Source organism: Arachis duranensis, chromosome 10 (genome assembly GCF_000817695.3).
Source record: "Arachis duranensis cultivar V14167 chromosome 10, aradu.V14167.gnm2.J7QH, whole genome shotgun sequence".
Lineage (NCBI taxonomy): Eukaryota > Viridiplantae > Streptophyta > Magnoliopsida > Fabales > Fabaceae > Arachis > Arachis duranensis.
The window spans coordinates 65,953,536-66,005,304 of NC_029781.3; the positions used below are offsets into that span (position 1 = coordinate 65,953,536).

Sequence of the window (51,769 nt, forward strand, 5' to 3'; positions counted from 1 at the left end):
TCCCTCTAATGATATTAATACGCAACAGAGAGACTGTGCCCGGGTTAGCTACCGGACACGTCGGGTTGGCTTGGTAACCGACAGATGATATCATCAGCCATAGGGCAGGCATACATCATTTGCATTTGTTTGAATTGTTTGGGTTTGCCTATTTGTTTTGGATTTCTATATCATATATGCTATGTTACCTGATTACATGCTACTTGTTCTACTTGTACCTTATTTGTGTATTACTCGACTGTATTGCTTGTGTTTGTACAACTGAGAGATCCCTCATGATGGTGTTGGTGGATGTTGGGGCTGTTCTTGATGAGATGAATTGACAATGCGATTGCATAATGATGATAATTTTTGAATGAGATCATTTGAGCCCCCTGGGTAGACTGAGATAATTTGAGCCCCCTGGGTAGACGTAGTGATGTGATTTCACTAGCATCCAGGCAAGGGTATGATGTATTGATATAGAGTTGCTGAGGCAGAACAACTGGTAATGGTTTTGCTTATGATTCTGAGTCTGATTCGTGAAAGAATCAGCGGTTTGGGAAAACATGTGTAATATGAACTAGATTTAGCATCCCCTTACGTCAGATGCCTATTTATGGATTAGTGAGAATCTAGGCTGGATATTTGGTGAAAAGGAGTTTAGGATGCTTAGTGAGTTTTTATTGCAGTGCATTGTATTTATTTGACACTTTTACCGTACTGGGAACCCATGGGCCCGGGGTTCTCATTCCGTATATATCTTTTATTTTTCAGATACAGGTCCAAGTGCTCAGAAGTGAGCTGCGGTTCGTCTGAGAGCCGGCGAAGATCTTCATTTTCTCTACTTTGTGTTTTGCTTAGAATCTCTCCACCTTTGTTTTGAAGATATTATGTTATGTGTTGAACTCTTTTGGAACTTGCCTATAGAGGCTCTTATGTTTCCTTTGGGAGAGATTAGGATGCATTGTTGTCAACTACTTTCATATTGTACCCTAGCCGGCCTAAACTTCGCGGGTCGCGACTAGTGGCTATTTACTTATGTTATATATATCTATCTGTTATCTATCTCTTAATCTCCTTTATGCCTTGTCCGTATATCGCTTTCGGCTTCGCGGTTTAACTTTTCGTTGTCGAAACGTGAGTGATACGTCTTCGCGATTTTATTTCTACTCCTTTCAGGCTTCTCGATTAATACTCCTTTCGAAATTACCTATATTTATATGTTAAAAATCCACCTGAGAGTCGTACCACCGTAATATCATTGACTTATGACTCGAGCATAAGGATTTGAATATTAGGGTGTTACATTAGGCACAATTTAGAGAAAAAACACAAAAGTATGCTATTTGAATGAAAAAATGTGAGTTTATATGATGAAATCCACTCAAATCAAACCAAAATATATCGTCAAATATGGATTCATCACAATTCTACTTATTGCATCTGCAATTTGCTTTGAGGCAGAGACTTTAGAATTTTTCTTCTTTCTTATTGTTTCACAAACCACATATCTCTTTCTTTTTTCCGTATTCTTTTGACTATTATTTTATTGAAAAAGCTAAGATTTATGTGCTGAAATTCAATACTAACTCCCACACTAGTACCTATACCTTCTTCACTATCTCTAGAATCTTCTTCTATATCAACATGACCTTTCTCAAAGTATGGTCGATATCCATCACCATCTTCTTCTATGCCACTAGGTAACATCCCAGATGAGAGAGGTCAAGCAAATTTTCCATCGACCATAACATCTTTAAATAATATAGTTAACTCATCTTTAAAAGGAAGTCTTTTATTTCTGAATTTTTCATATAAGGGATTTTTCTGCATGTGTACAACTAATCAACACAAGACTTATTACCAAACTTAAATTTAAAATTTTTGCTTTAGTAATAAGTTACTACGTACCAATTATTTTCTCTCCCACCATTCATTTGGTGCATGAACAATATATTTAGTATAAGACCAATTCTATGGTGCCTATCAATTGTTGTCTAACTTTTGCCTAACTTACTTTTTGTGATAAGTTTTGAATTTTTAAAAATATTTTTTTATATCTTTTAAATTAAATATTAATTTTTAACCATTTTTAGTAAACACCACTTTTTAGGCACCATAGCATTCACCTTAGTATAATCCCATCCTAAATCCATTTCTTTGCCAAAAAGCTTGTACCATACTGACCATTTCTTCTTAAGATTGTCCCACTTATTTTTTAATTGAATCTTATCATATTGTTTTCCAGTTTTTTCATTAAATTGAGACAAAACATCCTTCCAATCTTTCTTTGTAAGAGTGGTTCTATTACATTGCTGTTTAGCAACTTGATCTAAGCATGTTTGGATAAATTGTTTAGTGGTTTCCATGTCCCATGCTGTTTTTGTCTTTAGAAATTCATTGTTACTCATTATTCTAAACACAGTGCATAAAAGAGAAAAAAATAGAATTCATATGAACAAGAAATAATAAGAATACCATGAAAAATTAATAACATACCTGAAAGATTAGAACACTGAAAAAAATAATATAAAAACAAAGTCAATGATAAAAATAAGTAAAAAATAAAAAACAAAGTCAAATAAAAATAAAAAGACACTTTAAATATTAAACATAAAGAACAGTAAATGATAAAAAAAATTCATATGAACTAAAAAGAGTTAAACACCAAAGTAGTCCCTGAGATTCACAAAATGCACCGATTTGGTCCTTGACTTCCCAATTGCACTATTTATGTCCTCGATTTTGGAAAAAATGCACCCAGTTAGTCCCTTCCCCCTTTTCCGTCAAAACTCCTTCTCGGCGGCAGTGATGTAGTAATTTTTTGCCATGTTGGACTATGGAGAACGGTGTCATATTAGGATTTGGCGCTAAAAAATGAAAATGACACCACTTAAAGAAGGAAGGAGTTACCAAAAGACAAAACCCCCATATTCAAAGAGTTCACTTCGCCACTTCATCTTCTTCATCTCGTTCAAACTGAAAACTCCATACCCTGGGGTTCGCTTGTCCTGTTGAGGTTTTTTGTTGTGATGCAAATTGGAGAGGGTCAAAAGCTGCTCATCGGTCGTTCAAAATCGGGGAAGGAAGGAGCAAAACTTCCTCGTGAAGCTCCCTAACACAGAGGTAGGCATGCAGTGAATAAAATATTTTTTATATATTTTTTATAGTGTTAAGGTATCCATTGGTGTGAGTTTCAGTTGAAAATTTTGTGTTGGTTGATAAAAAATTATTGAATGTTATATTATTAGGTAGGGTTTCTTGCACTGGGTGGTGTGGGTTTGGATTTTGTGAATGCTCTGTTTTTACACAGGAAATGAGGGTGTTTCTATAATGGTAATGTGATGAAGTATCTGGTTTTAATCAATACTGGATTATTTTCTACTGTGGTATGTTGATTATATTATCAATAGCATACATTAGATAAATTGGTATACCCATTTTTCACTGTAGATGGAAAAATTGCTGGATATCATGTTCCACCACGGTGGGACGTTTAAGAAGAATAGTGATGAAAAATTGGTTTACTCACCTGACAATTGAAGTTGCTTAGGAGATTTAGATGAAGATACCCTTGATGTTTTTTTTGTGAGAAACTATTTCAAGGAGCTGGGGTATGACAAGGTAGTTGAGTGCTGGTGGCTGATTTTCGGAAGGAGCTTGGAGGTTGGACTGAGAGCTCTGACCAGTGATGATGAACTAAGGGAGATGTGCTTCCATGCAGAGAGGAATGACAGAGTAGTTGATGTTTACTTTGAACATGGAGTTTCCACACCTGAACTGATGGAGGGGAAAAGGGCTGTGATGTTACTTGATTATGAAGCACAAGAGGTTTGCCATGGTGACTTACAGGCTAACAAGAAAACACCTGTGGATAGCTCAAATTAAACCCTAGATGACAAATCAACTACATACCCAATTCCAAACCAATCAACTACAAACCCAGTTCCTTCTACTGCAACTCCCATTCCAAACCATCCTGCTGCTGACCCCCTCACTACAAATCCTACCAATGAAGAGCCCAACCCCATGGATGAACCTGATAACCCCAACCCAAAAATCAGTAGAAAACCCAACCCAAAATATAGTAGAAAACCCAACCCAGCTCCCATTGTGAAACATAATGAGAAGCCAACTCCAAAGCCGAAGCATCATCTGAAGCCCAACAAAACTCAATCAAAGCCCAAGTCCAAGTTCACTTCCAAACCCAAACCCAAATTTAACCCACCTAAAAGAATTACAAGATCTCAGGGGAAGGGATGGAGTACTAGCAAAGGCAAGCAGCCTCTTCATGTGGATTTAACTATAAATGAATCAACAAGAGATGATGGCAGCTCAGAGGATACATGTTATGTCCCAGTGCAAGAGGACAGCTTTAGTAATGATGAAGAATTGGTTGCAAGAAATTTGAAACCAAAAATAAAAGAGGCTAATAAGGTTCAAAAGAATTCAGGCATAGCTAAAGGAAAGGAGAAGATAGGAAAAGATAATATTATGCAAGCTGATGATGCATATGTTGAGGATCTTTCAGATGTAGAGGTGGATCTAGGTTTTGTAGGAACTACAGGGGAAGGAATTTGGTATGAAGCTCTCGATCCTAGTACAGAATCTGATGGAGCCAACTCGTGGCACTCGGAGGAGATGAAAACTCCTCCTAACTATGAGGATGAGCTAGAATCTGATGGAGATTTAAATGAATTTTCTATTTTCCAAGGGTGCCAGAGGTTTGGTGAGTTGAGACTTCAAGTGGGCATGAAGTTCAATACCAAACAAGAATTCAGGGATGCTGTGCGAGAGTTTACCATACAGGAAGGTAGGGGGATTAAGTTCGTAAAGAATGATAATATCAGGTGTAGGGCAGTTTGCCAAGTAGATGAGTGCTCATGGATTGTGTATGCTTCAAGAGATCATGAGGACTATTGCTGGCAAATCAAGACATATTATGATGATCATACATGTCCAAGGGAAAACACTAATAGGACTGCAAACAGAGTATGGTTGGCTGGTAAGTTGGTTAAAAAGGTTAGAAAGTATCCTAATTTCAAGCAATGTGAGGCTGCAGTGTATTTTAAGTCAAAATGTGATCCAATTCTGCATAGAAATTCAATAGCTAGAGCCTTGGCTGATGCAAGGAATGTTGTTTATGGCGATGAGAAGGCACATTATGCCTTGTTAATGGATTATGCTGAAACTCTTCTGAAAACCAATCCCAGATCCACTGTGAAAATTGGGGTAATTCCATTTCTTGTGTACAAGTCATGTTCAAGAAAATGTATGTTTGCTTGAGTGGTTGCAAGAACGGGTTCAGATCAGGGTGCCGGCCATTAATTGGACTCGACGATGCATTTCTGAAGACACATATTGGAGGCCAGATATTATCAGCTGTAGCCCAAGATGTAAACCATCACATATATGTCATTGCTTGGGCTATAGTCAATGTTGAAAACAAGGAGAATTGGAAGTGGTTTCTTGAGCTACTCCAAGAAGATTTGGGAGACTATAAGGCTAACGGATGGTATTTCATTTCTGACATGCAGAAGGTAACTAACTCCTACCTATAACATTGTTATGTTATTCAAATAGTTACACATTTGTTAAAGTTGGTTCATTTTCTGGACTACATGATATTTTTTGAGCTTGGTTCATTCTGTTATGAGTAGTTGGTTGATTTCTGGATAACGTGTGAATGTGTGAATATTTCATATTGGCTGATCCTATTTGGACTTTATAAACTATATGATTCTCTAATTAAGATAGATTGCTTGAAGTTTGGTTAAATATGCTTGAATATTTCATACTGGCTGTTCCTATTTGGACTTTATAAACTATATGATTCTCTAATTAAGATAGATTGCTTGAAGTTTGGTTAAATATGCTTGAATATTTCATACTGGCTGATCCTATTTGTTCTTTATAAACTATATGATTCTCTAATTAAGATAGATTGCTTGAAATTTGGTTAAATATGCTTGAATATTTCATACTGGCTGATTCTATTTGTTCTTTATAAACTATATAATTCTCTAATTAAGATAGATTGCTTGAAATTTGGTTAAATATGCTTGAATATTTCATACTGGCTGATCCTGTTTGGACTTTATAAATTATATGACTCTCTAATTAACGTAGACTGCTTGAAATTTGGTTAAATATGCTTGAATATTTCATACTGGTTGATCCTATTTGGTTTCTGCTACATGTGTTTGTCATAAGCAGGGATTGATTTCTGCTGTAGAAGAGGTCATGCCACAGGTCCATCATCGTTTCTGTGTATGGCAGCTGTGGCGAAATTTTAACAAACAGTGGAAGGATCTTGAGCTGAGGAGACTCCTATGGGATGCTGCTAGGTCAACCACATTTCAAGACTTTATTGATAACATGGACAAAATAAAGAGGGTCAGTGAGGAGGCATGGACATACCTGAACAAGTGGCCAAGGCATTCATGGACAAAGTCTCAATTTGGCCACCAGCCAAAGCTGGATAATATCTGCAACAATGCATGTGAGGTCTTCAATGCACGCATCAAAGAGGCTAGGAGCAAGCCAATCATCACATTGCTTGAAGAGGTAAGGATGTTTGTTATGCGATCAATTGCAAAGAATAAAGTAAAGTTGAACAACCATGTGGGGAAACTACCTCCTGTTATTCAGAGCCGATTGGAAAAGGTTTGTAAAGAATCAAAGAATTGGGTTCCTATATGGACTGAAGATGAAGAATATAAAAAATTTGAGGTCCATGGACACCCAACTAACATGGTTGTTGACTTAGGCAAGAGACTTTACACCAGCTAGTTCTGGATGTTAACAGGTGATATTATTAGCCTTTACATCAAATGTATTCTTTTTTACATTATAAATGGATTTACTTCATTAATTAATTTGGCTGGTGTCTTGTTGATTATTTCCTGGTTTATTTACTATAGGCATTCTTTGTGTTCATGCTTGTGCTACTCTTGCACGGATGAACAAGAGACCCGAGGACTTCTGTCATCCCTTGGTCACCATGGACTCATACAAGAAGACATATGAATATCACATCAATCCTCTCCCAGGCCAATCCCTATGGGAAAAGTCAGTCTACACTCAGCCCCAAGCTCCTAACATTAAACAGAAACTAAAAAACTGACAACCAAAAGACGAAAGGATGCTGATGAAGGTACTAGTGGAAACAAGAAACCTAAGCAAACTGTTACTCTAAAGAGATAGTTGAAGCCGTTCAAATGCACATACTGTGGAGTAAAGGGACACACCAAGAGAGGATGTAAAAAGAAAAGAGCTGATGAGCTTGCTGCTGCGCTTGCAGCTGCAACAGCTGCTGTGGCGGCGAGCAAGTCCAAATCTACTCCAACTGGGAGTACACCTGCAGCTGAACCAAGCAACACCACCAATGTGGCACCACAAGTAGTTGAAGCTCCTCCTGGTGTAGCTGTCCGGAATCATGCTCAAGTGGAGGTTACAGATAACCTTCCATCACCAGCAGCTGCTACTGAGATTTACTTATCCCAACCAAATTATGGTGGGACACAAGACGAGGTAAATATTTGGTATATAATTTTTGACATTTTTTTTAGTTGCTCCTTTTTCACACTACTTTCCTAACTTACCTCAGGCCCCACCACCACCACCAACAACAACAAAAAGGCTAGATAAATTACCAACCAAAAGGAGGAGCTCACCACCACCAGTAACTGCTTCTATTGATCCCATGCAAGGAGTAAGTACAGCAACATCCTCTAGATTGGCCAACTTTTTTAAATTTGTTCCAACTCTAGGGTTCAAACCACCAAGGAAGAAAAACACTAAGTAATTGGATGTTCTGACTGCTGCAGTCTGATTGATTACATATGGAATTTGGGCACCAGTTGTTTCCTTATTTTTGTTAATTTCATTCAGGAGTAGCACATAACCAGACTGTATGGTTAACTTTTACTTTTGGTAGTTATAAACCTTTAAACTTGGAGGTCTTATTGTATTCCTTTTTGGTGCTGTATTATGGTGTTTATCAGGAGCTACTCTATTGACAGTGTTTCACAATATGTTAATTATAATTAAAATATGGTTTTATCAACTTAATTGTTCTGTTATATTTATTTAGTTTGGTTATTATCTTTGTAAACTATATACACAGACCACACCAATAATCTAAAGAGTGCCCATTCATTCATACACATAACACATTTGTTACATTTTTGCAACCACAACTAGTACAACAACTAACAAGAAAAAAACCAACAATCCTAATATTTGTATTACATATTTCTGCCTCCTTAATTCAGCCTCCAAATTGCCAATCCTGAATGCAAGACTCACGCTCATTTCTTCATTCTTATATGCTGCAGCTTCTTCAAAATTGCCATTGTCATCTTCTACAATGTCTGCCCATTGGAAAAACCCACACCACCCTTTTTCACTACACTGTGAGCAGTAAATTTAGGGATTTAGAGGTTGGCATTAAAAAACAGAAACAACATATCTTACATACAAACTCACGTTGTAATTCGAACATCTGAAGAAGGGCTTGTCTGGGTGGGTGTCCGTTCTAGATCATCAAAGCACAGGGCATTTCCCACACCCACAGCACTTTGGCACTCGTGAGGCTCTGCTACGACTAGGTGTCCTTGTCGTCGATCGAATAGAACTTCCGTCTCCCTCATTTGCATGTCCAACCATCGTTCTACCCAGCACAGCAACGACGAATGAAACGAACAGGAAAGAAGAAGAAGAAGAAGAAGAAGAAGAAGAAGAAGAAGAAGAAGAAGAAGAAGAAGAAGAAGTGGTACGCTACTCCAGCAATTAGGGTTAAAAAGGGGCTCAGGGATCACATTGGGTTTCAAACTTTCCATGGCCACCTCATGTAACCGTTCCACAGTCCAGCATGGCAAAAAATTGTCACATCACTGCCGCCGGGAAGGAGCTTCGATGGAAAAGGGCGAAGGGACTAACTAGGTGCATTTTTTTCAAAGTCGAGGACATAAATAGTGTAATTGAGAAGTCAGGGACCAAATCGGTGCGTTTTGTGAATCTTAGGGATTACTTTGGTGTTTAACTCGAACTAAAAACAATAAGAAATAAGAAATAAAATCTTTATCTTGGCAGTGATAGAAACAAATCTGAAAGAGTTTGATAGAAAAAAAAATCTGTAACGAAGAACATACAGAGAATTATTGTGAAATTATGTGGTTATGTGCATCTTTTTTTATAGAAGAAATGAAGGGTAGAGTTGATAGATATGGAATAAATTTCTTACCTAATTCCTCCAACGGTAATTAACCTTCCCAACAGAGCTAGAATTTTTAGTTTCACAGGAACGTACTTTCAGAGGTGAAAGCACTTCTGGGTTAGAGGTTCCAAAAAGTTGCAAAATGTAATAATGAGACGTTCAAGACGCTCAAACAAAATTTTCTATTTCCCAACGGGAATCCCAAACACAATCGTAGTTTTGGATAGTGAAGCATTTATTATCTTTTGAGTTTTTATATATCTTTTATTAGCTGTTCTCTATTTATCACAAATCCTATCAAAACAATTGAAGTTTCGTTCAAAAAATTGTTATATGTATGACTATCGTTTAGAAATAGATATGTTAGAGTAATTAACAATACATATAAGTATCACCGTTAAGTTTTAGTTGATGAATTGATAAAAATACATCATGTGTCCATTGGTTGCTATCTTGGAAGACCAAATTAGTACTTTTTTTTCTTTAAAAATTAATTAGTCTGAAGTCGAAATCTTCAAAGACCTAATTGTCACTTTACTCTAATTTATTCAATAAATAATAATAGCAATATTAAGCAGTATTTATTTATTATTATTTAAAAAATATTAACAGCAGTATTTATTTATTAAACAGTATTCAAAAAATAATTAAAAATGATTAAACATTATTTACGTATGATTAGAAAATAATAATAATTTATTATTATTATTCTAAACGGTATTCTATTATTAAACAATATCGTTTATTATTAGAAAAATATTAATAAATTATTAAAAAATAATAAATATAATAATAATAATAATAATAATAATAATAAAATTACTAGTTAAAACACAAATATATAAAATAGAAATAAATAAATTCTGGTTTGGTAAAATTACAAACCAATAATAATAATAATAATAATAATAATAATAATAATAATAATAATAATAATAATAAAATTACTAGTTAAAACACAAATATATAAAATAGAAATAAATATATTCTGGTTTGCTAAAATTATAAACCATTTTTTCTTTCTCCCTCAAACCCTAACCCTTCATAGTATATTTCTTCTTCTTCCACATTTGCTTCTTCACTCTTTCTCCTTCAGTAACCTTTTGTTACTCTTGCTTCCTCATTCTCGTTTTTCACTCTTCTTTACTAACGTTTTTTCACCCTTACAAGAACCTACGTTTTGGTTTTATAAGCGGATTCACCCTTCCATTACACACGTCAAGCATGCAGCTAGGGAGGCTGTCAATCGCAACCTGCGATTTGCTCTGCACGGCTAACAAACGCAGTCTGCGTTTTGCCTTCTCCAAGACTGATCAACAACTGTTCTTGTCTGTATGCAAGGGACACTTGGCACGTTTCAAAAATTGGTTGTCCTGCCCTACGAATCGCAGGTTGTGTTTTGCAAGATGCAACATTTTCTTGATCTTCGTCCTACACAAAAGGCAGGTTACGTTTTGTGGCTTCTGACACTAGCAGTTCCACATTTGTGCATAACACATTATTCATCCATTTTTCAGTATTTTACCATTTTTAAATTCATTTACAAATTAATTATGAAGAGTGTCATTTAAATATTTCGCTTAAAAATGTATTTTATTTTAAAAATATTATTTATATATTAAAATTAATTATTAAAATTAATTATCATGTATTTATATATAAATATATATTTTATATTTTAATAATTAATTTTAGTAAGTGATTTTAGTAGTCAATGAATTATAACTTAAATGACATCATCTTTCTATGCAGATTCGAATATCTTTATTTTTAATAAAAAACATTAATTTTAATGAGTAATTTTAACCAATTTAATTTTAGGGAGACACTCCCATAAAAATGTTTAAAACGTTTTTTTTATTAAATATATTTGTTATTAACTAAAATTTAATATCTATAATTGATTAAACTATATTATTTTTGTCAAAATTAGATCAAACAAATTGATTTGGTCGAAAAATCGATAAACTAAACTTTGAACCGATTTAAATTAATATTCTTTTTTACAGAAAATGACTACAATAATCTTATTATAAAAAATGATTAAAATATGTTTATTATATATTTTTTAATTTTAAAAAATTTAAATTCTAACCATTCAAATTATAAGTGTTAAATTTTAAGTAATTAAAAATATTTAAAAAAAAGTTTTAATGGCCTTTATCTAAGTGGCTCATTTAATGTTAATTAAATTAATTAATGTCTCATTTATCACTACTCTTGGTTGGACGCTTGAACTACATTCTGCAACTTTGTCTTCTCAGTTTTATCAGGTATGTCTCAGTATCACTTCATTAGTGTCCATGGCTGCATGGTAATGCTGTTAATTTCTCTTCTCACTTTTCTGTTTCAGGATGACGAAAACCAACCAGAAATGTTCCAACGGTGGTGGTAGCGGTAGCACCTGGAACTGGGTTGACCCTGAAGTTTTGAATACCAAGTCAGACATCAACATCGCCAATCTCACCCCAACCAAACTCCTCCAACCAAATCATTCAAGTGTATCATTCGGACACTGCACCGACCTTGACCGTGTTTGTTACGGTTCAGGTGAAGAAGAACAAGAACGGTTCTTCTTCGTGTACAAGGCGCTTTTCACTGATTTGATGCTACCTCTTCCTTTCTCCGATTTCCATATGAGTATCCTCAAGAAGATTGACGCAGCTCCTACACAGCTTCACCCTCACGGTTGGGTCTTCGTTCGGTGCTTCGAACTCCTATGCCAGTTTCACAAACTCACCCCTACTGTTCCCACTTTCTTCTACTTCTTTCAGTTGGTGGAGAAGAAGAAAGGTGCATGGCTTCATATTCATGCTCGTCCAGGTCTACATAAGCTTCTGTCTTTGGATTTGAGGTGCTTCCGCTTCAAAAACAATTTCTTCAAAGTCAAGGGGAGTGGTGGTGGTAGCTCTGTTCCTTTCTTCATGGATCAGAACAAGAACCCAAAGTTTCCTCTTTGTTGGTCTGAGTTCGTGAAGTTTCCAGATTCGCCTGTGTTTTGGAGTCTCTCTGATTCTGAGAAAGCTTTGGTCACAAAGTTCCAGAAGCTGAAAGCTCCATTCTCTTGTTCCTCTCTCATTAATGGTAACTGCATTTTCATAATCTTATTTTCAATATTTGTTTTTACTTTCTTGTTCATATTATTCTGTTGATCTGATTGTATAGCTGAGGAGTCAGAGTCAGAAGAGGAAGAGGAAGAAGCTGAGGAAGTGAAGAAGAAACCGAAGAGGAAGGAGGAAGTACTCACAAGAGAAAGAGCAGCGGAGAAGATGAAGAAGAAGCAAAAGGTTTCTGTGGAGAACAGTGCTGCTCCTCTTACTCCTCCTCCTTTGTTTCACGAACAGAACATTGTTGCAGATATTGATATGCAGCATCTGCAAGATTTTGAAGGAGAAGGAAGGGTCCTCTCCCTGTGGGATCGCCGCTTTGATTTCGACCATCACATTCGGCATCACTTGTTCTCTAGCCCTGACCAGGACAAGCTCCGCCACACCGGCCACACGGAAGTTGGACATTTCGTGAAGGCGAATGCACTGAGAATAGCAGCCGCTACTGAGTTCTTGGTAGAGGAGCTGGAAAAGAAGGAGAGGCAACTATGCAGGGTGGTGACTAAGCTGGAGAAGGCGGAGAGGGAGGTTGCTAAGTGTTTGGGGGAGCTTGAGAGGGTAAAGAAGGAGTCTGAGTATACTGAATTGTGTCTTATGAGGGAATGGAAGAAATCTGTGAGAGTGTCGTTTCAAAATGCTGTTGATCAGGTCCAATTGGGATTCCCAAAGCTGAATATGGATTCTATTATGTTGGATCCTTTCAAGGTTGTTGAGGGAGATAAGTTGGTGGATATGAAATCAAGGAGGCAAGATGGTGTTTTTGCTGTTTCTTCTGTTCTGTAAGACTCAACCAGCACTTGTACTTGGACTTCTCTAGTACTTGACTATTCTCTCGGTGTTTTTTGTTTATCAAGTTTAGTATATTAGTAAGCATTTCCTTACTTTTAATCTCCATGTGTATTAGGATTTTACAAGTTTTACTTTCGACGGTTGTTTTCGCAGTTCATCAAGCTAGCTTTATGTTTCAAGAGTTGCAATATATATGTATATTATCTCACTCTGCATATACTCTTGTGATGATTACGATTTTGTGATTCCTGCGCTTGGTGCTCAGGTTGGCTTTAATTGTAATATTCCATCACTCCCTCTTATTTGAACTAGTGAAGAATTGCTCAACTTTGTCAAGTGTCAATCCACATTTGTCGATCATTTTTTTTCAACAATGCTACTGCATCCATGTGTTTCAACTACTGTCAAGAAATGCAGCAAGTCACTATGTAGTACTTTTCAAAGAAATGCATCAAGAACTCTGGTTTTTCTTGTCGGCGTGCTCAATTATTCGGTTTCTTTTCTAATATTCGTCTATCTAATGCTCACTTATTCATGCCATCCACTAGCAATAAAGCTCCGGTTACGCGAATGAAATCAGCACACTGCTTGCTTGATTAACTAGCAAAGTTTTTGTTTGATTCTGTATTTCTGTCCCTATCACTTGGATTCTAGCCAACTTTTTACCTTGTAAACTATCGTCAAAATCTTATTGAATGAAGCAAAAACATCATGAACACCCTATGTTGTACAATAGAAACAAACATGGACCAACACAAAACGGATGATGACAGAAAAAGGAGGCATTATCGGAGGAAATTGCTTTTATTCTGGAATCTGGACATTATGTGCAGTCAAAACTGTGATTCATCTCTTCCATTTTAAAATCGAAAAGTTTGTTTTACACTTGTAACACCAAAGCCATCAATGAAGTTCCCTGTGCACTTCGGCCACGCAGAAGCTACCATTAGTATCCGCTAATCATGTACAAGCTCTTGCCTTCTTACATACACGGTTTCTTTTTGAATTCCTTTCATTCTTTCAGGGAGTGTTCTCTAGCTTGTTCAATCACTAAAGGCTCCAATTTCTGTGCTTCACCATCTCCTTTGGGAATAATGACTCCATAACCTCCTTCTTTTCTTTTGTATACAATATTAATCTCCCCTGAAGCAGCATAGGGAATAAAGTTAGTTACCATGATAACAAAATGTATTGAAAATAGGAGAAAAACCAACAAAAATATGGCAAAGTAAGAAACAAAGCCACACAAAAACAGAGAGCTAGACACTAATTGCTCACCAGTTTCTTCATTTCGGAAAGCATAGAAGTCATGATCAACATTTTCGAGTTGTTCAATTGCTTCTGCCACAGTCAATGGAGGCATGTCAAAGTATTTTGTGCGGACAACCTACAAGTCAAGTTCACAACATGAGTAAAGCTATCTACCAACAGAAAAACTAGGAGTATTTCAATATGCTTGAAAGGTTTGAATTACTCATAAGTCATAATAGAACACCTATCAAATCTATTTCCACTTCCAAAACAGTTCTCATTTGTAATCCTATAATATATTATATACAATGGCCTAATATTAGGTTTTTCCTCCTGTGTTTTGAACAAGATCGTAAACTTTTTTTTTGGAATTCATGAACTCATGTAAATATGCATGCAAAAACCAAATCCAAAATGCAATTGAAGGTTATTTATCAAATATCAACTACCAACCTCATCAATTGTTTCTTCCTCCTCTTCTGCAGATATCTCTTCTTCATCCAGTGGTACCGGCTCCACAGGCTCTCTAACCTTCAACCTGTTGAAGCCCTTCATGTGCCGACCATGGTCCGACTCCTTTTCCTTTATCTTCCTCAGCTTCCGTTGGATGATTGAGGACACCAAATCTATACTTCCATATGTACTTTCTGCATCTTCCTCAGCCCTCACCACTCCGTGCCTCTTTGTAAAAATAGTTACCTAATTGATTGGAAACCAAAGAATAATGGAAACATGAATCAATGAATTGAACTGAAAACACATGCTTATATGCACAAGAGAGATCTTCAAGTGACTGATTTTTTATTTTTCTTTTACTTATTGTGTACTCAACACATCATCACCACAACATGTGATGATTCCAAAGTTAAAATATTCTATTTCTACCACTATACTATGCATAATGTTGCAAATCCATATTACCAAAGCAAGCCTTGCCCTATTAAGTGGCTTCAGACATGTGGTTTTGTTGTAAATCATAATTATATTTTAAATAATTCACATCCAATATTACAAAGAATGAAATTATTGGGTGACGTTACCTCACATCTACGAGTCCTGGGTCCTCTCCCAAATTCTCCTCCTCCTCGAATGGATAGCCTAACATCAACTTCCCTAACTAAGTGACTGTGCTTCTGAACGGCCTTCCCCAACTTCTCCTCCACGTGCTGCTTCACCGCATCAGTGAGCTGAGCAAAACAACAAACAGTTCATAAACAATTCATTTTTTCTTTTTCTTTTTTTCATTTTATTTTATTAAGTATCCCTAGGAACTCAGCATAGATATACCTCTAGATTTTTGCCCTGGATGATCAATTTGACGGAAGATAGTGGTCCATCCCAAGTCATGCGAACGGAGAGGGAACCGCCGCGGGTGGTAGAGGTGGCATTTGCAGCATGCTTGAGAGGGAAGAAAGTTTTGAGCTTTGTTGAGGAACTGTTGAAGTGAGGTCTGGAAAGTAGAGAGAGGGTAGAAGAACGGCCAGAAGAAGGGGACGGGGAAGTACGCAGGGTAGCGTGGAAGTATAAAGGTGGGGCGGCCATAGCTGGAATTGAATTGAAGTGAATAATTGGGAAAACGAATTGGGACAATAGATTTTAGCTTTGGGTGGTAGAGTGAGCCAGAGACACGGACGAAGAGGATGAGACTCCGAAGAGAGTGAGAGTGACAGCAAACAGTATTGGATATTGAAACGGTGTCGTTTCCTTACCGTATCGGATGAAGATGAATATTCAGAGTTGTCTCGGTGTCAGACGTGGCCACTCCTTACTTGATTTTATCCATAACTAGGCACAAAAATCTAGACACTATTTTGTCCACTTGCGCTCTCTTTTACGTTATAATTAATGCTGGAGGAACCAGCCAGTTGTAGAGTAGTAATGTAGTATATGCTCGTCAATCTTTTGCTTGTGCCTCATTGCATTACATTAGATTTGCGACTCATTGGCTGTTAGAATTAGGCTAAAGAACCTAAACAAGTCAAGGGTGGAACAATTTGCCACAAATAAACTAAAGTAAAATTTGATTTATTAATTAATTAAAGTATATTTAAATGTAGTTCGAATCTATTTGTTTTGAATTCATTTTTTAAGTAATTTGAACCATGTAGATTTGAATTACACATTGATATCTAAAGCTACATAATTCGAATTCAGCTTATTCGAATTACGCAGAAACATGTAATTCGAATCAAACTGATTCGAACTCTTTCTATGCATGCCATGCAACATAATTCGAAGTGGCTTAATTCGAATTACTCCAAGTAAAGTTTGAATCAGACTGGTTCGAATTACTCCAAGTACCAAGTCCTATGTAATTTGAATGATGTTGATTCAAATTACACATTGTACAATAAGATACTAGAAAAAATACTATATAATATAAAAAAATATACTAAAAAAAAGTATAAAACAAGATTATAACAAATTAATTTTAGTATAAAATTATTAAATATAAATTAATTTTAACTCCTATTAGTACATTGAATTAAAAATAACATATAAAAATATACTTGTATTTATTAAATTTTAATAACATAAAAATTTAATGACTTTTTAAATATTATTTTTATAATAGGAGTACATTTTTATATAATTTAAATACTTTATAAAAAGAATATTTAAATACTTTATAAAAATATTATTTAACAAAGTGTGGTGTACGTTTATCATACAAAAATAAAGTCTTGTGCCAATACAATAATATTATAACATTTTAAATCAATTTTTTTCTAAAATTTTAGATTAAAAGCAGCACATGAAAAAATATTATTGGTATTTTAAAGCTAACTTAATTAAAAAAGATAGAACTATATTTTTTAGGATTTTATGTACATAATTAGGCTAATTTTTTTTAATATTGATCAAAGATGTGTGTTACACTATGTTATTTAGTTTTAGGTAAGTTTTACTCTACTATAATTTTTTTTCTACTTTTCAGAAGACATAAATCTAAAAAATTTTATAAATTAATTTAAAAGAAAATATCATTGACGTTTTATAAAATTTTGTAGGATCTGTGTCTTCTGAAAAGTAAAAAAAAAATTATAGTAGAGTAAAACTTACCTAAAACCAAATAATATAGTGTAACTCACATCTTTGATCAATATTAAAAAAAATTAGCCTAATTATATATATAAAATCCTAAAAAATATAGTTCTATCTTTTTTTAATTAAGTTAGCTTTAAAATATCAATAATGTTTTTTCATGTGCTGCTTTTAATCTAAGTTCTTAAAAAAAATTGATTTAAAATGTTATAATGTTATTATATTGGCACAACACTTTATTTTTGTATGATAAACATACACCACACTTTATTAAATAATATTTTTATAAAGTATTTAAATATTCTTTTTATAAAATATTTAAAGTATATAAAAATGTACTTCTATTATAAAAAGAATATTTAAAAAGTCATTAAATTTTTATATGTTATTAAAATTTAATAAATACAAGTACATTTTTATATATTATTTTTAATTCAATGTACATAGGAGTTAAAATTAATTTGTTAATAAGAGTTAAAATTAATTTATATTTAATAATTTTATACTAAAATTAATTTGTTATAATCTTGTTTTATACTTTTTTTAGTATATATTTTTTATATTATATAGTATTGTTTTAGTATCATATTGTATAATGTGTAATTCGAATCAACATCATTGGAATTACATAGGACTTGGCACTTGGAGTAATTCGAAACAGCCTGGTTCGAAATACACTTGGAGTAATTCGAATTAAGCCACTTCGAATTATGTTGCATGGTGTGCATGGAAGGAGTTCGAATTAGCTTGATTCGAATTACATGTTTCTGCGTAATTCAAATCAGCTGAATTCGAATTATGTGATTTTGGGTATCAATGTGTAATTCGGATCTGCATGGTTCGAATTACATAGAAAGTAAGTTCGAAACAGGTGGGTTTGAACTACATTTAAATGTGCTTTAGTTGATTGATGAATCAAATTTTACTTTAGCTTATTTGTATCAAATTGTTCTCCCCTTAGCTTGTTTACGTTTTTTACCCTTAAAATTATTTAGCGCCAGATTGTTGAATCAATGAATGAATTCGCCCCAACCTATTACTTTGATGCGTTGCTCTCAACTATTTTTTTGATATAATTAAATTGTTAAAAAAAATTTATCAAAAAGATTTTTTTAGCATATTTAACAAAATTTTAGTAATTAAAAAAATGTTAAAAATTATTTTTTTTAAATTTATAATTTTTTTAAAGAATTGTTTATTTTTAAATAATATAAACCTTAACTTTAATTATGCAACTTGCTATTGTATTGGTTTACTACTTTTGGTCTCTACTCGTTCAGAATATTTATAAGTGTTACATCCGTAATTAACTTTTTATGATTTAATTAAGGATTTTGTTAATATATATTTTAAAAGCATATATAAAAAAGTAATGTGTGATTATGTATGGAATGATATCATCAAAAATAAAAGTTTTAATATAATTTTATAAATACTGTTACTAAAAATTACTAAAAAGATATTTGTTTTATATTTTTAAAGTATTAAATATATTAAAAATTTTAAAAAATATATTATGTTTTGAAAATATATTTTTAAAATACAAAATAACTAAATCTTGTAATTAAAAATATTTTTTAAAAGTATAATAAGGTCCTTTTTACCTTAACATATATATAATCTTTTATAAATTATATAAATTGTTACATCACGGTAGAAATTACTATTTGTTTATAAATTATACTCTTTTATAGGGGTGTTCAAAATCGATCAAATCCAAATAAAATCAATCAACCGAACTAAAATAATTGATAACTGAATAAACTGAAAATTGAAAAAACATAAAATCAGAGTATACTCACTAACATTGGTCTCTCTCTCTCTCTCTCTCTCTCTCTCTCTCTCTCTCTCTCTCCCTCCATGACAACAGACAAAAGTATCGAGAGCCGGTCTCGTGATCAGGATAAAGAGAAAGTGACTGCCACCCAAAAGACTTCTCAATCATCACCCTCTACTTCAACTACCCCTAGAACCTCACAAGCATATGGTGCATAAGATCAACCCATCATTATGGTCCCTAACCCCAGTTATGTGGGTCGGCTATTGTGGCAGTCATTCCTCTAAAAAATCGTCCTACTGATTCACTAGAGTTGACTCTTCCACCACTTCTACCTGTTCAGCAGCTTACTACATCGACGCCACCTCCCGTAACAGACACTGTAGTTTTGAAATGCTTTCATGGATGCCTCAGCACATTGGCTTATTAGGATGACGATTTGGCCTGATGAATTGACCATGTGAGCACCATTTTAATTTGTTTTAAATGCAATTTATTTTAAAATTATTAAATAATATTTGTGTTTACTAATCTTAATTCTCTATTGATAGGTTTGCATCGTCGGATAACAATTCTTATACACAGGAGTGTACTAATGTTATCAAGTTGATGTACGACCACCCATGGCCGAGCTACAAGAAGATTCTTATTGAGACCAGAGAGCGATGATTTTATAAGTGGGCGAAAAAATCTCTACTTATTCAAACTTTATTTAGTTTCTATCTTTTGCTTTGTTTATGTATTTAATTTCGATTAATTAATGCTAATTATTTCCCTGTGTAGGAGAAATTTATACTTGGAAAGATAAACGATACTATGATCAAGAACATTTTTAACCATCGCATGGCTAGGCGACTTTAGCAGATACTTGAGAACATATGTGGGAGGCAGGACATTCTTACTCAGTGGCTTCGACCAGACATTAAGAAGGCTCGCTATGCCTATTGGGAGAATAATGAAGGGTTCAAGCGACGTGGAGCCACAAACACGGCCAACAGGGAATCAGCTAGGTCGTCTAAGTATTCTGGCGGGTCAGCGACTTTTATGAAGACAAAGTCCAATCTGGTATATAACCTGTATTAATATATTAAGTTCATTTTATCTTTGATTTTAAAATTAATTGTCCCTTGGTTTAAATCTTTTCTTTCAATATGTGTATATGTGTAGCCTAAGTTGTTGGATCATGAGGCGACGATGGTGGAGGTCTTCAACTATACTCACATGCTGAAGGAGAACAATGAGAGATTTGTCGATCAGCGATCTGTGAATTATTATATGAGTAAACGTAATAATTTATTTTATAACTTATAATCGTTTTCAATTAATTGTCGCCCTAATAAGATTTGCATATCATGTGGTAGGAATCGTACACGTAGAACTTGGAGGCTGCGACCTAACAATCTCAGCAGATTGGGGAGGACAACAACAACTCCTCGCCTTCCGTCATTGATCCTAATGTGGTGTGGTGCAATACTACATCTAAGCTGTATGAGAATCGTGTATATAAGCCGGGGTCGTTCTTCGCCAGCAACCTCCACAATTACGCTAATGTTGCATTTGTAACTATTTGCAAACTAATATTTGAAACAAATTATTCTACCTAATTAGCTTCTCAAATGTATGTAATACACTTGTTTAATAAAAAAAATTAACTGATTGAATCTTTGATGATTATACAGAAACAAACTTCTAACGACATTTCTTTCTTTCTTTTCTACAAACTAATCTTTAATAAGTTTAGAATGATCATTTAAATTGTCTTGATATGATCACAAGAATAAATTGCTTGAATAAAATTACAATGATCATCACAAATTTTTTGGATAAAATAAAAATAATCGCCACAAGATCCCTTGATAATATCAAAATAATCGCACAAGTTATTTTGATAAAATCAGCATGTGTTTTTATACACAAGAATAAAAAGTAGCTCCCTTACATAGAAGAAAACTAAAAAATACTGTTTCATAATCTTATGTTTTTGTTACATGTCCCATGGAGTTTTTTTTATAATGCTAAGTGGATAACAAACTTATTTAGCAATTCCCTAAACATTTATTATTCTATTACATTGAAAATAATTACTAAACATTTAAAATTCTTTTAGAAAAACTAAATGAAGGCTCTACATGTAGTATCCTATCACACATAACTTTACGCTTAAGTCGTAAATCAGAGGTGATGAGGTATTACGACCTCTAAAAGAAAAGACGTATATAAATATAGATGAAAGGAATTATAACTAGGAGTGTTTAAAAAAATGGAAGCTAAACAAAACCGTTGCAGAAAACGCATCACACTCGTACTGATAAGCATAAACGGATAAGCAAGATTGAACGGAAAGGATAGCATATAAATATAAAGAATAGAATTTGAAAAGATATAGATATCCAAGCTCCAGACTCGACCTGCAAAGCTAAGGCCAGCTAGAGGAGTATACATATACATACATATAACCCAAAATGTGTTTACTAAAATGTTGAATATAAACCCTATTTCTCTAGGTCAACCTCTAGGAGAGACAAAATACAAATATTCACAAGGTGGAGAATCTATATACAAATACATAGTATAAAGTAAGCACAAAGCCCAAAGTAGATCTTCGCTTCAGCAGAGCCTCCAGTATGCTCAGCGAGGTACCTCGCATCCTGCATCTGAAAAACAATAATATATGTATGAAATGAGAACCAGGATTCTCAGCATGGTAAAGGTATCTCCATAGATAATAAATAATGTCTCGAAAAAGCTAGAGGCATTTCTAGAACTCTGACACTCAGATTTTAACTTAAAGATCATACTAAACTAGAAATTCGGTAATCTATCTATATGAATCTAGTCCTAATCTAACTTTGCACCTTCTGCTTCCCTCAAATGTCCAAATCTCCGGGTGGAACATCCTTCATCACGCCTCCACCAAAAGAGGGTTTCTCAAAAGTAAATACACATACAAGCCAAATAAAGAAATCACATAAGGAGTACAGATACAACAAGTAAATAAGTAGCAAATAAGCATGGCTAAGCAGTTAGGCAAACCAAAATGATGTGCACTCAAATAAAACATACAAATGCATATGATGCATGCCTGTCTCATGGCTGATGAGTCTCATATGTCGATTATATAGCCAACCCGATATGTAACCATTGGACAGTCCCTCTGTGTGCGCATCCCCAAGCCCAAATATCCATGGGGTAAATTCCCAAGCTCGAATTATGTGTGTGTGTGTGTGTGTGTGTGTGTGTGTGTGTGTGTGCCCATAGGAAAATCCGGGGAGATAGTGTTCGGTGTAACACCCTAATTAGCCAAAGCCTTATCTCGCGTCGTAAAGCAAAGGTTAATCAAAGGTTACGACAAGTTTAAGCTTATACATATATTATATAGAAGGAATTAATAATATCCAGAAGCCCGATGAAAAATAGAGCTCAAAAACAGGATTTGAAAAGCGTAAAACATACTAGCGAAGCTACTAACTTAAAGCACATGAAACAAACGTGATATAACAAAATATAGTAGTATAATATCATAAGAATCTAGTCACAGCTCGCGGAGTTAAGCCGGCTAGCCATATACAGACCATATGTGAAACCAGATAGTAACAACAGGTGGGACGAACCACCACCCTTACGCCGCCGCTACCTCGACAAGCGGGATCCAACCTCGGCCCCTGCTGGGCGCATAGTGTCTCATAATCTCAATGAAAAAGTAGTGTAGTGGTTTTCAAAAATATTTTCAGTACAAGATGGATCCATTACTTCATTCAGAGTCCTCGACTCTGTTCAACCACTGTTCATTTACATTTCAGTTCCTTGATTTTCGCATCTCATTCACCAACCATTCATCACACATCATCAACCCTTCCCCAATACAACAGAAACCTAGTACTCCGGTTGCTAACTTTTTTTTTCAAATAATAACGTCTAAAACCTTTAAATCTTTTCCCATGTTTGAGTATCCAAAAATATGCTCAAAAGTCTTAAAAAGGTGTCATGGAAGCTTACAACCTCGTCGGGAAGGTGAAATAGTTGAAAATAAAGCAAAATTTGAGAAACAGGGCGTGTGCTTCCGCACAGGGGTGTGTGTGCGCACGCCCAGGAAGTTCTTTAAAAGTGTGTGTACACATAGGGGTGTGCATACGCACAGGTGTCAAAACTCAAATGGTCTGTTCACTCGCATAACCTGTGCCAGTGCCTCCAATAGACTGGCCTTCCCAACGTGTACGTACGCACAGGTCTGTTCGTACGCACAGGTTGCAATTTCCCATTGGTGTGAGCGCACACAAGCTGTGCCAGCGCTGCAAGCAGAATGCCTGCCTTTGCGTGTATGGACACACAGGTCACAATTTTCGCAGAGTGTGCGTGCGCACAAGGCTGTGCGTGCGCACATACCAGAAAACTCAGAATTCTGTAACTTTGCAGAATTTTCAAATTTTTAACACCAACTTTGAATGATCATAACTTCCTCCACAAAATTTCAAATTTTGCAAACTTTATATCAATTTAAAGGGTTTTCAAAGATATTTAATTCTAAGCAAATTTTAACCAATTTTGAAAATCGAGGCAAAAGTTATGATCGGACAAAGTTCACCGAAATTCAATTTTTTTCGAAAATAACAATTTCCACAATTCCTTTATAAGACATAACCAAAACCAAACCAAACCATTCCAAACTCCACTTTTCATCAAAATCAACCCTCTATGTCATACTACCCCAAAATTACCACATTTTTCCTTCACCTTTCCTCATCCATACATCAACATCAGTATATCTCATATATCAAACTTCATTAACAATTTTCCAACTACATTACCAATCGATTAACACCAATATCACATTTATCAACATAATCCACTACTCATCTTCACAAGTCATTCATCCTCATCGTATCACTATTAATCATCAATATCAACTCAAAAATAATCATTTCATCAAACATCATCATACAATAACATCCAACAACTCATCAACTATTCAAATTCAATCCTATCCTATGGGTCACTAGCCTAAGTGTCCATGAATATTATATACTACATAGAGAAAACCGAAACCATACCTTGGCCGATTCCCTTTATGAACCAAATGAGCTTTCAACCAAAATTCAACCACCAAAGTAGCTCCAACAAGCACCAACAGGCTCCAAACTTACAATAATCAAGCTATATACATATGAATCACCAAAAATCAACCTATGGCTCATCATAAATCAAAAGTTCACAAGAGATCAAAGCCTCTTACCTTTCACAACAGATTTGGATGTCAAAACCCAAAGCTAAGCAAGGATTAGAGTGAACCTAAACACCAAGAATCACAAAAACTAATTTAACCCAAACGTTGGAAACTAGTTCGTTCTTCAAATGTTGGAAACTTCACGGATCTAATTTTCATTCAAAACAAAGTTTTACAAAATTTGAGTGTTCGGAAGCCAAATTATGGCCCGCCAAGGTTATTCAAAAATCAGCTTTTACCAAAGTTTACAAAATCTCTAGTTTTCCAAATTCTCAATTCCAAACCAACAATTCCACAACCCAAAATAGCCCCAATAGTCCCTAACCAGGTTCATACACTTCTCATTTAAACTACAACATGCCAACATACAAATTCATTCAATTCATTCAATTAAATCCACAATCCACCCTCAACAACATCACAATCATCAACATTTCATAATCATCAAAATCATACCCCAACACAAACAAACTCATTCATCCTTTATTCACAATTCATATACCACATACACAATTCAATAAACAACTCTTTCAGTTCATTCCTATCTTAAAGTCTTCTAGCCTAAGTTTTCACATAACATTATACATTATACATTAACTACGAGAAACTAAAATCATACCTTGGCCGATTCCTCCCTAAGTTTGGAACACCTCAAAATGCCTCTTCTTCACAAGTTCCAAGTCTCTAACTATCAAATCGACAAGCTCAACCACCAGAATTTTGTTCCAAACTACCAAATAGACTATAAATCAACAAGAAACACAATCTAATTCACACAATATCACTAAAATTAACATAGGGTTTACTAATTCAAGGATTCACAAAGGTTTAATAGTTTTTTTATCTTACCCACAGATCAATTGGACAAAACCCAACAATTTTCTCAAGCTAGTTCAATCCTAGAACATCAAAACACCAAAATCTTCAATACCCATAAACCAAAATTTCGAAATTGAAGAAAGGAATGGCTGTGTGAGAAAATGCCAATCCCTTACCATTTTGTTTGAATGGTTTTGGATAGCTCAACACGATGGTCGCATCACCTCAAACAGTGTGGCGATCAGAGCTTCGGATTGAGAAATATGTGGATTTGAAGATGAGCTAAGGGTTAGGGTTCTTGTGATTCCCTTTCCCTTCTTTAGTGTTGAAATGAAAGAATGAAGGGGAAAGAGCTGAGTTTGCATGCTTTATATGTTGGGTCTTGGGCCTGGTTTGGATTCAGTCTAACTGGTTCAGTCTATTGGTCTGGTTTTAGGTCAAAATCTTTAAAATTAATATCAAAATTCGTATTTTAAATATTTTTATTTTTTTAGATTATAAAAATTTAATTTTTTAATAATAATTAATTTATTAGTGAATTATTTATTAATTTTCCAGAATTTACACTACACAATTCACTAAGCATTTATTGTTCTACTACATTAAAATCAACCACTAGCATTTATTACAATTAAAATTAACATAAAAACTAAGATAAACGCATGAACGTGGGCTAAATTCCATCATACTATACTTAAATGACAAAATAATTTGGGCTCCCTTATGCTCATATCATATACCCATTATTGAAGATGATTCGTCTTTGAAGGAGAAGATGATTCGTCTTCAAATCACATGCTTCTCAAATTCTTAAAGGAAGTTATTCCATTAGAAAGAAAACTAAAAAATTATGTTTTATAGTCTTATGTTCTTGTTATATATCTCATACAACTTTTTATCATTAACAAACTTACTTAGCAATCCACTAAGTATTTACTGCAAGAATCGTCATAACCGTTTTAATAAAATAATAATTTTTAAGTGTCCTGTAAGAATCGCAACTAATCAACCAGTTAACTAAGTGATTATATTGCCCAAATTAGATTTCAAAAAGTTAGAGTGAGAATTTGAGGATTTAAAGGTGATTTTTGAACTCAGTGGGTCTTTCTGAGTCAGAAAATGTGCCTTTTGCAAAAAACCGCGAACCGGCAGTTGAACCGGTTCAAGTCTGCCTGGTGCTGCGCGAGAAAAAGTGAAAACAGTCAAAAACCTTAGAAAAATATTAGAAATAAAAAACCGGGCATTAATTTTAAAGGTTTGTCCCAAAGTTGGGCCAAACGGGGTAGAAACGCTAACGAGTTGGATTGGGCCCAAATTGTGCCCAAGCCCAACATATATAAAGGTTCATTAAATGAACCCATGTAGCCACAACACTATTAAACACACACACACTCAGCTGCAAAGAAAAGAAAGAAGAGGAAGAAGAAAACACTATTCACATATCTCTTCTTTTTGCGATATCTTGAGCTATGGTGCTCCGATTTACGTGCCGTCAGCGGCTACGCGTTCCTTGTGATGAGCTCTACAAAATACATATAAGAAACTGGTATGAAAATCTCGAAATCCTCTCAGTTCTTCTCTCCAAAATTTCGGGTTTTTTTAGGGTTTCGGGTTAAACGAGTTTTTGTGATTTTGGATGTTTAGGTTTGCTCTAATCCTTACTTAGCATTGGATTTTGGCTATCAAATCTATTGAAAAAGGTAAGAGACATTAAACCCTTGTGATATTATGTTTAAATGGAACCCTAAATTGATTTGTGATGGTTTATGCATATATAGTTTGATTATTGTGAGTTTGGAGCTTGTTGGAGTTACATTGGTGGCTTGCTTGTGGTTGGAAGCTCATTGGGTGCTCAATTTTGAGTTTTGGTTCATATAGGGAATCAGTCAAGGTATGGTTTTGGTTTTCTCTATGTATTATATAATATTTCTGGACACTTAGGCTAGTGACCAATAGGATAGGATTGAATTAAATTGGTTGTTGGAATTGTTGTATGATGATGTATGATGATTTGATGATTTGGGTTGTTGATGAATTTAAATGTTGATGTTGATAGTATGGTATTGAGGATTGAGATTGAAATTGATTATGATGATTTTTGGAAATGGTGGAATGGAATTTGATTAATGTGTTGATTTAAAAAAATGAATGTATTGTTATGTATTTGATAATGGAAATTGATGAATGTGGTTTGTGGAGGAATGATTACAGTGTTATATATTTGATATTTGAGGTTGATGATATTGAAGGGTGAATGACAAATTTGGTATGAATGGTAGATTGTGACACAAAGGGTGAGTTATGAGGTAAATTGGAGTTGGTATGGTTTTGGTCTGATTTTGGTTGAAATACTTTGAAAATTGAGGCTTAGCAAAAATTCTGCATAATCTATTTACTGGCAGTAGCTTCGGACGCTTTTTGGGAACGATCTAACCATCACCATTGAATGGGATTATTTTTTCTCGAATCTTTGTGATGTGTAGAAAAATCCTGAAAAATTTGGTTAAAGTTTAATGGTTGAATTAGGAGATATAAATTTTTGAAGTTTGTTACTTTAAAATTGATTTTCTGCTGCTACATAATCAAACCAGCAACTTTCCAAGCCTATATCTCCGAATCTTGACCATAATTTTGAGTGGGATCAAAAAGACATTGAGACTTGGACTATTTCCTTGTTTGTGTCAAAATTTTAGACTATTATAAATTTTGTAGAAGAAGTTGTGCTCGTTTTAAAAATAGAGCTCTTAGCTATTTTGACAGCAAAACTAGTTTTTGAAAGTAAACTTGTAGTCAGTATAACTCTCTCCAGAAAAATGATTTTTCTATGATACTTTGACTGATTTAAAGCTCTATGAGTCTAGTTTATTTTTGGAAAAGTTCAGATACATCAAATGAAAATATAATTTTTGGTGGATTTTTTAAGAACATGGCAGCTTGTTGTCTTGGTGCAGAGATTTCAAACTTAAAATAAGTTTTTGCAAGAGAAATGGTTTTCCTTTTTATTTTATTCAACTAAACTATTTCAACTGGTTTTGAATCTATAGGAAACTTCCGTTTTGAGTCTAGAGACAGATAATTAGGCTTGTAAACTTCTGTGACACCTATTTAAGGCTTTTGGCTCGTTTTTGGATATCAAAAGGTAGAAAAGGTCCTAGGTGATTTTAACTTAGTAATTTGATAAAAAGTTAGAAAATGGAGGCTTAGGTTTTGGGTGTACTGAGGATGGGCTTGGTGGAATGAGAACGAGGAATGGAGATGTTGGATTGAAAGTGGTTGAGATGAGTCGAGGACTCAGAAAGAGATGATGGATCCATGGCATACTGAAAATATTTTCTGAAAACCACTGATCTATCATTTGTATATTGAAATTATGAGACACTATGCGCCCGGCAGGGACGGCGGTTGGATCCCGCCTGTCGAAGTAGCGGCGGCAGCGTAAGGGCGGTAGTTTGTCCCACTTGCGTTGAGATGTGAGGTCGGTGGCAAAAGTATCCCGCTCGCATCCCTTCGGATCAATAGAGTGTGCAGGCGCAAAATCTTGGACAGTGATCCGAGCATTATATCTCGGGGGTTCCCATATGATGATTCTGAAGGGCGACGTCTCCATGGAGATGTGTCAGGTTGGCAGTTGAACCGACAATGTGATATCACAGCAAATATGGCAGGCATTCATCATGTGCATTTTCTATCTGTTTGTATGCTTTCCCGACCTGTAATTGTACACCTAATTGAATAACATGCCTATTTGCTTACTTGAACTACTTGTCTTATATGCTTCTATTTATGTTTTACTTCCATTGCTATTAATTATGTATTCTGCTGGGATTGAGGAGGTTCGAAAGGCGGTGGCGATGGGATCGCATGGAGGATAGGTTAGTGAAGGCTGTGGGACAGCGGTGTTTGGTTAGAATAGAAATTCCTTAAGATAGAGTACCCTGTCTATTTATGTTAAAATATATATGATACTTATTTGTTTTAGTATGCCTTAAGATTGAATCTTGTGATGGATATGAAGTCTAAGATTGCCTTTGGCGTCACGGGGTCTTATATCTTACATTACTGGGCACTGTTACCATGCTGAGAATCGGACCATATTTTTGTTGTGTTTTTTAAATGCAGGTCGTAACCCACCTCGGTGAGTTGCTTTGATGGTGACAGGAGCAGAGGATATCTATCTATTTTTGAAGTCTTTTAATCTCTTTTGTATATGTCTCTCATCTTTTGTATTTTGCTTTGCCTAGAGGCTTGAATTTGAGAGATCAAAACTTGTATAAGCTGGTTTTACTGTCTGGTTTCATGTATGGTTTGTATATGGCTAGCCGGCTTAAACTCTGCAAGCCGTGGCTAGAGTCTTATGATATTTTGTTATTTTATACCTATTTCTTGTGCCTTAAGTCAGAAGCTTTGTTAGCACATTTTGCGCTTTAAAATCCTATTTTTGAGCTGCATCCTTCATCGGGCTTCTAGATTGTATTATTCTTTCTATATATATTATATGTATGAGCTTAAATCTGTCGTAATCCTTGATTAACCTTTGCTTTACGATGCGAGGTAAAGCTTAGGCTAATTAGGGTGTTACATGTCCGGAGTAGATTCAAAATTTAGATGTTTTAATTTGAAACTTTAAGGGTGAAATTTGGATTCAATGATTTTTTCTGAGTGGGAAAATGTATCTTTTGCGAAAAGTTTTGTAAAGATATGTACTGGTGCTTAAGCCAGTAGTACCGGCTCTAGATTGTCTGGTACCATATTTTGAGAAAAATAAGATTTTGAAAATTGATTTATTATTTTGAAAGGATAAAAATAATTTGAAAATCGAAAACCGGGCGCTAATCTTAAAGGTTTTGGCCCAAAGTGGGCCAAATGGACCAAAAATGCTAACGGGTTGGACCGGGCCCAAATCGGATGCAAAGCCCAACATATATATGCTCATTAAATGAGCATTTCAGCTCATTCCACCCTAATTTGAAGAAGGGGGCGCAGCTACATTGAGAGGAGAGGGAGAAGAAAGAGCACTATTCATCCTCACCTTCATTTGCTTGTAACTTGATCTACGGAATTCCGATTGACAAGCCGTTTGCGGCCACGCAAAGCTCTTGTCAAGCCTGTCATTTTTAACTAAGTTTTGTAGGTAAGATCTCTAAAATCATGCTCTATTTTCCAGCCCTAGAATTTCTACGTTTTTGAGTTTTGTTTTTGAGTAGATTTTGTGATTTTGTTTGTTTAGGGGTGATCTAGCATTGGAATATTGTTGAATTTTACTCCTATTCTCATTGGGTAAGGTAAGATTTCATTAAATCCTTGTGTTTAATTATTTTTGTGAACCCTAGGTTTGATATTTGTATGTTATGTGATGTTAGATTTAATTTTGGTGTTTGTTGGAGTTAGTTTGAGGCTTTGGATCGAGCTTGGTGTCTTCATTTTGATGTTTGGTGCGTTTGAGAATCAGCCAAGGTATGTTTTCGTTTCTATGTAATATGTAATATTTCTGGACACTTAGGCTATTGGGCCTAGCATAGGTTGAAATTGTATTTATTGGTCGATTTAATGTGTGTATGTGTATTATGTGTGGTGGAATTGCTTTGGAGGTTAGACTATGAGTGTGGTAATGATAAATGGGAAAAACAATGAATTTGATGGTTTGGAATAGTGAGAATGTGGTTTAATTAGCGTGTGGATTGATAATTGTTGAGTTTGTTGTGGATGATGTTGGTTGATGTTGATGAGTGTTTATGAGGATTATGTAAACGTGAATGTTGATAATGATTGCTAATGTTGAGTTTAATTGATGAGAAGTATGAATATTGATGTTTATGAAGATTTGTATTAGTTGCTGATGTTAATAAGAGTTGGGGATGGTGAAGTGATGTATTAGGTTGTTAATTGTTGAGATTTGAGTTTACAAGTAGAGTTTGGAGTATGGAATGGATGATTTTTGGTGTTGTTAAGTCATGGAATGATGAAAGGGTGTATGAATATGATTTAGGTACATTAAGACTATTTTGGATGTGGAATAAGTGATTTTGGATTGAGAGTTTTGGTGAATTTGAGTTTTTAAGGTTTTTGGTAAAAAATGGGTTTTAGGCCAACTTTGGCGGATCATATATTGGGCTACAATTTTTGAAATTTATTAAGTTCTATATCAAATTAAAGATAATTAAAAGAGCTTTAAAACGGTATAGATTTTGTAGAAATAAGAGTTTTCTAGAAAAAGATATGATCGTTGGAAGTTGGTGTAAAAAATCTGAATTCTGTGATGTATAATTTATGATTTATAGTTTGTGTGCGCACGCACACTGCTGTGCGCGTGCTCTGAACAATCAATATGTTTTGACTTGTGCATACGTACAACTTTGTGTGCGCGCATGCCCTGTGAGATTTTGAAAACGTGCGTATATACACTCTGGTACGCACCACACACCGGGAGATGCCTACTGTTGAGAGCGATCGCACACTCTGGTGCGTACACACAACATCATGTGCACGCACAAGCTGGGAAAACTCTTCTAGGCGTGCATACGCACAACCCTATGCGTACGCACACTGCCCTAGGTACTATTACCATACTGAGAACCTCCGATTCTCATTTCATATTTTGTTGTTGTTTTTCAGATGTAGGTCGCAACCCACCACGGTGAGTTTATGGATATGGTAACAGAGAGGATTATGATATTCCTTATGTTTCATTTCATTTTACTTTTGTTGTAGTCATTCTCTCACCTTTGTATAGTTGACGTTGTTGCCTTAGAGGCTTTATTTCTGAAAAACTTTGAAAGATAGATTGTTGTTATTTTAAACTTCAAAACTCTGTCGTATTCAGTTTGATTAGCCGGCCTAAACTTCGCAGACTGTGACTAGTCCTCTTTCTGGTATTTCACACTTATATATATATATATATATATATATATCTTGTTTATTTTAATTATTATCTTGTGTATCCTAGAGCTATCTACAAAGTTTTTATGTATTCTATCGTTCCTATGCATTTATTTATTGTGTGTGAATGCTTCGCGTTTCATAATTTCGCCTTATGCAATTTGAGCTTTTATTCCTTCATCGGGCTTCTAGTATTACTATTTCTTTCTATATATGTATATATGATATTATACGAGCCTTAGAACTGTCGTGACACTTTGTTATCCTTCGCTTTACGGCACGAGGTAAGGGACAAAATGATAATATTGTCTTGTTCAATAATCTGAATACTAGAAAAATTGTACTTTGTCACCAATCTTGGATATCAAGAAGACTAAGAGTTCGTCTAAAAAATAGTGGTGATAAAATGACGGCATTGATAAGGCTCATTGGACTAAATGAGAATATCAAGAATCCCAAGAGTTCACTTGAATTTCAATGGGAGGCATAAAAATAGTAATAAATTTGAAATTATTTAGTTTTGATTTGTTGTTAGGATTGTTAAAAAAATTGATTTGTTTAGTAGTATTTATAATTGTTTTAAATTTAAACAAAATTTGATTTAATTTAATAAAATTAAATTTGATTTAAATTAGTTATCATATCTTTTAGGATCTTTTAATTTAAATTAAGTTATCTTATTATTTAGAAGATTTAAATTACAGTTATGCTAAGTGTACACCAAAATCAGTTACCATATAAAAATATGTATATACTCTACAATACTCAAAAACTGAAAAATCAATCTCAGTCTCATTTTCGCACACTGTGCCCACACGCTCATAGTAAAGACACTTTCTCCTCCTCCTCTCCTGATCACCCGTTTTCATATGCGAATGTATCTTCTTCGCTCTTCTTCACGTTTTTGTCTTCGCCACTAACACGTGAGCTTCTTCTCTTTCTTATTCTTGATTTTTGCTGTTTTTTTACACATGAATTCTCAAATTTTTGCTGCATTTTTTTCTCCCATAAAGATCATTTTTGTCGCCTCTCTTCCTACCTCTGGTGTCATCCTATCCTTCCACTGGTTATCGCTTCTTTTTTTTTCCTCCAACATTGTCCATTGCTACTAGCGGTTGCCATATCTCTTCCTACCTTCTAAACAACAAAGAGGAACTTAGTATAAGGTAGGTCATCCATTAATTTGTTGTTATCTTCAAATTTATAGTGTAAATCTTATTCTCTCTATTCCTTTCATTCCTTTTTTGCGATTTGTATTGATTATTTTTGTATTTTTCTTACTCACTCCTACAGAATACAGTACCTTACTCTCTCTTGCACAATGCATGTTACCTGTTTGTTAAAATGTTTTACTTGATTTGTATTTTCATCTTTTTCGATTTTAGAGTTTGATTATTACTTTAAATGTGTTTTATTATAACTGGATTTATTTAAACTATGATTTAGATCCTGTTTGATTATAATTTAATTATAGCATGAGTTTAAATTTTGATTTGGATTCTTGAATTTAATTACTACAATGAGCAGGTTTCAATTTTCTAAGCTAAGTAAGGCGTTACAATATGATATCAGAGCAGTTCGTTCCTATTAGAGCCTTGGGAATGGACTGCCTATGCTTTACTGTATACTCTGACTGGCTGTTATGCTTTGTGACTTTTTCTGATAACAAGAGTATAAGTTTTATATGCATGACTGCCTGATGATCAACACTGTTAGGCTACCATTGCATACCTCATGGTATTAGGTTTGGCCAACTTAATACCAATTATTTATGTACATGAGAACACTAATGGGTTATCATAGACGAAATAAAAGTAATAGGTGATACGACTCACGGGGTTTGGGAGCGCTAGAGGTTATGAAGTTAGCTCCGTTTCGACATATAATCTTTATTCGTGCCATCTTTTCTTCATTGTTTCCATTGGAATTCTTTGTTTTAGATTTCTTCGCTAGCATGTAACTTGCTTATTTTCCCCCTTTTTAGTGACACAGGTTCAAAAACTCAATATGAACCTATAGGCGATCAGTTTAGATTTTAATTATAACTCCTATTGCTTTTATAGAGTTCCCTCGTCCTTGTTGCTTTAGTTTTTATTTTATCGAGAGGGATAGGTATTGTATTCAAGTTTTATATTGAATTTATTGGTATAGCATTTATTATTATTAGTAATTATGTGATTACTATTACTTGGTGATCTTTGATATATGATTTTAATTAATAAAAACAAAATTTTCTGGCATTTTTTAAAAAATTGAAAGGCAACATCGAACTAAAGGCTCAATATTAAATAGTTAAAAAGAAAAATGAGTTAGTAACATCTTACTTTTCGTACGATCATGACGTACTGAAAGTTGGATCGTTACAATATGCATATTATTGTGTATGAAAGTGCATATTATAAAGACATGTAAATCAAGTTCAAACTTTAATTCCATTATAGGAGAAAAATTGACACTTGTTTCTAGAGATATTTCTAGTTAAGATTTGGGTTTGGATTCTGATTTTATTCTCAAAGAACAAATTCTACTGGAGATTTAAAGTATACCCTTGTTGCTCTTTGCTAAATTACTCAATTGAAATCATAAATAAAAAATAAAAACTCCCTTTGTACAACCTTTTATTAGGTCTATTCTGGTTTTTAGTTATATACATAGTTGATCTATTATTTTTAGTTATAGAAAAAACTAGAGTAAATTTGGGCACAATGTAGCTCACACTATCTTTTTTCTTGTCTTTTAAAATGTTAATACATGATGATTTTTTTGGTAACCCTTTGTTGAAATTCTTCTTTTAAAAGTTGTGTAACTTGTTTCATTGCATTTGGTGGTGTTAAAATTTGGTTAGCTTCGAAGCATGATTGTCATAAAATAATAAGTTTGTTGTTCTTTAATTAGTCATTCTTACATACCTTTCTTTTGTTCTATATATTTTTTATTTTAAGAGTTTCTATAGCTGTTACAACAAAAAATAAGTGTTAATATATTTTTTTATTAAACATAGAATAAGTGACAAATATAAAAAAATACAATCATCCAAATACTTTTAAGCCCCAAAATAGCCACCAAACAAAGATTTTAGAGATAGTCAAAGATTATAAAATCTGGAGAAAAAAAGAGAAAAAACAACAAGAAAGACAACAGAAGAAAACTCCAAAGTGTTAATTAATTATATCTAAATTTTGAAGTTTCAAATACGCTCCACATACAAGTCATTTACACAAACAAGTTCATACAAGTCTCTTTAACGTAATTTACCACATGTGCCACTATCTAACCAACTTTTCAATCAACGCGCAAACATTTAAGTACCTTTTTTTGAAAGGATTTCGTTTCTTACCTTTTTCAAATTTGCTCAGTGTTTTCGATCTACGTTCTCTTCCATCTCTGTGTTCTCTGTGTTTCTCTTTGTTCATTCTCTGCATTCTCTTCCTTCATTTTCCGCGATTTTTTCATTCTCTACATTTTTGAAATCAAGCTCTGAAATCATTTTTGAATAGTTATCTCGTTGTTGAAAATAATGAATGATTCAAGTTCAGATTGTCATTGAACCAGAATGAAGTGGATTATTATTTTGAATCCAATCAAGTAGTTGAGGTGTGGTTCAATTCTAGTTAATATTTTTGTTAGTAGTTTATAATTCTGTAGGTGAATAATGTTATTTTTATTTGTGAAAATTTCTGTTCATCGTTGATGGTTTGAGTTGAATATAATGTAAGAGTTTTGATGAATCTGTATTTGGGAAAACTTCCAGTGTATATCAGAATTCTTTCGGTGTATTTATAGGTTTAGACTTTTCAATTGAACGATGGTGAATTGTATTATTGTTTTGAATCGAATCAAGTAGTGAGGTGTGATTTGAATCTAGTTAATACAGTTTGTTAGTAGTTTATGATTCTGTAGTTGAATCATTTAGTTTCTATTTGTGAAAATTGCTGTACATAGTTGATGATGAGTTCTGAATCTGATTTTATTATTTTTGATGATGGAGCTTTGGTGCATGCTAGCTTTTAATATAATGTATTGATGAATCCATATTTGATGGTAAATTTTGGCTTAATTTAGTAGATTTCATCACATAAATCCGCATTTATTCACTTAAATAGTATACTTTTGTGATTTCTTTCTAAATTGTGTCTAAATGTGAAAACATGCTTTTTTATGCTTAAATTAATCAATTTTATTCTATTTTTATTCCATTCGATGCCATAATATGCTTTGTTGAGTGATTTCAGGTTCAATAGGCAAGAATGGCTAGGTAAAAGTGGAAGGAAGCATGCAAAATGAGAGATTTCATGAAGAAAACAACGAAGAAGTATACACTCCAGTATGCATATGCACACCTTCCTATGCGTATGCACACAACCCTGTGCGTACGCATAAGTCATGACGCGTGACTTCATTAAAAAGTCACGTGGCTTGTGATTTTAGGGGCCTCTTGGTCCAAATTTGGAGTTCCTGAAGCTGATTGAAGGGCTATATCAAAGGGGCAACATTCCATATCAAAGGAGGACATTATTACACACCATATTAGACAGTTTTAGTTAGGTTTAGATTAGTTTTCTTATGTTTTCTTTCAATTCTCTCTTAGGTCTTATTAGGGTTTATAGTATAATTAGCTCAATTACAATTTTGATCTTGGATATTTGCTTGCCTTCATTGTAAGTAATCCTTAATTTTCTCTTTAATTACATTACTCTTGTCATATTTTCTTATACTTGAAGCTACTTTGTTAATATATTCAATTTTAATTTCTTAAGTCTTTTGTTGATGATTTTGATACTTTATGATTTATATATGTTTGATTGAGTTTCTATTGTTGATTTTGTGCATAAATTGGGTATAGTTTTCATTATCTTTTACAATTTGCTATGTTTTGCTTTTATGCCCACCAAGTGCTTGTGAAATGCCAATTATGGATGTTAAGTAGATTTTCACTCTTTAGCTTGGGAAATGAGTCCCTAGGATACTAGAGTCATAATGTCTGATATTTAGTGGTAATTTTTAGGTTGTTAGTTACTCTTATTTCTACTAACGCTGGCTTTTTACTACGTTAATTAGTAAGTTAGCTAGGATTTGTGGATTAAGGTCAATTATACTTGCTTGACTTACTCCTCGAGGTTAGAGGTTGACGAAGTGAGATTAACTCATTGTAATTGCCATAGTTATGGTTATGACAAGAATATGATTCCTTAGCTCTCATTTCCAAGTCAAGGCTCTTTTATACATCGCACTTCATTTTCACTAGTTTTGATTTTGTTTTCTTCTAATTGGCATTAATTGTCTTTTGATCCATTGCTAGTTCATTTATTCTTTAGTTCTTTTAAATTTCTGTTTCATGCTTGAAAACCCACTTATTTCACAACCAAAAGTGTGCGTACCTAATTGCTAGTCTGAGGAAAGACGACTTGGGATTTAAAACTCCTGGTTATTTTGTTTTGATTGTGACATCTTCATTCTAAACTTTGATTGTGGGCCGTAATTGTCAGTTGGGGCTATACTTACAACGCAAATCTCATTAAGAAAATTTCTAACTGACAGTTTGGTCCCCATCATGTATTGTGGACTATTTTTGGTGTATTTTGCAATTTCTTTGTGATGTTGATAAGTAGCTTGTTCCAAAGGTTGGGATGACTTTTAACACGCTTGAAGAAGTTGCAAAATTCTACAAAGATTATTCGAAAGTTACAGATTTTTCTATAAAAATTTTAGAGTACAAATAGGAAGGGAAATGAAATTAAGAACCAATTGATTACATGTAGTAGAGAGGGGAAATGGAAATCAAACATATCTCCAACTGAGAAGACAAATTCCTCAGCTGGATTAAATTATCCTGCAAGAATTTATATACATATATTGAAGGACGTTGGCGTTTGGTTCATTTTGAAAGTTGTATTGCATTATTCACATCCCGGCTGTACAAATGAAACAGAGATGCTTAAATAACAGGAAAATTAAGCATGTCCGTATGACGTACAATAGAGAAAAATGAGGTAGCCAAAATCAGACCAAACAAAACATACCAATCATTTGTCGCAGCAACGAGGGCCATCGTGAATTAAGTTTTATTGAAAAAGATATGAGAAATTACATCACAAGAGAAGTGCGGAATGTAACAACCCAACTTCCAGCACGTCAAGATCATACCAAAAGTAAGGCATTACTAACCTGATTCCTTTATTATCTATTTAATATTGAGTCTTTACACGTTAATCTATCGATAATTTTACTAAACATTAAAAACTTTTTCAACAAGAGCAGAATAACACATATTCATGTACTTAATATTAATAATACATTATAATAATACCTACAAAATTAATTACAGAACCTAACCCTCTGAATAAAACTTCAACTAACAAGGTGAGGGGAAAATAAATTCTCACAACAACTCAACTTGCAAACATATTCTTCTATGCTTTTGCAGTTTCGCAATAAACTTTCGCACTTGTAGCTAAAAGGGGTGAAAAGAGGGGGTAAGAACTAGGGAGTCCTTAGTAGGGTCAGGGTGGATAATTAGGTTCATTTTATTCTTTGTTATAGAACAATCTCACAATGGAATACATACAATCTTCAATAGATAGCTAACAGCAACTAACAATAGGACACATACAAACATGATAAATAAAAGAACACAGAAGTTAATCAATCATATAGCACACACACAATCACAAAATTACACAACATTAATATACGCACAATCAAGTATGATGCATGTCTGCCTATGCAGGCCATGAGCTCATATGTCGGTTACCTACCCGCTGCCAACATTACCCGGCTCAAGTCCCGGATATGGCCCAGATGCATACAGTGTGCATATAAGTCTTACGGCTAGGCCGCATACAATGTGACTTTTAAATGTATTATAATATGCTTACATCTGGAAAACAGTTCACAATGTGTGGGTGTCCCCACTATATATTTGGCACTAAGGCCCAAATAAGGCTGCATCTGCTCTCATGTGGCAGACAGTCTTTTAAAGTCTTTTTATCTTTGTCTTCTGCTCTCTTATGGCAGAGATCCCTTTAGCTAATGCATTCTATTCTTTTCTGTTATCTACTCTCCTGTGAAAGAGGTTCATTAGATTCGTTTAGTCTTTGCTCTCCTGTGGCTGAGATCCCTTTGATATATTCTTTTCTTTTATGTTCTCTACTCTCCTATGACAAAGGTTCGTTTGATTCTTTTAATCTTTGCTTTCCGCTCTCCTATGGCAAAAATCCCTTTAATCTTTTTCTTGTATTTTATTTATTCTTTTACTTTCTTGTTCTTAATATTCAAATTAGCTTCACACTCTTCTCTTACCTTTCCCTAAATTTCTTATGAAAGGAGAATCATAAGATTCTCAATTTAACTCTGTATTTCTAACACTTTTAGAAAATCTTATTATTTTATCTTTGTTTCTTATTTCATAAAAAAATAATAACTTTAATAGAAATAAAAATATACTAGCTAAATTAATACAAATAATAATATTATTTAAAGATTAGTAATATTTAATATTTTTATTTTAATATAAAAAATCAGTTTGTATGGCTTTATTCTTATTTTTTAGAAATTCTGGTTTAAATCTCAAGCTTATTAAATATTTTACTTTTTAACTCAAAATTTTAATAAATTACTAATTTTAACTTGATCTTTATAAAATTACTAATTTAATTTCATATTTCTAGATATAACCCTGAATTTTTATAAAATATCCGGTTTACTTCGTAACTATTATTTTTTACTTAAAGTACCCCAAAACTTATATAATTACTATTTTTAATCCCGATCTTTTATCAACCTACATTTTCATATTCAAAAATAATATTTGTATTGGTGACAAATACTCTTTTTAAAATCAAAATCTTCTCTTATGATCTTTCAAAATATATACTTAATTTTAAATCTGTTTTCGAGCTTTTCGATTACCAATTTTTCACAACTTTCAATTTAATCTTCCAACTACCAAATCTCATCAAATTTATCAAGATTCCAAACTTAAAAAATCCCAAAAACACCAACAACAGATCCGTTTTGGTAGTCCCATCAAACATAAAGCACTAAATCAACAATATTTCATTGAAATTCAAACACAAAATCATTCAATTTCAAGCCACAATCATCCAATAAACAATCACACATCAAGAACACATTTAATTATTACAAAATTATCAAACCTTACTTTCGTATGAAATCAAAATAACGGAACCTCAAGACAGACTTTCTGACGAAACAACTAAAGAAGAAAATGTCAGAAATTGGCTATACTTCTTAGTACACCAACCGGCAGAACCATGCAAATTTGGGAGAAACTCTACCGTTAACTTCTCCCAAACAAAAAGATGTCAACGTGTAGAGGAAGAAGATATAAATACTTTAATCGAATTATATTTTTTTATCGGATTTACAAATCACAAGAAATTAATGTCGGAAGTTCAATATCCATGAAAAACATGTTCGCTTTTTCTATCGGTCTCATTTCCTTCTTTTTCTCAATCGGCTTCGTTGATGATGATGATTAATGAAGGTTAGTAAGGCTTTAATGATTAGTTGACACATGTGGAATATATGTCACGATTTGGAACTGTTGAGTCAATGGTTCAAGTTCTAAATATCTTAAACGAATAATTATAAAAGTTGGATATATTAAAACACAAGTAATAATATATAGGGATAATATATATGAGTTAATAATATAAATAAAATTAGTAACTTAAGGATAAAAGATATTTGACGAAGTATTAGCAACTCTAAGCTCATCAAAAAATATCAATAATTACTTATATCGGTAAAAGTAGGACTTGATAAATTATAAAAATAATTTCTAATAAATAGTTCAAACTAATAAAACAAATCATAATTAATTTAAATTTTAATAATCATAAATTCAATTTAATTATTCTTAATAAAATGGTTTCTAAAAATAAGGAGCTCCAATTAATAAAATAATTTATAACTTATTTATATTTAGGTTTTCAAAAATGCAAGTCGTTACACGGAATGTTTTGGAACTAAAGGATGCAAAAAAATTTGGGAAATATTTATTAAGAATAAAAGAGAATAATCAGTATTTCTTTTTCGAGCTTGACCTTAAGGTTGATCAGTCAATTAAGATTGCTTGTTGGGCCAACGCAAGAAACAGGGCTGCTTGTGAGTATTTTGGAGATGTTATTTCATTCGATACCACTTACAATACAATAAGGTAATATACTGTTCTAGTTTATGCGTATTTTGATATCATTTTCGGTGTAAAGACATTCTTTCAGTGTATTAATGATTTTGTTTCTGTGTCATTGTATTCAGTTTTAATCTGGTTTTTGGTTCTTTTGTTAGGGGGGGTAAGTCACCACGGTCACTCAATACTTTGGGGATGTGCTTTGATGAAAAACGAGCATACTCAATCATTCAAATAGTTATTTGAATATTGGCTTCGTTGCATGAGAGGAAATTCTCTGAAAGACATTCTTGCCGATCAATGCGCATCGATGCAAAGGGCTATTGAGGCTTATATGTCCACAACAATTCACCGGTGGTGTTGGCATATCACGAAAAAGCACCCAAGTAAATTAAATGGCTATAATCGGCACAAAGAAATTAAACACGAGATGAGTCATATTATTGTTTAGAACTCTCTTACAAAAGAATCATTTGATAGGAATTGGAATAATTTTCTTATGAAGTATGGTCTTGGGGATAACAAATGGCTTTTAGGTAATATTGTTTTTTTTAGGATTAACTGATGTTGTTAATTTTAGTATATATTTTACTTGTGCAGTAGAGGTGTCAAATTATATCTTTTTTGGTATATTTTAGTTTTGGTTTAGGTGTTTTTCTGAGCTTTTCGAAAATCATTCCAGTTTGTATCGATCATCACTTTTGAGCCGGAATGAGAAGCACGCAAAAGAGCACGAGCATGCATGCTTTTTTTAACAAGTTTATTACGTGCAACAGCTCACTTATCTAATTCGTCAAATAGTACGATAATTGCCTAGAAAGTAGAGAGTAAAGAGAGAGAGAGAGAGAGAATCGAATGCTGCGGATTTTCATATCGTCATACTATGTGCAACAAAATTCTCAATAGAAGCTCAATTTCAACATGTATATACTCAGAGAAGTTCAGAAACGTCCAAGCACAATTCAGAGGAAAGATGAATTGCATCACAAGATCAACACACTCCACTCTAGGCTATACGGTATATGAAGTTGTAGAAGAGGTTTATAACTCAACATTCAACAAGTTTGCAGTTACATATAACAAGATATCAGTTGAAGTTAAATGCCAGTGCTTATTATTTGATTCAAGAGGGATATTGTGCCATCATTCTCTGAGCGCATTAAGCTTTGAGCAAGTGAATAAAGTGTCACCAAGATATATATTAGACCGATGGAGCAAGAACGTAAAGAGGAGGCATACACATATAAAGAAAAGCCACGACGAGCCTCCGTTGGAGCCAAGAAGTAAGATATTTGACGATTTGGTGTTATGGTCACAAAATATTTGTGAATTTGCATCAGAACTTGAGGAGTTAACTATGATTTTGCACCGCGCTTATGATAATGCTATAGTTGATATGCAAGAATACAAAGCCAAAAGTAAAGAAAAATGTTCGTTATCTCACGAAGATGCTTCTTTGGATGAAGCCGAAGAGAGAGAGTCCGCGAAAAGAGAGAGAGAGAGAGAGAGAGAGAGAGAGAGAGAGAGAGAGAGAGAGAGAGAGAGAGAGACGCTGCCGTTGCTGAGATCCACTACCGGTAAGGATTTTGTGTTTGGTTTCCATTCTTTTGAATTCTGGAAATATTACCATCACTGCATGGTTGTTACAGTCGCCATCACCGGAGTTCTGGTCACAGTTGTCGCTTAAGGTGGCTGTCGGAGCTATCGCAAAATCAGTTCAGAGATCGCTGCTGCTTCGTTCTCTTATTACAGTAAGTATCTCTATCTCGGAACCCTTGTCCTTAGTATTCCATTATATGTTATTAAGGATTTCGCAACGTTGATGATTTAGGATTGAGTTATCGATGGTGCATGTTGCGATTAAAGTCGTTTCTGTTGTTGCGGACATAAGCGGAGTTGTGAAAACATCCGCCGTTGTTGCGGGCCGAGGGAGAAAGAGATTTATTGCGTTAAGAATATTTGCGGGCTTGATTACTCGACGTAGGAGTTTGTTTTAATAATGAAATATTTTGGGCTTTGAATACCTGATAAGTTTAGTAGGTTAATGCAAATGGATGAATGCATGTGATGTAAATGATTTTCTGTTGAGATTGACATGTTGTGTTTATTGTTGAATTGGTTGATTTCTAAATTTCTGGTGAAATCAATTGAATCTATAGATTTTGATTTTCTTTAATTTAAGTCGATAATGATTGATTTTAAATGACGGTTTTGGAAATGTTGATTTGAAATGTTGGTTTTATTGAGTTGAGGTTGAAAAGAAGGGACCCGTGATGGGTGGCAAACTCTAGTTTTTAAAGGAGGTGCTGTTGAAATTTTTCTAAAAGTTTGAAGGAATTTTGGTTACGATTTTGAAAATGAGTCTGATTTAAATAAATTATCAAGATAGATAAATCTTGAATACTTTGGCGGATTTTAAAGAGAGTTGAATTTTCATGATTTGGTTAAATTGTGATTTTAACTCATATGATTTTTAATAATAACGAAAAGAGATTTGATTAACTAGCTAAAGTCTTTAAAACTGTAATTTAAGTATAAATTTGAGGGTTTGGGAATAAGAGAGTAAGTTTAAAGGGTATGCTTGATGGAGGTTTGATGATGATTTTGAGATTGAGAGAGAGGATAATAATTGAGTATGATCGAGGTATGGTGATGACTAACGATGATTTTTAGTAGGCTTGATTTTGATTGATTGTGAATGAGTGGATTGAAGTGGTTAGGGGTTGTTTTGTTGAGTTAGAATCTATTTTGGCTTATGAGCCTTGGAAAGTTGATAAATCCTGTTTTTAGTTAAAAACTTGGCCAACTTTGGTGGGCCGTAACTCACCCCTCGTGAATTGTTATTTTGTGATTTTAGAGGGGCATGACTTGTATTTGAGAAGTTTTGAATAAGTTTATGTATTTATTATTATGTGGATATAATTATGTGATTAAGTAAATAAAAGTAAAGACTTTTCGATTTCGTAACTAAGGATTCGGTTTATATTTGCAAAGGCTCAATATTAAATAATTATAATATGAAATTAACAGATTAGAAATAAGTAACGTTTGAACTTTTAGTACTATCATGAGATGTTAAAAGTAAGAGTGTTACACAATCAATTTCCAGCAAATATCATGGACATGTTATGAATTATCAATTCAGAGATTCAGTAGCATATGATAATTTTTCCACTGTAGCGTGACACTATTTCGGTGTACTGTGAAACAATTTATATGTATTCTACATGCTCTTCTTTTTTATATTTTCTTGTTTTGTTCTATTTTTGACATGTTGCTGTTTGTTTGGAAATTAGTGTCATCAACTATCTGAATGGATTTGTTTCTTTTAAATATATAATACATAAACAATTCAAAACTTAAGGAGGGTAAAAATTCAAATTACAGAATTCTCATATCTCCTAGTTATAATTTACAGAAAACTATGTACGCATATTTTTCGGCGTATTTCAAATAGTTTTCGGTGTATTCGTAAAGGAATTCGGCGTACTAGACAATTTAATCTTGCTTTCTGGATTTTTTTTAACCTGGATTCATTCAGATTAACAACATTTCAATATAGCAGAGACAACTTCATAGAAGTTTATTTTTGCAAAGTAAATTTATAAAAAGCTTGGATTAAATATTCCCAATAGAAAGTATGTGTTCAAACTAAGGTTCAGAAAACCGAACCAGTCATCAAACCGCTCTAATAACTGGTTCACTGGTTTATTGGTCTAACCGGTCCAACCGGTGGTTAAACCGGATAAACTGTTTTAGAATAGAATAATAAATAAATTATAAGGTGCTTTATACAGGTAAGCTTATTAGAAATATGTAAAACACTAAAAACATGAGAAAGTACCAGTTGAAAGCTTCCAATTACAATTGTTACCAAATATATATGTCCTTTATGTAAGGTTAAATTTGAATGGAAAAGCATCTTATGTGCAATACATCATAGAAGTCACATTCAATAATTTTATTGACTTGAAGCTCATTAAAAAAACAAATAAAAATTAAAACTCCTTGATTCTTTGGCAACTAAATGATTGAAAAGATAAGTGAACATAGACCAAATGTGCAGGGGTTGAGCACTAACATTTCAGAAATTAGCAATACTCAACATCTAAAACAGAGAGAACAATTGTACAAAAATAGATATTAACAGTTTATAATTTGTGGGAATTAAATTAATATTCTATAGTTTCTTTCTTCTCTTTTTAGTTTCTTTTTTTCAATGGAAACAAGATTTAACAACAAAAATTCAATAATAAAAATTCCATCATTCATTTTAATCAGTTCAAAACAAGATACAACTTAGCTAAATTTAACTAAAAAATTTAATAAATAAATTCAGTTCAATACAACAGAGAAGAATTAATCATTCAGATAAAAGCTCATGCTTTAGTATCATTTTAACATAAATTAACAAAGAATTATCAAAGTTTAAGCATAATTTTTTTCAATATAGCATAAAAAAACAATCAAACAGAGTACAGCCCAGCAGTAGCAGCAGAGTTAATCATTCAACAATAGCATTAACCATGTTCTTAACCTAAAGCAGGAGCCAAACACAATGAAAATTAACAGCATGTTCTTAACCACAACACAAGACCATATCTGCCTACATCATTCAGCCATTCAACACAACACAATTATGCCTAGTGCCTACAACATTCAGCCATTCAACACAACACAATTCTGCCTACAATCATAAACTCAATCTCTTGAACTCAATAATTACATCAGTTATCCAACTAAATAATTGCATCACAGTTATCATAAACTGATTTCAAAGCCTAGAAGCAGTAAGCAAAACCAATCAACAAAGCACTTACTGACTATTCTGTTCTGATTCTATGACTGGGAAGTAACAAATTCAAGTTACAGCAACAAATTCAACAAATTCAACAAATCCAAGTAAAGTCTCGATTTACAGCAACATTTAGATTAGCAACAAGGCAAATTTGATTAGCAATTCAGCAACATGCAAAAATACAGGGAGAAGGGAAACTTGAAAAGAGAGAATAGGGAAGTGATGGTGCAGGGACTCACCAACGGTCGACGGCGAGTCGGCGACCACCCCATGGAAGGCGACTAAGCAAGAGACAACCCCACGAGTTGCTTTTGCCGCCGGCGACGAGATAGACGAACCACGAGATGCTAGTGACTGAGACGAGACTCAAGTGAGGCTGGGAGGCAGAATCGAGCAGAGACAACCACAGACGACGAGCAGCAACCAACACGCACAGCTCGAGCACTCACTGGTGGAGGGAGGCACGAGCAGCCGAGCACGGAGGAGAACGGCGAGATGCGAGCACCCGACGTGGAGGATCTGGCGAGAGGCCCGAGAGCACAAAGACGGAAGTTCTTGAGTGCGATGGACGGCAGCAGCAGTCTCTCACTCCGACAGACGGTGACAACTATTGGTAGAGGCTAGGGTTTGCTTTCTTTGGTGGAAGCTAGGGTTTGATGAAGGAAGGAGTAGGAGAAGGGGGAATGGGGGATAACGCGCAACTTTTTCCCTTTCAAGGAAGGAAACAAGGTCGTTTTCTGTGAATGGCCGGGTTCTGGTCCGGTCCGACCTGCCGGTAACCGGCCAGTTCAATGGTTCTTGAGCGATTTTTGATTTTGTGGTTTTGCACGCTAGACCGGACTGTTTTCTTTGCCGGTTCCCGGTTGAACCAGTTTGACCGGCTGGTCTAGTCCGATTTTCAGAATATTAGTTCAAACAGACAATTTAGTACACAATTTTTAACAATCTACAACATTCAAACTATTTAGCGTCTATATCTTCTGAACGCCATTCATAATAACAACTTAATAATGCCGCAGATGGTTTGTACAATTTGGTGGCTTCACATTCTTGAATGGCTTTATCTCTGAGTCGATTGATTTCATCAAATAGAATCAATGAAGCATATTCAACTCTGAAATGATCCACTTCTTCCTACAGTTTAAAGAATTTTTTTATTAAACTCTATCAATTTGGTAATATAGAGTTATCTATTTTTAAAGATAGTTACTTGTGTCTAATTCTCTCATATATATTTGCCATTTTTGATGTTTTTTGGTCCAATTATGTCGAGCCATTTCATCATGTAAATAGCACAATCACAGCTAAAAACAAAAATAAAATAGCAAAATAAAATAGGACAGTAAGAGAAAACACAAAATTTCTCAGATAGAAAGATTTATACTAGGTATGTTGTCTGGCGATGTTAACATATGGTACTTCAATTTCATCATCCTTGTACATCAAAGATTTTCCTCTGATAAATACCCTTATTCTTGAAATCATGTAGTCCTAAAAACCAAAAAAGCAAAATATAAGAAAGACTATATTTAATACGAAATTACACCGAAGTGAACCAATAGTCCACCGTATTTCAAACAGAACTACACTAAATTTTTATATTGCTAATAATAGACAAAAACTAAGGAATTTATAAAGAAAACAGAAAAAGCTTACAACAAATTTATTAAGTATTGTTCTTTCTTTCGAATGAGATTTTTTGTCAAATGGGTCAAGAATATGAAATTTCTTCTTCTTAACATCCGCCATCTATATCCACCAATGTTTCGGGTAGCAAACTGGGGCAAATATCTAAAGTTTCGCCAGAGAGAATAATTTTTTTAATTGGCACCTAAGGAAAGAATTGTTTAAGAAGCTTTATAAACAAAAACTTACAAATGGATGGGATGCCAACTATTTCTTGTCTAAATATGGGATGAAGTCCTTATAGTCTTGAATATCGAAGGGCTTGTTAGTTTTCAGTTATTTAAACTTGCCCTGATGATTCTCTAAAGCCAACTTCTACAGAATTCGTATAACACCGAAAGAAACAGTTATAACAAACAAAGCATTTTAAAATATATACCGAAATTTGAATTTACTACACCTTACCACAATATCAGGAGGAGACAGTATATTTGTTCTTCAAATCTTTCAATTATTTTTTTGTTCAGAACAAGACACATTGCAGAGACGACCTAAAAAAACAAAAAATCCAAAGTTATTACATATATGGCACAACAACTCATAAGAAAATCATTAATGTTATTCTAAGATTACTAGATCTTTAGCATATGTTTTGGCTCTTAAAGATGCAAAGTGCCCTCTTGTTATTTCCAGCGATATTCATGGTTCAAAATGAATATTGTGTCCCACTCATTATTGCTTGTATCGTCATATGTCTTGAGAGTTGTGGTCCAGAGAAAGCATTTTTCCTTAATGTTGCCCGTTATTTCGCTTCACCCCACAGAAGTTTTAAACTTGTCAACAAAGCTCACAATAGGGTGCACTTTTTGGCATAGGAGACTTTTATCATCAGTAAAATTTAACGCTACTGCAACCCCAGTATTTATGACCTACTCCACTAACTCTTCTAATTCTTCAACCAATATCAAGCTTTCTTGAGATTTTTCCTTTTCAACTGCTGGTTGACCCTCTTGAGTAAGTATATCTTCCTGACTCGATTCAGAAAAGTCAAGGCTGAACGATGGCACAGGAATGTCATGCTTTAGAAATGATGCTGCCTTGGCAACCATCATTAATCCAGCATTAGCTTGAGAGGGTGGATGAGTACATGGTGACATATAAAATATTATAAGAATAGACAAAAAAATATTGAAAGAAAATTATATTGTGTAGAACTTACACTTTAGAAGGAGCTATTGGCTCTATTGGTGTGTTTTCAACAAGGTCATGAGGTTGTGGAGTACTACAGGATTATAGAAGAGGAATTAAATTTAAAAAAAAAGCAATTGCACCTCAATTTACAAGAAATACACCGAAATAAGAACCAAATAGACCGCTATTTAAAAAGACATGTAACCCATTAAACCATGCACAATACACCCAAAGACAAACCAAATACACCAAAAGTATTATTCCTTACGCATTAATAGTTTCTTTTGTATATTCCTCGCTCGGAGACTTTGCAGCAGTTAATTGATTTTGCAGAGGGCTTGAGGCTGTTATTTCTGATGGAAGCGTACATATTTGAAGTGGAAATCTAATGAAGACAAAAATAAAAAGGTATATTCAGGTGGAAATGATTAACTCAAAGAATAGAAGATTGAAAGTAAGTTGGAAAACTCACATGTCGAGTGGTTCTGATTGTGAATAGGCCTCTTTCTGAAGAACAATCATTTTTTCTTGAGGAACTGGTTCATTTAATGATTCTTCTTGTTCTTTGAACCTAAAATGCACAAAAATCATCTCACCAATACACCTCAAGCATTCAATAGAAACACAATTTCTGTTTTATGAGAACTTACATAGTTTTAGTTTTTTCTTTTTTTTTTCTTTTGTTTTTTTTCTTGAAAAATGTATTAAAGAGATTTTTTTCTATATATATATATATATATATATATATATATATATATGGAATCAAAAGCAAAATATGGTAACACAAGAATTAAGAAAATGGCAAGAGAAACAGAAATTACAGGTTATCACTTGGCTTATTTACACTGCTCTAATCTGTCTGTGTTTAAAACACAGGATTATTTTCACTTGCCAAGTTCACATCCAGCATTCTAAGGACAAATAAATATTATTCAGTAAAACTAGAATAATTAATTACATCAAGATTTAGGAAATTTTATCGAAGAAAGGATTTTACATATCAAATCTTACGCTTGTGAAGAATCATAGTGAGCTTCTGTGTAGTGGAGCTCACCTTCTGATATATCTATGGTTTTTTTCTGCATCCTAAGAAAGCAAACAATCATCAGGCAACAAAAACATAGTAAAATTGCCAAAATACACCAAAAAGCAAAACATACCTTTGTGCAGACTTATCATTTGTTTTCTTCTTTTTTGCTCCTCTTATTTGTTGTATTTGTTCAGTTCTGACAGTAAATGCAAAAGATTATGTTAACAAATAAAATTTTTATGAAAAAGAAAAAATAGCGTTACGATGTATCTTACTCATCATTAGATTCAATTTGCGTGTCAGAAGATGAATCCTCAATAACATATTTTCTTTTTTTGGATTGCATCTTGGAAAGCAAAGAATCATCAGGCAAATAAACATAACGAAATTGATAAAATACACCTGAAAGCAATGCATATTTTTTTTGCAGGATTGTGAACTTTTTTCTTCAATCTTCCTTTTGTTATTTCCTCCAATTCTTCAATTTTGACAATAAATTGAAAACATTCTGTTAACAAATAAAATTTTGATATAAACAGAACACATAGCATTCCAATGATAATTTTTTAATCTTACTCATCATCAAATTCAGTTTGGTTTTCGGAAGATGAATCTTGAACAATATTCTTCCTTTTGTTTTGGATTCTATCTAGGACAGCAAAAATCATCAGGCAATAAACACAGTAAAATTGACAAAATACACTGAAAAATAATACTTACTTTTTTGCCTTTCTTGTTGGTTGTTTTCTTCTTTTTGGTGCCTCTTCTGAGTCTTGTTCAGAATAGACTCACGGTCAGTAACATTATCACTTTCTGAAGAAATGTCCTTCTTCTTTTGTGGCTTCTTCTTTTTATCCTTCTTTTCTTGCTTCTTGTCAATTTGTCTTTCAGTTGTGCTCTCTTGACGATGCCCTAAAACAGGTAAAACATTATTTTACATCATATATATAAAACAAATACACCAAAATTAAAGAAAAATTTTTGTTGAGTTACCATATGATCCTTAATCACTACTTATATCCTCTAAATAGGGGTGGAAACAGGCCAGGTCAGGCCAGGCTTTACTCTTAACAGGCCTGGCCTGTCATACAGTTAATTGGCCTGAGCCTGGCCTGCAGCCTGTTATAGGTTCTTTATAAAGTATTAGACCTGACCTGTTATTTAGCATGACCTAGCTTGAAGCCTGTTAAAAGGCCTGATAATTTTTTTTACAAAAATAAAAATATTATCTAAAAAAAAATTATTTTTGGCCCAGGCAGGCCTGACAGGCCTATAAGACTAATTAGTGAGCTTGAGCCTGGCCTATTAATGTATTAAGGCTTTTAAAAGAGTTTGGGCCTGTACCTAATTTATAACAGGCCAGGCCAGCCAGGCCAAACACAGGCCAGGCTGCAGGCCTCTGACAGGCCGCCTGGCCTTTTTTCACCCCTACCTCTAAACCAGCAACTCTTTAGTCCAGTGCTGCAATCACAGTGGTCCAGGAATTGTATCCAGTGGCTTATTTTTGTGTGTGGATTCATGAAATTATACAATTGTGAGAGCATAGAGGCAGCCATCAATGAATTTTTTCTTTTTCAATATTTTCTCACTTATGCCATTGATGAGGAAGTTAAGGATATGACCACCCCAATTTCACTCATATATGGTGTCCACACGCAAAATTAGTGGTATGTGAACGGGAGAAAATTTGTTTATGATTGTCGGCAACAAGAAGGATATTTAAATGTAGAGGATGAATGTCCTCTGGAACTTTAGCCGATCTTCATCCCCGTCAACACTAATCTCCATCATCGAGTCTGTCAATTGCTTCAAAGTATTGCCTTGGAAGCATCTATAAACTTCCTTGTCCTCCTTACTAAGGTCTTGAAATTTTAATTTGCTTG

General features: G+C 33.9%; 2 protein-coding genes across 2 annotated transcripts; one reads left to right on the forward strand and one right to left on the reverse strand.

The window, feature by feature from the left end:
- Positions 1–11,391: 11,391 nt before the first annotated feature.
- Positions 11,392–13,306, forward strand: LOC107469890 (uncharacterized). The gene is made up of 3 exons (XM_016089277.3): positions 11,392–11,475; positions 11,556–12,286; positions 12,368–13,306. Exons 1-3 carry the CDS (start codon positions 11,402–11,404, stop codon positions 13,090–13,092), a joined length of 1,530 nt encoding a protein of 509 aa, XP_015944763.1. The 5' UTR covers positions 11,392–11,401; the 3' UTR covers positions 13,093–13,306.
- A 559-nt stretch (positions 13,307–13,865) lies between these two features.
- Positions 13,866–16,082, reverse strand: LOC107469884 (ribosome-binding factor PSRP1, chloroplastic). The gene is made up of 5 exons (XM_016089272.3): positions 15,637–16,082; positions 15,390–15,536; positions 14,803–15,048; positions 14,377–14,485; positions 13,866–14,241 (listed from the first exon to the last, which is right to left on the reverse strand). Exons 1-5 carry the CDS (start codon positions 15,889–15,891, stop codon positions 14,111–14,113), a joined length of 888 nt encoding a protein of 295 aa, XP_015944758.1. The 5' UTR covers positions 15,892–16,082; the 3' UTR covers positions 13,866–14,110.
- Between the last annotated feature and the right edge of the window lie 35,687 nt (positions 16,083–51,769).

What these genes read in the sequence shown, in the direction of transcription:
- LOC107469890 (XM_016089277.3), top strand. Translation starts at nt 11,402, where the DNA reads ATGTCTCATTTATCACTACTCTTGGTTGGACGCTTGAACTACATTCTG. An exon ending in TGTCTTCTCAGTTTTATCAG is followed by an intron (nt 11,476 to 11,555) that starts GTATGTCTCAGT and finishes TTTCTGTTTCAG; the next exon opens with GATGACGAAAACCAACCAGA. An exon ending in TTGTTCCTCTCTCATTAATG is followed by an intron (nt 12,287 to 12,367) that starts GTAACTGCATTT and finishes CTGATTGTATAG; the next exon opens with CTGAGGAGTCAGAGTCAGAA.
- LOC107469884 (XM_016089272.3), bottom strand. Translation starts at nt 15,891, where the DNA reads ATGGCCGCCCCACCTTTATACTTCCACGCTACCCTGCGTACTTCCCCG. An exon ending in TCCAGGGCAAAAATCTAGAG is followed by an intron (nt 15,537 to 15,636) that starts GTATATCTATGC and finishes TGTTTTGCTCAG; the next exon opens with CTCACTGATGCGGTGAAGCA. An exon ending in TTTCCGAAATGAAGAAACTG is followed by an intron (nt 14,242 to 14,376) that starts GTGAGCAATTAG and finishes ATGCTGCTTCAG; the next exon opens with GGGAGATTAATATTGTATAC.